The following is a 72089-nucleotide window of genomic DNA, read 5'->3' as shown; positions in this document are numbered from 1 at the left end:
TACAGCTTAGCTTCTATATGGAAATTTTGGAAACCTTTTAATTATTTACGAAAAAGCAAAATCAGTCTGCCTTCAGTGCTGCTCACCTAGAAAAAGAAGTATGAAATGTTGTATTAAATATTTTTACCTCTTTGTTTTTCCCATTAGTGAATAATATACAATTGTACTGTACAGTATGCTTAGTTTTGATTGATCAGGTTCTCTCAGAGATTATTAAAGCTTTAAGGTGTATATTAATGCTTGTTCTAATACGTTTGCAATTCTGCAGTAACAACTTGCAATAAGAATAAGAATAATGATTGTTATGTTGACATTTTCTGTCTGAAGATGTTTATTAAGCATTCCAGGAGTCTTTAATATCAGCACTTTGTAAAAGTTGAGGTAAAACTGAGGTAAAATTGAGGTTTTCTGACATGGGAAAGTCTTCAGTATGGAGGGCTTTGTTGATTTTGTGACTTTAAAAGTAAGACCAGAACGAGAGACTGGTGAAGGAATGACTTGAAAGCATATTATAATCCAAAAAAGATTTATTAAAGGAATCAATGTACGATCAATCGTTTGGTCATTAATTATTTTCTTAGAAATACATACCTAGCAAACAACACCCACTTACTGCAATCTCATATGTTATTTGCTGATCAAATTGATGACTTTTCTATAAAATCTTCACAGGCCATTTGTAATCACTGCAATCGTCTGCAAAGGGCCATATACAGTAATTGATTTTTAAAATCTGTTTATGACAAGCCCATCAACCAGAACATTAATCTTTCGAAATATGCAGGAAGGTGTCTAATACAGAAAGATCATCAACGTGATAGCATTTCATCCTGCAGCACACTGATGATAAAACTGCCTTAAAAACAGTGGTATGTCCTGAACTTTTCCATGAGCCACCCATTACAGAGATAATGTCTATACTACATAATACTTCTTATTCATTCTTAGAGGCTTTGGAACATAGAAAACATCAGTGTGGATTTCTACTGACATTCAGTATAATACTGGAGCAGCTGGTACATATCTTTGGGGAGCATTTTGGTCCAAAGCAGGTGTGATGTTAGATGCCACACATCATGAACATTTGTCTTGCCTTCTTCAACCCTTTTAAAAATGACATACTGTCCTTCAAACATATGAAACTCATCTCATATCACTAACTATGAATTTTGGAATTTGAACTTTATTTTCTGAATAAATAAAGTTTATTGTAATTCCTAATGTATGTTACAACCGTGTCAGTGTTAAGACTGACAGATCTGTGAATAATCACAAAAATATATCTAATCCTTTCTGTGTAGTTTACCAGGCATTCACACCTCAGAATAATATATCCCAAGAAATTCCCAGGGAAATAATCTTTCATTCCTTGTTTTTAGGGTCGTTCCCTTAAATCTTTTGGAACATTAATATGCATCTTTTACCTAGAAAGGTACACTGTATTGTACCAGAAAAGCTTTTCATCTAAAAGGTGGTTTAATTTGTTTTAAAGATATATTCTCTCCATGGTTCTTGGTTACAAATACACATTAAAGGTGCAAAGGACAACGGTATCTCACCAGCAACAATGAATGGTACAGTAAGTATCTTTTTTTCTGAGAGTGTACAGGTGAAGTTCTGAACATAAAATTGATCTTTAAAATTCTATTTGTTTCTAGTCCCAAGTATTCCATTTAGCTTCTACAAAATTCTGTAAAATCTGATGATTGATAAAAGATGTATCTGTCTTTCATATCTGAGAAATGTCACTGAGGAACAAAATTAGATGCGGATGTCATCTGATGTACTAATTCTATTTACTTCAACTTTAATTAGACTTTACTTAAATTATCAATAGCATCAGGAAATCAGGAAAAAAGGGAAACATATGGACATGTAAAAGGAGATGTAGACTGGCTATTCCAGTGAAATCTAAAACTTATAATCTCACTCTGAGTGATTCATCTGACTAACAAATGATAGACTGATTTTTATAGTCTAATGCACAGAAGTGTTTTATAAAATCCTGAAACATACCTGAGGGCAGCTGATGCTAGAGATTATTCCGCAGAACGCCCACTTTCCCCATTCACAAAGCTGCTGTTATCCAGAGGAAAGCTCGGTTCATCGACTAATAAGAATTGTGTCACATGTTTCTAATGTGTCCTGGAAATCCCCTTAAGAAAAGCCCATGTTCCGGATGCTACTGAGGATGTTTATCGCTTCATCAGCTCTGAGTGTGTGCCGAGCAGGTGGGCTCAGTGTGTGTATGTGTGTGTGTGTGTGTGTGTGTGCGCGCGCGCGTGTGTGTGTGTGCGTGCGTGTGTGTGAGTGTGTGTGCGTTTGTGTGTGAGTGTGTGTGTGTGTGCGTGTGTGCGCGCGTGTGTGCGTGCGTGTTCAGCATCTGCGTTTTCAGCATCTCAGTCTGATCTCGACATCCACATGGAAAGCGACAATCATTCATACCATATTTCTGTGGAAAGTATTGTGCAGTACGCAGTGTATGTTTTACTGATTCGGTATAAAGTGAAAAGAAATAGATGTAGACACAGGCTGCATGTTGTGTCACAATTATACAGTAGCGTGAACACGGCCAAACCCACGGCCATAAGGCAGAACTATGCGGATAGATAGATAGATAGATAGATAGATAGATAGATAGATGGATGGATGGATGGATGGATGGATGGATGGATGGATAGATGGATGGATGGATGGATGGATGGATGGATAGATAGATAGATAGATAGATAGATAGATAGATAGATAGATAGATAGATAGATAGACCTTTATTGTCAATGCATAGTACAGGTACAGAGCAAGAAAATGTGTTTTGGCATCTACCAGAAGTGCAAAGAGTAGCAACTGTGCAATAAATATGTTGTTAGATTTAATGGTAAATTATATATTATACAAAGGAATCTCCCAGTTTCACTCATATGTACTGTATAGATGCCATAAATACTGCATGCATGTGTCCTGCACTGTGGACTGAGACAATAGATGTCGAAAAAAAATAAGGATAAAGATTAAAAAAACAACAAAACTATATAAGCACTGTATGTGAATTACTGTACCTGTGTGTGAAGCACAGTTGTGAAGATATTCAGTTTTTTCTTTAAACATGAACTTATTATTGTATAATTGACATTTTTGACACAAGCATAAATAGTGAAGGTAGTGAGTGCATGGCCATGTGCACTGTGTCTGGTACTTAACTAAACTCTGAGTCTCAAATTGCATAGAGATGAAACATTCTAGACTGTTTTTGAGTTAGTCTTCTGGGTTTTCAAATCAAATCAAATCAAATTTTATTTGTCACATGCACATACACCCTGTTCCAAATTATTATGCAAATGATATTTTTCTCATTTACATAAATAATTGATGTAAATAACAGTCAGCATTATTCTCATGTTATCAACAATTAAGAGTACAATTCAAATTTTACTGAACAAACCTCCTAATGATAACAGTATTTTTTTAAACATAAAAAAACTTACAATGCACTGTTCCAAATTATTACACACAGTAAGTTTCAAAACACTTTATAGGTTGTAAAGAACTGAAAATTGTCATTTGTTGTGTTTTCAGCATATTTACTGAAATTTTACTCAAATTTCAATCAAACTTATAACAACATTTTAACATGTCACATTACATTTTAACATACTGTAGGACCACTTATTTGATAGCAGTTTCACAAGTCTTGCATCCATTGAACTTGTGAGTTTTTGGACAGTTTCTGCTTGAATTTGTTTGCAAGATGTCAGAATAGCCTCCCAGAGCTGCTGTTTGGATGTAAACTGCCTCCCACTCTCATAGATCTTTTGCTTGAGGATGCTCCAAAGGTTCTCAGTAGGATTGAGGTCAGGGCAGAATGGAGGCCACACCATGACTTTCTCTCCTTTTATCCCCATAGCAGCCATTGATGCAGAGGTATTCTTTGCAGCATGAGATGGTGCATTGTCAGGCATGAAGAGGATTTTATTACGGAAAGCATAATTCTTCCTTCTGTACCAGGGAAGAAAGTGGTCAGTCAGACACTCCACATACTTTGCAGAGGTAAGAGATAAGAGTCCAGAGTTAAAGTGTCATAGTGCAAAAAAAGTGTGCAGAAAAACAGTGAGGATGGAGGGAGAGGTCCAGAGCTCTGAATGGCCTGCGGGAAGAAGCTTCTCCTCATTCTCTCTGTGCTTGCTTTCAAGGAGCGAAAGCATTTCCCTGAATGCAACAAAGAAAAGAGTCCACTGTTGGGATGGCTGAGATCCTTAACAGTCTTCCGGGCCTTCTTCACCAGAGTGTTGATGTTACAGGGCTAAGACAGGTCCTGTGTGATGTGAACATCTACGTACCGGAAACTGTCCACTCTCTCCACTGGGGTCCAGTTGATGTTCAGTGGTTGGTATGACCGCTCCCTCTTTGTGCTGAAGTCCCCTATCAACTCCTTGGTCTTGCTGACGTTCAGGAGAAGATTGTTCTCCTGGCACCATCTCTCCAGGTTTTTAGTCTCCTGTAGGTAGGCCGTCTTGTTGTTGCTGGAGATCAGGCCGCACCACAACAGTTGGAAGTGGCCACACAGTCATATGTGTACAGTGAGTACAGCAGGGGGCTCCGAACACAACCCTGGGTAGCTCCAGTGCTGAGGGTGAGGGTGGATGAGGTGTGTTTGCCCACCCATACGGCTTGTGGTCGGTCTGTCAGGAAGTTGGAGATCTATTGACACAGCGGCAGGACCTCCAACTTAGAGGTGAGTGTGGAGGGAATTATGGTGTTGAATGCTGAACTGTAGTCCACAAACAGCATTTTTGCATAAAAAATGAAAAATTTTCTGCATTAGAAAATTATTTTGAGCATACAGTAAGGCATTCTGCACACCAGTGTACTGTAATCTGGTGAATAATTTGACACTGCAAGTCTGAGTGAGTGAGTCTTGTAAATGTGCATCAGTAAGGTGTGTTCTGTGTTTGTTCTTGATAAAGTTCATTTTAGAAAAGGCTTATTCACAGAGATAGGTTGAACCAAAAAGGCATGCAAATTTCATAGCTGCTGTGCATACACCACTGTACTTTTCTGTGTCCACAATGCACCAAAAGTTTGATGCAGACTGATGGGCTTTGAGGTGGAGGTCATTTTGCAACGTTAGGATTTCTATCTCTACCTGTCCAGCATCCAATTTGAACAGAGCACTTGGTTGCTCAGCAGTGCATGTCATGTTCACTTGCATGAAAGGATTTGTAACGGCTTTTTCTGTCCTTAATGCGCCGCCGGGTGGGTAGTTAGCATTGAAACTTTCGTGACGCAGACTGAAGTGTCTCGCCACATTGTGCCGCTTTGCCGTCGCAACAGTCGTCCCGCAAATGAGAGACACACACTTTTCTTTGACTGACGTAAAAAGAACTCTTCCTCCCAAACACTGTGAAAATGGTATGTTTTCTGTCGCTTTTCTGCCATTTTTGGGGGGTAAATCACAACTAACTCCTCATCATTGCTGCACCACTTCTTTGTGTCAGGAGTGACGTGCGTGCAATATTGACATTTGACTTCAGAAAAGGCCAGAGTTCGTTATATACATAAAACATTTTTGTTTTAATTTTTTTTAATTAAATAAAATGAAATTAAATATCGTCATTTTAAAATCTACGTTAATGCAAGCGTTTTTTATTCAAAAACTACAGCAAGAAAATTTTTTTATTCGGAGCTATATTTTGACCAGTGCTATTTTAGAACGTGCCTCGCGGGCGCCTTAAGTGCTCCTTGCGGGCGACCAGGTGTCTGCGGGCACCGCGTTGGTGACCCCTGCATATATGCAACAGTCACATTAGCAACATGAGAGGAAAAGGACAGTTGATTGTCCATGGTTACCCCAAGGTCGCAAGCTGTGGCTGAAGGGGAGTGCAGATCGTTATGCAGGGATATTGCAAGATCCTGACCTGGGGATGAATCACATGGGATGATCAGCAGTTCAGTTTTGCTAGGATTGATCTCAGCTCCGATCAGAAGCTGTGGTATCTGAGGTTGGGAAAGAGAAGATAAGTTGTGTATCTAAAAGAGTGAGTATACAGGGAGAAAAGATGAGGACCACGTACTGAGCCCTGTGGGAAACCAGTGGAGAGTCTGCGTGGAGCTGTCACCCCCCTCCATGTTACCTGATATGAGCATCCTTCCAGGTAGGAAGCAAACTATTCCCAAGCTGATCTGCAAATCCCAAGACTCCTGAGGGTGGACAAGAGTCTTGTGGTTGATAGAATCAAACGCTGCTTATAGGTCAAGGAGTATAAGGATGGATGACAGGCTGATCTAGCAACATTCAATGGAATGAGCTGCTTTAAAGCCAGACTGGTTGGGGTCTTGGAGGTTGTTCTGTGAGAGATAGACAGACAGTTGATTATAGACAATGCGTTCAAGAATTTTTGAAAGAAACGAGAGAAGTGATACCGGTCTGTAGTTATTGATGTCTGATGGATCCAGAACAGGTTTCTTTAAAATGGGAATAACCCTTGCTCTCTTGAAAGTAGTTGGTACCTAGTTATATTATTAGTTAGTAGTTATATTATTAGTAGTTATATTATTCTTTATAATAACCGTTTGTTCTATGTTTATGTTCTGTAAAGCTGCTTTGAGACAATGTCAATTGTAAAAAGCGCTATAGAAATAAATTTGAATTGAATTGAATTGAATACGTGAGAATATGTGAATGTTAAATTTGGCAGTGTTTACAAACTGAAAAGCTATGTAAGGACATAGCTGCTAAGGTGTTTTTGATACACATAGTCTTGAATTGGAGATTAATTTATTTATGTCTTTCTTTTCATTTTCTGCAAAAAACACCATAATTATTTTGAGTCTATTTTGTAACTTAAAAATGCCCATTTTAAGAAACCTCATTATATCATATAAGTGGGTGACGATTTAAAACTATGTACAGATAGTATCTTAGGCTCAGAAGTGAACCAAGAACCCTAAAGAATTTTGCGTTCAACGTAGGTCATTTGCTTGGTTGAAGTCTTTTTAAATGTTTATAGCATAGTTTAATACCAGTGTTGTAATGTAACGGAGTACAAATACTTTGTTACTGTACATAAGTAGAAATTTCACGTATCTGTACTTTACTTCGCTATTTAAATTTATGTCAACTTTCACTTTTACTCCGTTACATTTACTAGATAAAATGTATACTTTTACTCCGTTATATTTCCACTAAGCATCTTCGTTACTCGTTACTACAAATGAAATCAGAAGAAATGTGTGCGACTGCAATAAGGGAGGTTTGGCGAATCACTGCTCCTAGACTGCATTACGCTCCGCACGCTCTACGGAGAAGCACAGGCACGCGCAGCGTGCACGCGCAGTCAGAGCTGGAGGCTTTTATCTATAACGTTAATCGGCGGAAAGCCGCAAAGACAGCAACCAAAAGCAGTGAAATTTCACTATTCTTATTACCAGAGTTAAAATTTACCAGAGAAAATTTTGGTGTCCACTTTTGCCATTTAATAATACCATAACTTTTGGCTTACTAAGTAGTCATTCATTCATTCATCTTCTACCGCTTATCCGAACTACCTCGGGTCACGGGGAGCCTGTGCTTATCTCAGGCGTCATCGGGCATCAAGGCAGGATACACCCTGGACGGAGTGCCAACCCATCACAGGGCACACACACACACACACACACACACACACACACACACTCTCATTCACTCTCGCACTCACACACTACAGACAATTTTCCAGAGATGCCAATCAACCTACCATGCATGTCTTTGGACCGGGGGAGGAAACCGGAGTACCCGGAGGAAACCCCCGAGGCACGGGGAGAACATGCAAACTCCACACACACAAGGTGGAGGCGGGAATCGAACCCCCAACCCTGGAGGTGTGAGGCGAACATGCTAACCACTAAGCCACCGTGCCCCCCACTATGTAGTCATATAATATATAATATAAAACTCTTCTTGTTTTAAATTCTCACTGAGGGCTAAAACCCCTAAAGATGAAATCCTAGAACCGCCCCTGCTCTTATGCCTACAGAAAATCACTGAAATTTTACTTTTTACTTTTACTTCAAATACTTAAGTACATTAAATATCAGAAAATGACTTTTGATACTTAAGTACAGTAAATATCAGATACATTAAGACTTTTTCTTGAGTAATATTCTAAAAGGTAACTTTCACTTCTACCAAAGTCTTTTTCTAGTACGATACTTGTACTTTTACTCAAGTATTGCTTTCTAGTACTTTATACAACACTGTTTAATACACCTTAAGGAATCTGAGGCAGCAGTGGGTACAGGAGCACCGACACAGGACACCCTTCAGTGTCAACAGCATAAATCTCTGGTGTAGTGCTGCCCTCTGCTGGTCATATCTGGGTAAAGCGTTTTAGTGAAAGGAAAGGTTTGGGATATCTTAACAACAGAAATTGTTTTCCTTTTATTCTAATAAATGCAAACGTATTTCTTACGGTGACAGAAAATATCACACCTAGTATTTACAGTAATGATAAATAAAACTGAGTCTTAGGTAAAAACACATCATCACAACATCCCCAGTGTCCAGGGGTTAAACTGTGGGGAGCTCAAATTGTGTTAAATAGGGAATACTGAATATTTAAAAGTTTATTTAGGTCAGTTAAGCCACTAGGGTAAATTAATAGATATACCGAGAACTTGCTTTAATCACAATTTCCAATGTGAATATTATTTTCACATTAATATGGATATCTCTCTCACTCTCTTTCTACCGCTTATCCGAACTACCTCGGGTCACGGGGAGCCTGTGCCCATCTCAGGCGTCATTGGGCATCAAGGCAAGATACACCCTGGACGGAGTGCCAACCCATCGCAGGGCACACACACATTCTCATTCACACACTACGGACAATTTTCCAGAGATGCCAATCAACCTACCATGCATGTCTTTGGATCGGGGGAGGAACATGCAAACTCCACACACACAAGGCGGAGGCGGGAATCGAACCCCCAACCCTGGAGGTGTGAGGCGAACGTGCGAACCACTAAGCCACCGTGCCCCCCAATATGGATATCAGTTATCTTAATAAAATAAAATAAAAAATCAGTTTAATGAAGTAAAATAACAAAACATACATTCTACAATGAATTCTTATGTTTAGTCTGCCAAAAAACTTTTCTAATAAATAAAATAAAATAAAATAAAATAAAATAAAATAAAATAGAATAAATTAAAATAAAATAAAATAATGTTTCATCGTTTTGGTAAGACCAGGACTTTTTGCTCTGCAATTTTGTTGTTTTTGACCATTATAATAAACCATGCATCTTTAAGTACTTTCAGCTCCAAAACAGTTGTTTACAGAAAGAGTAAAACGCGCTATATCGATGGCAGCCAGCAGAGGGCATCAGAGGCGCACAGTCAGCGCGGTCATGCAGGAGAACTCAGCTGACTGAAAGCTCCAGGCTCATTAACCTGGACTGCCTGCACCTGCCAGGTACAGTAGGATACTTTAGGACATCTTTTGACAAAGCACGTTTGTACAGGGGTGACATGTCAAGGTAAAAGGTAAAAAAAAAAAAAAAAAGAAAGAAAACGAGAAATAAGAATGAAATAGAATTAGAAATTATTTTATTTGTCTTGGTTTGGTTAAAAACATACTTTCTTTGAGAATGCTATCATGGTGTCTCCTTTGTTTGGAATTTCCAGCCTTTTTTCTGAACTTGTGTCCTTCCTGTAGCTAAACCTTCTAACCACGTGTCTAACGATTAGGACTGAGTCCTGTTCTGAGTCCTGCTTGGGGCTGTCTTTTGACTTATAAACCCTGTTTTCTCCTTTATTTATAAGCAAACACTTTTCATTCTGTCGAGGTGTTCACACTGAATCATCCTGTAACAGTGTGCCATACCTATAACATGGTTAATAAGTGTGTATAATATATAGTCTCTAAGCCTACTGTGTGCTAAAACAGAATAGATTACTATTTCTTAGTAGTTCTTTTTCTACTCTTATGCTTTATATAATCTCAATAAAAGTTCGTTTGAAAGCTTTAAATGTTACAGATGATGCCATAAATGAGACTGTCACTGAAAATAACCGAAAGGAAAATAAAATAAAGGGAAATCCTTCATCATTCTTCAGTTCTATAAGAGAGCTATTTGTACAAAGAGGATCAAGTCATTGTGGTAGAAGAGTAAGATTTATTTTTGATCTCTTGTTGAAACGAACTTTAACCAAAACCACACTGCACTATCAGTTTCAGAATTACTGAGCTTACTCATCACAGGGTTTAGGTATGTTGTGGAAGTGGGTTTACACTTGTGGAAAACACCTTACATGTCTCTTTGGGACACACAACTTGAATTTCAGTCTTGATGAGCATTATCCATCCATCATCCATGTTCTGTAGAGTTTATCATACACAGGATCACGTGGAACATGAAGTCTATCCCAGGGGGCTCGGGGCACAAGGACACCCTGGATGGGGTGCCAATACTATTATTATTATATTTTTACTCAGCATATTTGGTACAATTGTACGCTGATACTCATATAAATGTCTTTATATGATGTAGTGTATTATTATTTATGATATTTATTTAAAGCTGCTCCTCCATAAGGCTTTTATACATGCTTTGTTCTTGTTAATACTGTTTTGCCAGAAACGACATCCTTACTTATAAACTATAATTCAAAAGTGCAAAGTTATGAATGAACACAAAATCTTTTTACAGTGTAGCTACAAACCCACAAAACAAAAGTATGAGTGCCGTAATGCCGTGCGGGGGAAAAAAAAAGTCATGATGATTTCATTAAAAACATCTCAGTGCAGCAAGAAAAAGATCACAGAGAGAAAACAGACACTTTCCCACAAACACACTCTAAAATCACTGTAAAGCCAGAACTGTAGATATTATTGTATCAGCAAAGGGGGACATAATCTTGAATAATATGTCCAAAAAAAGGACATATGATGGTAATGGTCAGGTGTCCACGAACATTTGGTAAAATAATATATGCTGTGACCTTTTCACCACAGAGAAGATATACAGGAAACATCCCAGCTAGTTTAACCAGAGAACTGTGTGGGCTGACATTAGATACAATATTTGTCTGAGTGTTCATTATTGTTAATAAATGTTTTCTTACATTGTGCATGTGTGATAAAGATGTTCTATAGTATTCTTAAATACACTAGAGTGACATTCACAGATTTATCACATTTCATTTTGAATTTCCAAATTATTTTAGCATCCTTGACATTAATGAAACAAATAACCCAACAAATAATGCATTTCTGAAATGAGCAAGTCTGAGGTGACTCAGGTGACTGTGGTGAGGAAAAACTCCCTTGAATGGTAAAGGAAGAAACCTTGAGAGGAACCAGACTCAAAGGGGAACCTCATCCTCATGTGGGTGACACTGTAGGGTGTGATTATAAATATAGTCTGATAAAAGTTGTATTGATGCAAAAGACCACATGGAGTTGACATCTCCTCTTTAGTATCGCAGAAGTCTAACTGGAGCTGGTAGCAGAAGCCTACTGTATCTCACTGTGTTGTCAAGACAGACTACAAAACATTTTATTGACATGTTTGTGGAATTTGGGACACATGTTTTCATTCATTTATATGATTACTTTCATTCAGAATTATATGATCAAAACATCAATAAAAGCATCAATAACTCAAATTTCAGTAGTTTTTATCTTATCCAGATCAAAATATTCTATAATACAACGGACAAAGCAAAATATGTCACAAAAAGTCACATTTTTAGAATACATAACATGTTTTCAGTATTAGGAGAAAAGTAATATTTTGCAACAATTTATTTCTTGCAGTAGCAGCATAACATAAGCCTATAAAATAATAGCAAGTCAACTCAAGAAGCTTTTGTTGTCATTTACACCATATATAGCTGTTGCAGTACACAGTGAAATGAGACGTTTCTCCAGGATCATGGTGCTATATAAAACAAAGACAGAGCTATAAGGACTTAGTAAGTTAGTCCTAGATACATAAAGTGCATCTGTGCAACCTGGTGTGAACAGTGCAGGACAAGACAGTGCAGGACAAAAGACAAGAAGACAGTATACATCAGTCTACCATATCAGTCTAACTTATCCCCCATGCTTCTTAAGGTGCTTCATAAAAACACCATCTAATAGATATAAAATCCCACAATACAGCACAGTTGTGTGATATTTCACACATCCAGTCAGGCATCATATAAATCCTTTATTTCTCTCTCTCCATTTACTGTAGTTAAGTCTGGATGTGGTAGCCGGACCACCACGACCAACTCAGGTTGTGAGTTTGAATTAGCCACTGCCACTGCTGGGCCCCTGAACAAGGCCCTTAACCCTCAACTGCTCAGTTGTATAAAAAATGATATAAATTGTAAGTCACTCTGGATAAAGGCTTCTGCTAAATGCTGTAAATGTAAAGTCTGTCCTATTTAATCTGAACCATCCTTCCCCATACCACTAAACCAATTTCCGCTTATTTTGTTACAACGGTGCATCTAATGTATACATGCAGCATAAACGTGTAATAAATAAGTTCTACAATATACAAAACATGTCATTTTTCCTATCACAAGGATTTCAAAAGTTTATTTTCCTGCCTAATAACTGAAAGTCAAAACTTTCGTTATCGAGCCCCTGGAAATGTAAATGGCTGTAAGAAAGAATCATACGACTTTTTATATGAAGTGACATCATAATACTGAAACTGACCACGCCCCTTATTCTTTACCACGCCCCTTATATCTAACCCCTTATATGATGTAATATCTCCCAAGTCGTGTTGTCTCTTTCAGGCTCCTCCATTGGAGGGTCTCAGTTACAAAACTTCTGACTTTTATTTCTCACACAAGGTCAATCCTGTTCAAACTTAACTGTCCCAGTTTACCTAATGTCCCAGTGAACCGGAAACGCAGGAGCCAGACTGAAATGTTTGCGCAGTAAGCAAATTAATCCAAATCTTTTGTGCGAGATGCTGCGCTGCTCCACGCTGCCTCTAGAGGACGCAGTGCACTGTTCACAAAACCTAATAAAGGGTTCAAATAAGCAATCTTTATTATCCATAGAAATGGAATCTATAAATAATAATAATAATAATAATAATAATAATAATAATAATAATAATAATTATTATTATTATTATTATTATTATTATTATTATACTAATGATTATTATTATTATTATTATTATTATTATTATTATTATTATTATTATTATTATTATTATTATAAAATGCCCAGAATTGATTTCTTGAAGATCTTTATTATCCATCGAAATGGAATCTATAAATTAGTATTATTAAAATTATTATTTTTTAAATTATTATTATTATTATTATTGTTGTTGTTGTTGTTGTTGTTGTTATTAATAACAACAACAACAATAATAATAATAAAATGCCCAGATTAAGATAATTGAATATGTAATCAGAAATTATTAAAACAAATCATTAAAAAAATATTTTGAAGTTAATACGCTGTATTAAATCTGTGTATATATGACTATAATGAAGGACAATTAAACCGATTTTAAGCCGAATTAAATACCTTAATTTAACCGCTTAGCTAATAAACATATTAAAGTATTAGGTCAATAAGAGACAATAATAAGCGGAAAAATGTGACCTGGCTTTGGTCATTCTTAATCAATGCTATAATCTGTAATTAGTCAGATTAATTAATCACGAACCTCATTAGTTAACGAACCTCGTCGCTAATTATGTGCGTCTTAATTAAATAAGGTGACAATAATAATAATAATAATAATAATAATAATAATAATAAATAATAATAAATAATAATAATAATGATTATTATTATATTTAGAATAATTCTAACAATAATAACAACAATAATAATAATTATAATAATAATAATAACAGTAATAATCATAATAATAATAATAATAATACTAATAATGTGTTAGACATTACAGCAGGATTTCTGAGACCTTTTACACACTTATATTTCGGAGCTTTTGCAAAGTTCACGTTCATATAACGGTCCAGTGATTATTAGACACGTGTAAAAGCGTGTTTATTGCGTGTGATCGTGTTAAAAGGTTGAGTTTAAGTGCATATTAGTGCGATGCGGCCTGCTGGAATGAGCAGGGAGTTAATATGGCTGTCCACAGTTCATGTGCCAGTGTAGTAGTAATCTCGCCCTGCGCCGCTGACACGACGCGCATAACAAACCCGTGGAGCTGCTTGTCTCCTCCCCTCCAGACACAGACAACAACATTCACGATAATAGGGGCGCGTCTCCGACACTGCCGCCGACCAATAAGCCGCGTGTCTGGGCAGAGAGCGAGCGGCCGAGCGCACGCCGAGGCCCAATCAGCGCTTTTGTGTTCACTGCCGGCGCCGGGGACTGCACGGGAAAGAGGTGCCGCAGCGCTTCAGGATCGGAGAGCGAGCCCGGAGCCAGAGCAACCTGAGGCGGTGAAGGCGAGTCAGGTGAGTCCGAGGCTCCAGTCGCGGCCTAACCAGATTTTTGAATATGCAGCGGCGGGTTTATATATGAACTAAAACGAAATATATCTCTTCCAATAGACCAACGATAAACTGTTAAATCCCTACTGAATGTTCCAGCATTCAGACAATAGCACGGCTGGTTTTAAACAGTTTAAAGTGGCTTCGTTAATAACTGTTTATAACGCCGTGACACGGTCTCAGCGGCTCCCGTTAGGAAGCGGATAGAAAACCGAAACGTACGATAAGATCCACGGACACAATTGTGACACAATGCAACATTTTGTGCGTCTGAAAAGCCGTTTCATTGTTTCATCTCGAGTCTCTGGGGGTTCAGGCAGAGCGTCCTGGCTTTAAGAGACAGAAAAGCTGGAGTTGATCAGTGCAATAAAAGCCCTCAGTGCGCTGTAATTCATCCGCGATTGGGTTTAGACAGTTTGTTCAGTCCGAGCTACAGTCGTGCTGCTCAAAGAGCTGGACATTCGGCTGAAGTGTGGCGAGGGCACACGGAAGCGTACGGTGAGAGCTGGTGTGTGTATGATTAGGAGGAAGAAGAGGAGGAGGAGGAGGGAGCAGATCCGAAAATGCATCAGCCATTTACGTAAGTGAGGACGCTTTCACTCTCTCTCTCTCTCTCTCTCTCTCTCTCTCTGTGCGTGTCTCTCTGTCTCTCTCTGTCTGTGCGTGTCTCTCTCGCTCGCTCTGTGTGTGTCTCACTCTGTCTGTGCGTGTCTCTCTCTCTCTCGCTCTGTCTCTCTCTCTCTCTCTCTCTCTCTCTCTCTCTCTCTCTCTGTGTGTCTCTCTCTCTCTCTCTCTCTCTCTCTCTCTCTCTCTCTGTGTGTGTCTCTCTCTCTCTCTCTCTCTCTCTCTCTCTCTCTCTCTCTCTCTCTGTGTCTCTCTCTCTCTCTCTCTCTCTCTCTCTCTCTCTCTCTCTCTCTCTCAACTTGCTCCATATGCACGCAAATGGCTGCCCACAGCACTTTGACAGGCGTGAAACAGTCTTTAAAATGAATCCACGTATTGATCAGCACCAAAACAGACGCACTGACAAACATGTAGAGATGAAACTCAATAATAACATCTTGTCCTTTTTCGTGTTGTTTCCCTTCCTGTCCTTACAAAAGTCAGTCTTTTATTCTAGTCTTTATTCTCTCTACAGTTTGTCTCTGACTTTTCAGAGATGATTTGATTTGCTGAACTTGCAAAAAAAAATTTTTTTACAGCATTCAGCAAAATGATTTTAGCTTTTCCTCTAACATGAATATATACAGAAAGAGTTTCAGAATCTATTCTGTTTGTTCATTAAGGTTAACTTGGGTTGTCTGCACAAATATAGAAAACTACTGATTTCTGGTTTCAGAACATGCTGAATGGCTTTTCGTTTGTAAGCACGTCCTTGTGTTACATTGTTTTCCAGGAATATTTTTAGATGTGTACTCATGCTCCTGACATTTAAAATAGCACTGAATGACTGCTTTTGTCATAAACATTTGTAACATGACAACAACAATGCTGGATCTTTTGCCCGTGAAAGACCTCGCTTTCTCAATTTTTAATGGCCGATACCTCAAAACCAGTCCGATTCTGAGATCTTCTAACTTCCCTCAGTCTTCTCTTGCCAAGTCATGTGAAACATCAGACCACAGGCATGCTTGAAAATAAACTATACCACTGGATCAAATCAGAAACCGTCAAATCTGATTCGATCCAATGCCAGTCCCACATTTCTGTATCTGCATCAGATCGGTATAGCCTTCCAACTTTTGTCAAGAAAGTTGTCAATTGTTCCACAATTTCCTGTATAGTAGTTTGTGTAGATCAGGGTTTTTTTCTGTCTTCTTTCATAAACAAAATCCTACCCCTTAGCAGCCCTGGTGCTTGTGAGTCATCTGATTTTTTTTTTCCCCATATCTGCTAAGTTGAGTGGGTTGTCCATCTCACCACCCCATCATCTGCAACTCAAATACATGCTTATCCTATCGTGTCCAAAACAGCCACAGCAAACGGGAGCCGATTGCTGTTTTCTTGCTCTGCTCATTTTAATAGCAACCACTGCTCACTGTGAGGGCACCCCACTAGTATTACATCCTCACGAGGAGTCCAAACAATGTTCTTATTGACTGTTGTGCTTAAGGACGTTTAGCTTGGACCGTTTTCTTCTCATTTCTCTCCAGATGCGAGATCGAAAAGCAGAGCTGTATTTGTTTCTATTCTGTCTACTTTTTTAAGCTATTCATCACTTCAGTCAACGCACCCCAGCTTGTGGTCACAGCCTGTGAAAGGATTTCATGCAGTGTGCTCTCTTTAATTTCCACGGTGCATGGTTACTGTATCTCGAGCGACTGCCTGCTGTAGCTAAACCCACGAGATCTGCGTTACGTGTCGCCAGGTGATTAGATGGAATGCACCGTGCTGAGGTACGACTCTGTGGGCTGCCTAATTTTTATCAACATAAATTTCACGACTGATGCATCCCACTGTAAAAGTGATCTTTCTACCAGATGTCGTGGTGGTGCAGTTCCGTTCAGCACTTTCTAACAATATTACACCTCTCATGTCTGATGTGACGGCATCAGTATCATATCAGAATCAGATGAGATCTAACGCCTGTTATTTGTTTTCTAAATAAGCCATTATTTGTCAAGTTCTTGCGTCCACGTAATTCTGCTCCCTGCTGATGTAACACACCAGAAATAGCCTGCATTTTGAACTGCTCTGGAGACTTGGCTTCCAATCCCAGACACTTGTCCTGGCTAAATCGTCAGAAAAGGCAGTGTTTAGAGTTAGCCGTGTCCCCTTGGCAAAGATCGCTAGTAGACGCAACAATGTGACTTGGACCATAAATCTACATCGGTAGATTTATAACTGTGACAAATGACCAACTGCACAAAAAAGTTTTGAAAGCAAACCAAGTTATTGAATGGAAAGAACATGACTTGTTTTTTCATATTTTAATAACAAATAATTTTTTAAAGCTATTTTATTTTAATAATTTATTTTAAGGTTTCATTCATTTGTATATTATTTTTGTGCTCAAACTAAAAATCCACCTTGGAAGACTTTCATATCTCTATTATTAACATATGCACTTCAGTGGTGTCCAAGATTAGTTGTATGATAAATGTTTTTTATTGATATTTAAACCATGTTGGATTATTTTTATGGGTTACATTATCAGTAGTGGCGATTGAAAGACAACCTGCTATCTAACTACCTGTACCTCACTCCTCACATCTCTCTCTATCCTTAAGAAAGCTCAGTCCTTTTAGTGTCCGGCTCTCTCACCTCATCTACTATACGCTTAAACAAAATGTTCCTACGTGTCAACATTCCTGTTAATATTGCTGCTAACAGCATCATGCTTGTCATCTCGTAGATCTCGAACTAGCCGAGCCGAGACTCTGCTGCAGCTCGGCACAATCGTCAATCGGCTGCATTGCATTCTGGATCCACCGGATTTCTCATTAATGCGACTTTCAACGGTGCAGAAAAATGTTGAGACAAGAAAAGAAGCCCTTGCTGTTTTGTTTTGTGGCGCTAACAGCGAAACCTGTGCATTATTGCATTGTTTGAGATTGTTGAAGTGTTTTCTCATATCAAACACAGTTGTAAACGCATTAGCAACGTCCTGTTGATGACAGCACAGCAATCAGCTACTCACTTAAGAGATACAGCCACACGCTCACTCATCACGTCACACATACTGCAGTGTATTAAACATGTTTAAGCAGATTCAGGCTAGTGTTTATTCTTCAAGTTTGACTTTAGAGCTAGAAAACATTATGGATGAACTGTCTGCTTTGATTCGTAGGCACTTTGATGAGCTTCTGTTCTCCGTCCTTCAGAGGAGGCCTGTAGGTTTTGGTATCGGAGTAACGAACACGTCCCAGTGAATCTAGAAGAAAAGGAGAAAATTCGTTTCTGCTCTTTTCACGCTGCATACAAAAGGGCATGCTTATGTTTAATAGATCTTGTTGCTCGTCCAAGAACTTTATAGTTGGTTTGTTCATAGATGTACTGCATTATTCATTAGCTTTCAGGGTTTTAACTTGGAGTTAATACATTTACTTTATCCTTTTGTGCTGAAACTTTTCCCCCTTAAAGACTTGCATAGCTGTATATAAGTCAAGTCTGAACATAAGAGATGAAAAAATACGTATAACACATATTCAGGGCGCTTAGATGACTGAGTGCAGAAGTTTGTATACCCTTAGGACAGACTGAAGAAGGCAAACAAATGTATGTGAACCAATCAGAAGAAGCCCGTTGACACTCATAGCACTTTATCACAAAGAACAAAAATAGCTAGATTATTAGTTACAGTATTAAATAAAAATTAAAATATCAGTTCAAATGTTTGGCTCTAGCACCTTTTACCTCAGTGACCATCTCGCTGCACGTTTTCATTCGCACTTCTGTCCTCCGTATTTCAACAACTTATTCCTAAAGCAGTCGGACGCAGTCCACACACAGTCCAAGCTGTTTTGTGATCCGAGCGTTCATAATCATTTAATTGAACGTAAATTGTTTATTAGCATCGAGTACTGAACATTATTAGCTCGCAATTAACGCAAATTGGATAAAGTTTCTATTCCCTGCAAACCCTGAAACGAAAGTCTTTTTAGCTTTGTCGACGGCTGCAAGTGCTTCTAATTGATGCTAATGAACTCTTGTGAAGTCTAGCGATAAACAAGGATTTCGTTTTCCATAACAGACTAAAACTAAAGTCTGCCGTGCAATCTCTTCCTGCTGTTTTGATTTGCCACCTCGCAGCAGGTCGAATGCAGCAGAAATCTATAGTATCTGTTTCACAGTGATGGAGATTAAGGTTGTCGCATAGATTGTGAGGACATTTTGCTCACATACACACTTATTTACACCCTGCCCCCATTTGCAAAAGCATCACAGTCTGATGCTGTAGGCTCTGTAATCTCACCCAAATATACACATTTGTGTGTTTACAGCAAATCCAGCAGTGTCCAATTACCATTTCTTTAGAAGTCTCTCTTCTTGCAGCTCAGGAGCGGCAAAAACCACACACAGCGTCTTTGATGGATATGAAACCTGCTTCTGTGTGATGATGAAGCAGCATCATAAAGCGTCTCGGCTCCATGTTGGATATTCTAATGTATTCAAGATTTTATTAGTCACGTACACGCTTATATACAGTACACAACTCGCGGTAAAATGAACCTCGACCTGCTCCTCCTTAGACTGTGTATATAAATAAACTAAATTTAAAAAGCTAAATTGTGCCCAAAAATAAAAAGAATAATATTTAAAAATAAAGAATGCAGTGATGTACAATAGAGAACAAAAAGTGATGTACCAAATGTACAGGATGTGTGTTTCATGCAGTAACAGTAAAACTGCAGAAGGTCAGTGGAGTGACTGAATTTTTATAGAGACTTTAATAGTTTGTATTGAGTTTGGTCTGGAATCGGAGCAGTTTGTGCCTGCAGATTATTTGTTTTAGTTTCAAGGCTGTAATTGTGCTTTCTTGGCTTTATGATAACGCAGAATACGAGCGATCGATGCACTTGACCAGGTTGTTTTGGTGTATTGTGGTGTTGTCCCCTTCTTGTGAATGAATGAAGCGGCTGGTAAACCAGGCCTCGTGTGAGCGTACTGAAACCCTACACAGAAACAGTCAAGCAAGATGAATGGCTCACTGTGAAGGTTCATTAGAAGGCCTTTCTGACATACAAAGTTACAGGAAGCATGCCTCGAACCATGACAGAAGAAGACCTCGTATACACTATAGTAGAACTGAAGATGTCTACAATAGTGACCCACAGGAAGTAGGGTAAAAGTTTTACAGCCTCATAGTGTGGCATGAAGGTTTGTTGTTAGGTTTCAGCATTGAAGATTGAAACACAGCATAAGCTGGTGGTACACTTTACATGACAAAAAAGGAAAACTTGATCCTTGAAGTCATTTCTACGATACACTCAGCACGTTATATAGAACACCTGCTCACCTGCTTATTCATAGTCACCTACTTAGCCAACGGTGTCCAAGTCCAACAGGTACAGATCAAGAGCTTTAGTCAAGGTACCGTCAAATAAACTGCACTTTACCCAGCACACACCAAGCCTGGTTACCTCACCTGTGCACACTGTAGCCTCAGCTTCTTGTTCTTGGTCTTCGAGAGCGGCCGTGTGGAGAGACTGACCTGAGAACCTCAGGACTGTTTTGCTGAAGATTGCTACAACCCAGCCACTGGAAACTCAGTATTTAATTTCACGTAGTTAAAATTAATTACGTTTATAAGAGTTAGAAGAATGTGGAGAATTGGATTTGTTTCGAACTTTAAACAGCAGTGAATGAGGCTTAAAATGTGACACACTTTTGTTTTGTTTCCCTCCGAACGTGTTCATACTGCTTCTTCAAAAACCACGAGCTTACATTAAATCTTGTATCAGTTAATCTCATATACGGTCTATTAAGCAAACGTGCAGCCAGGTGACCTGGAAATCAGGCGGCGAGTCTGTGCAGTGATGCAGGCCAACATGTGATATTTAGAGCCATCACAGGCAGCGAGCCGGGCACAGACGGGTCTCAGAGCAAAACAGTGCTTAGGTGTTGTTTGGAAGCCCACATACACTGCATCATCTCGTCTCAAAGCTGCCTCATGTCTTTTGTGGTTTTTTTTTTTTTTTTTTTTTTTTTTTTAAAAATATCTCTCAGCAGTCAGCTTATTTACTGTAATGCTGTGTTCACACACACAGCAACAAAATGACTGGAGATCATCCATTTTGAATGAGAACTAATGATTTCTAGCAACACGAGCGACAGTGAGCGTTTGTGACTGGATGCGGCCGTGTCCACTGCCCATTATGCAAATATGGAGCGACTTGAACGCACGAGTGCCAATAGGATCGAAGACACACTGCTTGTCCTTCATCTCGAGCGAAACGACGCGTATGCACACTGCTGATTTTTATACACAAACGCCAAATCTCACTCCAGAATGTTTCGTTTTGGAGACAAGAAAACAGATTTGTTGTCAAGTAGGCTGCTAGGAGCACCAGCCACTGATAAACATTATATTATGGCAACCAGTATTAGGAAAACCTACTGGTGACTTCATGGTACAGCGACTGGAGACAGATGATTCTCAGAGCGCTAACGTCCGTTTTGTTTTCAGGTGGAAAAAACGAGGTTTGTGCTTTAATTGTTTCTGTTTATATTTAATACGAACTGTAATGTGGATGTCTCACTTTAGGGTTTCTTCCTTAACATGCAGAAAGACACGGCTTCTCATCTTTGACCCCACGCACACATACACACACATCATATCATAATATGGTCATTCACCAGGGCAGCAGTGTTTATACTTTCCAAGTATCTTTCTACTTCTTTACGCTTGACTGTTACAGAAAATGTACATCACCTGGTTCTTGTTCCTCTAGTCTCATGACCCATATACTATTCCTGCGTGTGTCATCAGTCCACAGCTGCTTGGTCTATAAGCATGAAGCAACTTTCTCAGCTTTGATAGTGAGATCGCTGTGCTTCGGTCTGTGCTCAGCTTTTCAAGAGACTCGAAATGATCGTCATAAAGCTCCACTGCTGACTATTTAAAAGTTCTTGCTCTTCTGGTACCTCTCTTTTGTGATCTGGGGCTCATTATGTAGGTTACACCATAATATTAATTTTCATAACGCGACCCCTTTGGACTAATCACACGACTACTTCATCAACTCTTCCCGTCTTGCCTGCGTTTTACAGCAGTTCTGGGACATGTCATTACTTTGCCCTGTTACCCGTAGAGACTTCTCCAACTTGGCACCTTCTCATCACCTCAGGCATCTTTCCCTACACAAATCTGTCATCTCTAAGGCTCATTGACCTTTTCCATAAACTGTATTCCTGTTCTGAAGACGTCTGTCGTGCCAGTCTGACTGTCATACTACCAAAATTGATGTTTTAGATGAAATGTTTCAGATCCCAACTGAGCCGTATTTCATGCTGATATACAGCGCTTTATTCCTGGTTAGTCATCACGTATGAGCAGATGGTTACTTTTTCCAAAAATACAGATAAAAGATTTCTGTCCATCCCATTAGTGTAATTATTATTAATTTTATAACCTGATCAAATTCCCTACTGCTTCTTATTCTTTATCTATTCGACTCGCTCCCTCTGGACTTTCCCCTAAACCCCAATTTCTCAATGCAGGGGATGTGATGGCACTGAACTCTTTGGATTTGTATTTCATTACTGTTGGAAACACGCTACATGTTTGTAACTTAATCACACACACAACCTTCTAAAGAAGAACACAGTGACCAATAATAAAACAAACGGCTATCTGTCTATTTTTGTCCTAGCAGTGCTGTAAAATGCCATGCTGGTTTCATTTTTGCAACAGATTTCTTCCCTTTCTGTTTCTGCCATTTCTTGTATGTACAAAATGTGTGAAGAATCTTTAACACGTTATGTATGATGTTTTAAATGATTGATTACTACCATGATCATGGAATAGCAGGATAATTTTTTGGACTAGGTTATGCTAGCGTGAAATGTTCCGAGCGTGTTCATGGCTTCTTTATTGTCCCACAGCTGTACAGACTAATCCCACCACTCGATCCTTTTATTTGAACGCTCGTATGGATGATCTATTTTTAAGCTTTCTGGAAGGTGTAACTCAACCAAACTCTGCATATCCTCCCATGCAGTCCAGCTCTTTATTCCCTGCTTTCTGTTGGAGTGTGGATATTTTCCAGCAAACATGTAAAACCTTGTTCAGAAAGGTTTCTTACCAGATTTCTGCTCACCTTTTTAAAACACTGGCTCTTTTAAGTGTGTGTGTGTGTGTGTGTGGTTTCAGACTGTCTGCACTCATTCTGTGTTTTTGATTAATAGGATGCACATTCACATTAGACTGCTTGTGTGTCATTTCGTATGCTTAATTGCATTTGCTGGTTCTTTCTCGATTTCTTTGTTTCCTTCAGCGTTGTCTCCTTCCCTCTTACCCACATCAGCCCCATTTTAAAATCTCTCTGCTACCTCACTCTCTCCAGATGGCTCAAGTTCCAGCATTTTTTTTTTTTTTCTCTCCCCCTTTTTTTTTTTGTTTAAACAACGTATGCCCCACCCTGTGGTCTGAAGTTCCGCAATGAGCCTTCTTGTCAAGGTGCCAGGTTTTAGATTCAGCGCCTCGTAAGAAGTACATTTTCCTCTTACTGCCCTGGAAGCACAGGAGCTTCATGTCCCTCCCCTTACTCTCATGCCCAATTCTTTCTCTCCCTCCTTGTGTGTCTCTCTCTCTCTCTCTCTCTCCCTCTCTCTCTCCTTCTCTGTCTTCGTCTGATGTCTTGACCACTAACGGCTACATATTAAGAGATAATTCCATACCCCGAGGTTACAAACCGGCTTAGACCGGCTCTCTCGCATTCTGACTCCATTGGGTACCCTGCGTTTAAAAAAAACATATTGTGACTCACCGCCTTTTTTTTTTTTTTTTTCTTTTTAAAAGGAGCAGCAGTCTAATTCTCAACTGCACAACAAGGTACAAAGCCAGACACATCATCGATGCAGTAATTTGCAAGCATGTACATCTCAGACACATTCTGCTTTATTACTTGGCATCAGTTATTAAATCTGCTCGATCGGCATTTACGTTTTGTGATACAGTTACAATAACAGCTCTAATCTTTTGTAGAGCAAAATTCCACACTCTACTCGCATCCATAATTTTCTCCACATATGTTTGCTTTAGCATTTTTGTGGTTTTGTTATGAGCATGAGTGCATTTTTTTTATTTTTTTTTCTGTAATCCAGGGACTGAAGCTTGACTGTGCTGAGTCCCATCTAGACTCTTTAGCACGAGGATTCTCATATTTCAGATCCCAAGTCTTTAAATCGTCCTGTCTTTTAAAATCTTACACCTTCAAGTGTTGTTTTGACATAGAAGCAGGGTTAGAGTTATGAAATCCAGCATTTGGATGTTTACCCAAAGGCATTTATCATACGTTCACTCTGTACCTTCAGTGACTTCTTGTTCCTGTTTGGATTTGTCTTGAGTCTTTTCATCCATTCACATTGTAGCTGGAGCAGACGGTCCAGTTGGCAGCGAAAATGAGAAACAGCAGAGTCGGGTACGCGAGTCGGACAGAACAGCGGTGTCCTCTCTGTGTCCTTTTGGCACCGGACATGCACCCTGAAGAACCCCAGCAACACCGTGTCACACTGATCCCACATAAACGGAAACGAATTTGAATATTAGGTTATGCAAGACTGCTGAGTGTGTAGTGAGATGAGCAGGATGTGCAGGACATGGTTCGCATCTTTGTGTACCTGCTGTCCATGTGTCTAGAAGGGCTTTCCTGTTTGGTCTGGTCAGACCATGCAGCAGGGTATTTGGGGGGGGGGGGTTGGCTGTGCTAGGGGGGTTGTGTCTCTCTAAAGCATTCCCTTACAGAAACTCACTTGTGCCTTTCTCTCTCTGTCTGTTTTTACTCTCTCATTCTCGTGTTTCTTTGTCTTGAACTTGAACACCCCCACACAGCCTTCCTCCCCTTTTGGCCCGTCTCCTCCACCCTTCTCCAAAACATCCACTCCCTCCCTCGGGCGACAGCAGAAGAAGAATTGATTAGTGGCATAGCGTAAAAATAGAAGGGCCTGTTGTCATGGCAACGGACACAATGAGCTGTTGTCTTGTTTAATGAAGATCAGGGTCTTAAGTGTTATGGCTGAACGAGCGTGTGCAGGAGACTCGCGTCTAGGTGAATCGTACGTGCATGCGGCGAGGCACATTCGCTCGTTTAGACAGCAGGGATTGTACCGGTTCTCCGTTTCCTTGCCTTTTACATACATGCACACAGATGTGTGGATGTGTAGGGGTTGGGACAGTGTAGATATAGCGACATCGTAGCGGACGTTTGCAGTCGTAAAGCATGTTATTGAAGGTAAACCTGCGTTTTGTTACTCCCGTCATAAAAATCGGAAGATGCCCAATTACAACTCTGTTGCTCAGGGTGCGCCGTCTTCCTAATTGGCCTCATTAGTGTCAGAAAACTGGCCTGGTGAAAATTTCGGTTCCATTTCCTGCTGCCTCTCCCCTGGAGCGCTAAACGGACAGTTACAGGAGAATAACGCGTGGGCTGGTCAGGTCCGTGGTTCAATTAGAGAAGAAACCAATGAGTTTTGTTTCGATTCTCAGCAGCATTAAATGATCAGCATTGTCAAAGCATGTCATTCTCAGCGTCCACTGTGTTCCTCCTCACCAGTTCTTAGTGCAGTAGCTCGATTCAGGTATCTGTAAAGAAAGAAAGAATGCCGTCTGCTCATCTGCTATAGATAACTGCACTTTTAATGGGTAATTGTTCACCGATGGTGCTTCTAGTTTGCAGGCAGGACAGTCAGCAGCTGTTCTGAGAGATGATACAGTGTGCTGTTTTTTTCTCAATTCTAATAAGCACATGGTTTTCTTTTTTCTCCCTGCTTCAACGTTCCAGTGCGCTTGTGAATGCTGGTAATCCCTTTTTTATCAGATTTGCCGACTGATTATGGCGCTTTTATGTTCCTGTGAAGAATGGGGCTGAGCTGTTCTCACCCTCGCACTCTTCGCTTTGCTTATTTTTAGCATTCCATTGAGGTGCAGCGAGTTGTTAATAGAGCACAAGTCCCATTCACCAGGTTTTTATACGCAATACGCTACACTCGCAGGTTTCAGGACGATATTAAAATGCAAGTCTTTCCCAGATTCCTTAGCATTTCTTTTTGAAAAACTTCCTCACTAAATCACTTCATCTGATCGGTATCATGTAGAAGTTACATACACTTCAGTCTTACTGTTTTCACAGATTACTGTCCCCCTGCAGCAGAGTGTTAGACAGGCCAATCGTCAGGTCTGAGAGCAGAGGTGCTCGTCACCTACTGGCCCTCTCCTCTCCTCTGGAGCTGGGAATGTAGCAATGGCTGCCTCATGATCTCGTAAGTGCATTGCTGATGTCGTATTTCTGCGTTTGCACCCCCTCAGGGAGGTCACACTTGCGCTGGAGTGCTGCCGTCTGTGAAAGTGAGCTCACGGAGGTGAGTACAGCACAAGGGGGCTCACTGCCTTGCTGTCATTTTAACATCTGAATCATACAAAGGCAGGAGAGGATCTGGGCTGTGGAAACCGGAAACGGCTGTGTTCAGAATTCTGGAGAAAAAAAAAATCCTTTTTCTCCCACACATTTTCTCCCTAATTTGGTTTTGCACCCATGAGACAGCTCTCCTGTATTATATGACAAGTACAAACTGGGCAGGATGAAGGCTAGCGTGTGCTTCACCTGAGACGCATGAAGACAAAATCATCTGCATCTTACCATCTGCTGCTTATGCTGCATCACATGGCAGTGTAACTCGCTCAGTGAATACCCTCTTATCCTCTTACACATGCCCCAGCTCCCAGATGTCCACGATTGGTCAGTGTCGATGTGATTGACAGGAGAGTGAGTACGCCTTCTCTCTCACACAGAGAGCACGGTGACGTTTGTTCGTTCCCGCTTCCAGCCGCAGACAACGTCTGCAGCAACATTTCAGATCCTCAATTCAGGGCGACGGTGCGAACTTTTGTACCAAAAAATCTCACATTAACAGTCTCGCTGTAACAGAAGTGAAAGGTGGTTGTGTACGTTTCTCGATTACGGACATGTTGTTAGTAGTCTGTTCATTCAGATGGGAAAAAAAAACCTCAGACCTCAGCATATAACTGCAGTTTATTAGTGTAGTAATGTTGGTGTTTATTGATTAGGGTGCTGTTGCTACATGTTTGGGGGAAAAAGTATCTCAAAAAGCCTCTCATCGCATGCCAACATTTCCTGTTAGCCTGTTTATGCCTGGGCAGTGAGGTCAGAAATTCCAGCCTGATCTGTAATTTTTGTATTTATTTATTTATAGTCAGTGTATTTATTTATTTATAGTCAGTGTTATCATGATGCAAAATTGTTATAGTTTTAGACACGACACAGTTTGTTTTTTTGGGGGGGTTTTTTGTGTGTGTGTGTGTGTGTGTGTGTGTGTTTTCTAGGTTTTCTCTTTTGTTTTTTCTCAAAAATTGACACTTTACGTGTAAGACCCGTTCTGATCAGCTTCTGATCAGCTTCTGACCCGTACATTGTTACCACTATGACTAAATCTAACTAACTTCCCTAAATCTACACGTCCCTGAGAGATATTCCACAAAGCGGTCCTGGAAAATCGTGCTCAGATTAGCCTGATCGACAATCCAGGTGTGGCACGTTCCTTTGACTTCAGACAAAGCTGAAGTAATCAAGACTTTCAGTCGATTGCAGGAGTAACAGAATGTCAATTAGACCATTTAAAAAAAGAAAGTAAATAGTCAACAGACAACATTAGAAGACTTCAGCCTGCTCTAATGTAACGAGTGGACGATGACGAGATAGGAGATAAGATTAATTAGATGGCATCAGTTATTCTTTTGAAATGATGAAGACAAGCTCATAAAACATGTTATTTAATAACACGTCTCTTAACCTACTTGTATACGTTTATGCATACGTTTTTAAAAAAAAAAAAAAACATTTTTAGCAGCATTTAATAATCCTGTCTCCTAGGAATAAATAAGTGGGAATAAGTGGAAAGGTCCAAGCCAAGCTTCAAGGAGGATTTCCTCATTTCTCATTAAACATTCCCATACAGATGCACCTCAGTCCTGCAGACTGTTAATGCCATGCAGATCTTTTGGGACGTTTTGTTTTTCACTAAAGTTTTCCAGTACTTCCAGTATGTTGAGTGATCATGAAGCCCCTCAGGAAGTGCTAGAGGATCTCTTCTACAACCCGAATAATCGTGTAGATCTGTGAAACTCTGCATAACAGGCAAAGAGTTTTTTTCCCCTTTGTCTTAACTGCTGCGATTTTCATTAGTCTGCTTATATTTTAGAGTAAATATGCGAGAAGCCTTCCACGCTTTGCTCAGCACGCTTGGCTGATTTTGCACCAGTGTTACATCTTACACCTTTAAACCATCCAGCACTGCTCCCATATAAAGACCGTAGATTTGTAATCGCATCTCATTTTCAGAAAGAGCAAGTTAGTTGTGGGAAAGTTCACCCTTGAAACCCGAAATTAAACTTTTTGAATTTTGAAAGGTTACATGAGGTGATTTTGTTCATCTTTCATTTCTTTAGTCTGCTATAGATCAGAAAAGTGTGTGTGTGTGTGCGTGTTAAAGATTAACTTGGTATGGTTTTTACACACTGCAGAATCAAGAAATCCTAAGCACCCTTTATGAAGCTCCTCCATCTTCATGAGTTATAAAATCGCAGAGTTTATACACTGTCTTTAACTGATTGTTGTGATTAAATCCACATCTCAGTTTGTGCAGGTTAACATCTATTTCTGTTCCCCTTACCTTTATTCCTCCACAAGTTTTTCCTGAGCAGCCGTTTACAGACCGGTCGCGTGTTTTTATGAGGTAGACTCTTTAAAAAGAGACTGTTCTCATCTGCTCTAATTTCTGAACTCTCCTACCTAGCATCCACATGCTCAGGAGTGTGTAGCAGTGTAACGCTATAACAGAAAGGCCAGCTGTCATCTTTCTTTCCCAGCGTTGCTAGCGCTTACCCTGCGTGACCCTGTACCAATCCTACTCTTAGCAGCTTCAAACTGGGTTACTGCGCCAAAGGCTTCTGTTCGCAATAAATCACGCTCCTTACATTTAAGGTCAGGGAGAGTATCGTGCGACTGCGCCGAATCACGGGGATCCGAGAGCTTTGAGCTACACGTTTTGTTGCATATTGGTGAACATCACTGAACTTGTTAGCTCGCTCACTCACTTTATTCTAAGTACACACCTCGGTAATGATGCAGAAGCCATTTTGAGATCCGCGAAGCTCGCATCAGATGGAGCAAATGGGGATGGTTTAATCTAGCCAACTGAGCGGGTGGCTGATCAGACGGACTGGATCAGCGCGGGCACGTTTGGGATACAGGCCAACACGGCTGGGGCGACAACCCCTGCACACTCATGATAAGCTCTGTGCCCTGGGACAAATTGCAGAGAACAGTTTGAAAATTAAGAAGATGCTCTGGCGCTCTCGCGTAAAGGAATCAAGAATTTTTTTTTTTGTTTTGTTTTGAATAATGCCATGCTCAAGACTGCACATGCTCCTGCTGCCCTGTGTGAGCGATGTGATGCCATTAGCACACGGGTTTTGTGAGGTGGGGTGGGGAGTTGCATCAGCCAAATGAATTGTCATGATGCAGATCATGCGTGAAATGAGCTGTGGATTCCACCATGCGCTCACAAATGGCCTTATTATTATTACACCCCATCGGCTGGCTTTTGGCCTGCTTTTACCAACCTCTCCAAATCTGTTATGTCTTAGTGTCAGACTGGGTGCCTTCACTCTGTGTGTGTGTGTGTGTGTGTGTGTGTGTGTCTGTATGTGTGTGTGTGTGTGTGTGTGTGTGTGTGTGCGCCTGTGTCTGTATGTGTGTGTGTGTGTGTGTGTCTGTATCTGTGTGTGTGTGTGTGTGTGAAGGATCCAGGTTTACTTTGCTCTTCAGGGTGTGATGGCGTTTGGAGAGAGGGCAGAGGGAGGAGGACATCTTTGTTCACGCAGCGATCTGATCGACAAGCAGCCGTGGCGTGTGCATAAAGAAAGCGCAATACTGGAGGGGGGATGGGCAGACAGGGGAATTAAGGTTTGGCATTATGACAGGGTAGTATGTCAGGAGAGCGCACTGCACTGCACTGCTTTCTTTTCCATCTCTTTTCTTTTTTCCCCCCCTTATCCACACTCCAGTTTATTACACGGTTTCCTCACTCCCCACACAGGCAGACTTTTTTTTTTAATCTCACTACATCATAAACGCACAGACTACGAAAAAAAGTCCGCAGTCGACTCTGCACTACCTTTAAGGCGCCCCCAGAAAGCAAGCGTGTGTGTTTATTTTTACAACACAGCGAGGGAAGAAATAAGGGGGGGAAAGGAACACTTTTTTTTTTTTTTTTTTTTTTTCTTTTCTTTTTTGTAAGGAACAGGGAGGAGGGGTGCAGAATGACTGAGGGGCCACTTTTGGCTTTGTGGCTTGTGGCACAGCTGAAGCAGTGTGGTAAGGGTGGGGGGGGGGCTTAAGGGTACAAAAGACAGTCTTTTATTGGCACGGTCTACGAAACTCGGCATCATCCTTACTAAACATCAACCGTTTAACTGCTTTAGTATCAATAGCGGGGTAACTTGTGTCCCAAAGGGCAGAAATGTAGGCGCCTGCTTGGTATCAGCACTGAAATACCGACCGCACTATTACTACTACTACTTTTTTTTCCTCTCTGTTCCTCTCCCCTCAGTGTCTGAGTGGTTAGACGATCCTCTCTGTAGTCGAACTGATAACTTCAGTCTCTTTTCTTCTGTAATCAGGACTGTATCTCAACTCCTCAGTCTCCGTCTTTCCTGCTCAGTTTCTCCCTCCATCTCTTTCTTTTCATCCTCCCTAGCTGCTGTTGCGTTTGTTGGCCAAGGGCCCGACGCTGCGAGTGTGTGCTGGATTGCGCGTGTGCAGGATTCTGGGGAGGGGGGTTAGTGGAGGGGTGCAGGGAGATGCACAGGAGGAGAAAGGGAGGAGAAAGAAAAAAAAAGAGTCTGGTTTTTGTAGCAGCTGACTGAACTGAAACAGTCATTATATTATGTAAAGGAGGGGGTCGGGTGCGCGAAGGGTTTTCATGCTGACGTGCAGCACAACGTCTTTTTCATTGGCTGGATGCTGCCATTGTTGGTTTGGTTGCATGTGTATTCTCACACACTCACTTACTGACACACACACACACACACATACACACATACACGAAGTGGGTGGTATTGAGTGATGGCATGGCATTACATATCCAAGCTATTTTTTTTTTCACCTCTCTCAACTATTAAGTCAGTATTTGTAGAACGCAGAATAATATTTTGATAAACGCAGGAGAGTGTCGCTTTGTGTCTAACAGTTTTTCTCAAGAGTTCTTGGATAGCGATCACGGTTCCCTTTCTGCGTGTGTGTTAATGAACCTAATGTAGATCTTGCAGATACTCAACTGCAGCAGCGTGACAGCCAAGAGACTAGGCACGATCAGAGCGCAGATATGCAGGGCTGTGAGTGATAAAACGATAGAACGAGCAATAATGAGATAATCGAGCTATGATTAAGTGATCAAGGGGCCAATTACAGCTGTGTTTAATTTATAATTGGGGATGGCTGTACAATGTGGCATTTTAAGACCAGCGAGACGTGGCTCCCCGGAGCTTAATTGCTTTCAGGGTGTAGTATGGCAGCGAGGGGTTCTTATTAACACGGCAGCTGATTGGCTCGCAGCAGTACAGGCATTTAGGGGCTTTGTGACGTCGCGTTCGAGCGAGCGCTGTGATTGGTTTGAGTCCCACACGATCCACTTGCACGACGTTCAGCTTTCGTGACAGGGTGTGTAAAAGTTTGGAATGTTTCTGTCTATGTGCTTTGTGGCACATGGATGGTATTTTTTTGGAAAGGTCTCGCAGATCGAACGGACGTGCCGTGTGCACTCCACCCACTTGCTTTGTTAATACAAGGTCGAGCCGGCAGCCCAGGTCTATAATATACTCCTTCATTAGTCATGTCTTACAGGGGGAAGGAAGAATACAGCTCATGCACTTTTTAGAGCTGGTACTAATATTAGCTACCCTGGAATGCCCCCCTCCCACGGCCAGCCCTCAAAAAAGCGTTTTGGTTTGTGCGTGATTACTGCTCTCCCCTGAGGTCTTGCAGTAGGGTTGGTGCAGTGCACCCATTGCAGCCTCACATGCACAATCATTTGTAATAGATTAGATAGAGTCTCTCTCTCTCTCTCTCTCTCTCTCTCTCGCTCACTCGCTTCCTGTGTTGTGAATTTAACGTAACGATTGCATCAAGGAGCATCGCTTTAGTCTGACGTGCAATAGAGTGATAAGAATCACATCACATGGCCATAGCTTTGCAACTCTTGCATTATAAACTCACTGTCTTGCGAATCAGATTCCCTGACCAGCTCTGAACACCGTACTGTGTGATAACAAGCGTTCAAGGTACAACGTTTCGTGGGATGAGGAGTCCAGATGGACTGAGTTGCAACATTTTAAGGGAGTAACAGCCAGATCCCAAAAGCATGAAAATCACTCAGGAAGGAATTTGATGAGATAAGATCTGAACAGGTAGAGAGGAATAGACCAGCCCTTTATTTAAACAAATTTTAAACACTGTTACTATTGAGGAACTTTATGATCATCCACCATGAAATCACTCAATCAGATCTTAGTTTCTTTAGTATTGCTTCCACCTGGGATGGTGAGTACATATCAGATTCACTGAAGATATCTGATTGAATCTTAAAGACACTGCTGGACATTTTAAGATGCATACAGTATATATTGTTTGTGCTTTGGAAAGCAAAAATCTGGCTGCACAGCACCTTTTTCTGGCCATGTATCTTCTACATGAGGGATGAGTGAAGCCTGAGTTACTAAATTTAGTCCTTTTTTTTCCACCATGAGGATGTTAGTCAGTTTGCAGGATCCTGGGCACAGATGGAAGCTTATGGTACTTTTTTCCCTCTACCTTTTTTCCCTTCCTTTTTTTTTTTTTTTTTTTTTTTTTTACCCTTGTGCATTTGTGTACAGTGTGTTTAGATTTTAATTCGTATTATATTATTCACTATGGTTATAATGCAAAGATGATCAAATTAGTGCTGTGTGTGCACGTGCGTGTGTGTGAGAGAGAATGTCTATACCACCAGTTCTGATGTTAATGGCCCACCTTATACTAGCTGCTAGGACCAGAATACAAATGCATCAGACAGATAAAGAGGTTCCACCACCAACAATAGCCTGCTTATAGTCTCCACTGTTCAACATTCCCTCTGTGTGTGTGTGCGTGTGTGTGCGTGTGCGTGTGTGTGCGCGCACGTGTGTGCGTGCGCGCGCGTGTGTGTGTGCGCGCGTGTGTGTGTGCGCGCGTGTGTATGCGCGCGTGCGTGTGTGTGTGCGTGCATATGTGTGTGTGTGTGTGTATGTATATATATATAATTAGTGTATAGTGTATACCGTATAGTGTGTGTGTGTGTATGAGAGAAAAAGGAAAGGGTAGAGGTTCTGTCTACCCCTTGGTTACGTTGTGCTTGCCCATGCGTGTCTAACTCTCTGAGACAAGCATACACACACATGATCATTTAGATCGCTTGTACGTGACACACGGCCAAACCTGAACAGACTCCTGTGTGTATACACAGATTCACACACACACTTGATTATTTATGATCTCCTTTTCATGTGCTTCACAGGAACACACACACACACGAACACACATACGCAGTGTCTCAATTAGGTCCAGGCCTGTGAGCATGTCCTCCCCTGTGGATGGTGTGTTGTAGCTTTGTCCACTTTTAGGCTAATGACTGTCTGATAGAATGGAGCAGTGGAGACCAGTGCAGTTTCATCCTGCTCCTGTTTTCCATTTCATGACTGCGGATTCTTGATTAGCCTTACTGAGGATTTCACACAAGTGATGGTTGCGAGCGTTCGTCCTGTTTGTGCTACTACATTCACCGAAAGGAACTACTGACCGAGCGAAGGACTGAAAAGAACAAAAGAAAATAAAAATGATCCTGCATTCAGCAACCTGCCTCTATTCCTATATAACACCGGAGACTAGAAGGTTAAAGTCTGAGCTTTAACTGTGTCAGCAAAAATACTCCATTTGGTCTGTTTGCTGTTTGTTTTGGGCTGATTTCACAGTGCTCATAATCTAATAAACCAAAAAGGAAATACATTGACATGTAGGAGGAGACGGGAGCAAAAAATAAATAAATAAACTTAAATGCAGGGGCACGGTGGCTTAGTTCACCTCACACCTCCAGGGTTGGGGGTTCGATTCCCGCCGCTGCCTTGTGTGTGTGGAGTTTGCATGTTCTCCCCGTGCCTCGGGGGTTTCCTCCGGGTACTCCGGTTTCCTCCCCCGGTCCAAAGACATGCATGGTAGGTTGATTGGCATCTCTGGAAAATTGTCCGTAGTGTGTGATTGCGTGAGTGAATGAGAGTGTGTGTGCCCTGCGATGGGTTGGCACTCCGTCCAGGGTGTATCCTGCCTTGATGCCTGATGACGCCTGAGATAGGCACAGGCTCCCCGTGACCCGAGGTAGTTCGGATAAGCGGTAGAAGATGAATGAATGAATGAATTTAAACTCTCTCATTCTTTGTTCAGTAATGCAGCAATGGAAAAAGGTAAACAAATCATCCCCAGCCAAGAATGAAATACAGACACGGCCCACATTAAAATAAAGAAACAAACAAATAAATAAATAAATTCATAGATAGATATAAAATGTCATGTCCGGTTTTTTTTTTTTGGCTTTTTTTTGTCTTTCATTTTTTTATTAGGATTCTTTGGCCTATTTTATGTGTTGGTATGAATGTTGATTAAATTCTTGAGTTGATTTATAATTTATTTAATGCATTTACTAGTTACTTTATCATTTATAAACACATTTCTGTAACACACTGTTGTAGCTCGGCTTTTCTGCGTTTTGTGTCATTGTTTTATCAGCACATCTGTACTGCAGAAAACAAGTTCTTTTGCAAAAACAACTATTTTCTGTGAAAATGGGGTTTGATAAATGCACCTTAATTGTAATTAAGTGGCACGTTTTGAGGGAGACGACACATGCAGCCTTGACTCACTCACCGCGTTCATGTTTCATGTCATGCGTTTAGTCATTAATAACTGGGAATTTAATATTCAGTGCATAATGTTAAACATTTATTTATGAAAATTTGTTCCTTCTCGTTAGAAGGCATGTGGGTCATTTTAAACTTCCCTCACAGCTTTTCTGTTATTTTTCTTCAGTAGATTCTCCGTGCGTCAGGTGCATGATGCATTTATGCTGCTTGGTCACAGTGAATAATCCAAGTGTGAATAATCTTCAATTGAATTATATTAAGAAAAGTATCAAGGTTTGATTTTGATAGTTGTTTTTTTTTGGTTGTTTTTTGAGTAGCTCTAAAAATAGGAAATAACTTGTTTGTTTGTTTTCTGTAGGATTCATGATTGTTCTTTTCCCAGTCCAGTTTGCACCACACAGGTCACTTTAGCAGCTTGTATTAAAAAAAAAAAAATAAAAAATACGCTGCTCACAACCCAAAATACACAGCGTATTCAATCCACTTCCTGCAGCCGGGTCAGTTCAGGGTCAGTATTGCATTCTCAGGACAATCGAATCACGCAAGAGTTGTATTGGAAGGCAACCTTCAATCAGAGCATCTTGAAGATGTTGCTTTGGTTCTGGACAATTTTTAAATTCAGGATGGTTCTGTTTGACCGGTGCACTTCACTCGCTCTGCTCTTATTGCTTTTGCTTCCTAATCAGAGAAATGGTGTATATACTATTATGTATATGTAAGGGAATCTAAATAAATTCCCCTGTAGATTTTGTACTTTAGAGTAGAAATAAAAAAAAGCTTAGTACCACTTATTCATTTTGGACCTTGGCGATATTCGGTTTTCACTAATAGTTTCCTCTATTCCTCTGCTTCTGTTACCTGTTGATGCAAACAGGGTTGTATCTGATGTTTGTGTGTGATCCAGGTACTATCAGTGAAAAGCACACGATCATTATGTAAAATATTTAGAATATATTTTGATTTATTCCAGAATTTGACTGGATCGGCCCTGATACTGATACTCAGTATTGATTAGTGCATTGTAGCAGTAATGCTTAAACGGTGAGAACTATTCTAGTGCTTGTCAGTTGTATTAGCACGTTTCAGCCCCCAGAAGAGGCTTCTTTGCATTTTCAAACAAAGTTGTCACTCTCTTAAAATTTTCAGTCTTCATACAAAAGCCTTGGGCGTTCATTCATCAGCACAGGGTTCGTTCACCAGAGAACAGAGACTTATGTAATTAGATTCCTCAGATAAGAGTTAAATTCTCAATCACAGTAATTAGAAGCCAGGAATATGATTCCATGCTGGGAGATTGAAGGTCACCCTTTTTATCCAAGTGCACTGCATGAGCTGGGAGCAGAAGGGAGCTGTTGGGGAAAGACCGGTGGTTTCTCCCGCTATGCTGCCGGGCTGGGGGACACTCACACAGTGAGCTGAGCGAGAGAGAGAGAGAGAGAGAGAGAGAGAGGAGCTTTCATTCACTCAGCCCACTCTTGTCGGACCATGAAAACTACAGTGATTTGATTGTAATTAATTAATTAAGTCTGGTTCTTGCACGCTACAGCCTCCTGGACCAATGAGTGGCAGGCTGTGTGTGGGTGTGTGAGAAGGAGTCATGACAACATGCTCACTCTCACTTTGTCTCCCTCTTGCAGCTCTCCGTTATAGCACTTGGTCAGGAAAAGCCTTAAGACAATTGACTGATTTTGCATTGAGCTCAAGCAGGGTTTGTAAAATCTGAATCGATCACAGGTTGAATGAAGCCACTCGAACGCGGCACGGTTTTCAGAGTAACATCGTACGAGACTGTTGTGTGTGTCATCCTCTGAATCTCTCCCTCTGTGCACACAGGATGGAGCGGATGTCTGAGGAGGCGTTGAGGTTGAACTTGCTGAAGCGCGGCCTGGAAACAGCTGATGAGAGGGAAGAAGCGCTGGCCAAGCGACTGAAAATGGAGGGTCACGAGGCCATGGAGCGGCTGAAGATGCTGGCATTCCTCAAGCGCAAGGACCTCGCCGCTCTGGAAGGAGCCACTGTGGTGGAGGGGAAAGGACCCGGGGCCAGCCAGCTGATGGTAGCCTCAGCAGTGTATGAGGAGAAGCTGAACGGGAGCTTGAGGAGCACAGGTCACGGAGGACCCAGTAAGAATGGCAAAGAGAACATGATGGACGAACCTGTGGACATGAGTGCCAAGAGGAGGTGAGAAAACGTGCAGGACGGGGTTCAGGTCAGGGCAATTAACCACCTTATTGTGTGCTTGATGTAGGGTAATTAAACCTTTCTCCAAACTGGTTATCATATGATGTGAAATATTTGTCTTATTGTTATTCGTTTTGATTTGATAGCTAGGAATTAAAGTCTAAATAATATTTAATTAATAATAAGTAACTCCCATATTGAGGGAAATTCCCAGTGGATCCTTCCAATGATGACATGATGTGGAGTAAAAGTAAGGGAATTGCTCATTATTGTTCATTAGAGGTTCATTTAGATGTTTTTTTGTATTGAGAAAAATGTAAATAATAATAGTACAGTTCGGCTATTAAGATATTCAGTCTAGTCTTAGCTTTTAATGCACTTTTCTGGCCCTGAGCTTACGAAGCTTGAAAGCTGCAAACAGGAAACAAACCAGATCATTTGATTTATAAAGGAAAAATCTAACAATCTAATGTAATCCAAGAAAAAATTAAAAATTCTCATTTAACCTTGTCATGAATAGAGTTTTGTCTGAAGCAATTAGTTGAAAGTCAATGAGATAAACTTGCATATTTGCTGATGGGTTGCTGGAAAAGGTCTGCGATTGGTTATCTGCCAACAATGTCATTTAAATTACCCTTTTCTATACAAAGCAGGTTGTTCTTGGCCATGCTTATTTACAAAATGTCCCAGAATCCTTAGCAAAACAATGAAGTCTTGTGAGATTGCAAGAAGATCTACAGAAAGACAGTTTGAAATTCTGCCAGATCAGATATCAGCAGGAAAGGTTTCATTTATTTATTTAATTTTTCTGAGGCCTTTTATTTAATGTCACTTTATTTTCTTAAATGCAGGACATCTATTTATTGCTACAAGTGCTACATGCTTTTCAGTTGAGCTAGTTGAGTTGGATTTCCTGTATTTTCATCATTCAGTGTGTGTGTGACACTTCTTGTCCTTAGAGAATAAAAAGCAGCTGGAATTCAGGACAGGAAGACCTCACCTCACCTTTTTAGTTTAGGTCCCTGTTGTCTATAGTGAATATTTTTAGTCCTGGACAATAACCCTCATGTAAAATTTGATCCAGAGCAGAATCTCCCTGTTTGTTTGTCACCTGTCCTGCTTTATATCCTGTGCACATGCACACACATACACCAGTTCAACCAACAGACTGACACTTACAGTGAAGACAACAGAAAGCAGTATTTAAGAAATAAATCAAATTCCCTGCAATATGACCATACAAGATTTTACTAAACATGTTCACATCACAAAACGTCCCCCAATCATTCCCCCCCCTCCCCGTCTGCTCTTTCTCCTTCAGCGGTGTGGAGCGAGAGAGGTGTACTCCATCTCCAGATGTGATTATCTTGTCAGATAATGAAGCGTCAAGCCCGAGGAGCACTCCACACCCAGAGGAGCGCCGCCATCACCCCAACCTAGACATGTTCAAGGTACTGTGTCTGTCAAACAAATGATCTCACACTGTTGTTTCTACTCACTGACTGTAACGCACTCAGCTCTCTGTGCTGCATGCACTGCTCCAGCATCTCGCTTACTGACTGTAACACACTCAGCTCTCTGTTCTGCATGCACTGCTCCAGCATCTCCCTTACTGACTGTAAAACACTCAGCTCTCTGTGCTGCATGCACTGCTCCAGCATCTCACTCACTGTAACATACTCAGCTCTCTGTGCTGCATGCACTGCTCCAGCATCTCACTCACTGTAACATACTCAGCTCTCTGTGCTGCATGCACTGCTCCAGCATCTCGCTTACTGACTGTAACGCACTCAGCTCTCTGTGCTGCATGCACTGCTCCAGCATCTCACTCACTGTAACACACTCAGCTCTCTGTGCTGCATGCACTGCTCCAGCATCTCCCTTACTGACTAACACACTCAGCTCTCTGTGCTGCATGCACTGCTCCAGCATCTCCTTTACTGACTGTAACGCACTCAGCTCTCTGTGCTGCATGCACTGCTCCAGCATCTCCTTTACTGACTGTAACACACTCAGCTCTCTGTGCTGCATGCACTGCTCCAGCATCTCGCTTACTGACTGTAACGCACTCAGCTCTCTGTTCTGCATGTACTGCTCCAGCATCTCCCTTACTGACTGTAAAACACTCAGCTCTCTGTGCTGCATGCACTGCTCCAGCATCTCACTCACTGTAAAACACTCAGCTCTCTGTGCTGCATGCACTGTAGTCTCCTGTGTTAGGGTTAGGACCATATGAGTGACTCTGTAGATCAGAGTCAAATCATCTCTTGCTCATGCCACTGACTGAACTCTGTTTCCTGTTACTCATCATCATTGCATTATACTTTGAAATATTGATATTGCACCAGGCAAAAACATTTGTGTTCCATTTTGTGAGCATGATAAACAGTGAGCTTTCAGCTTTTCTTGTCCTCTCTGGGTCTGGTATGCTATGGTGTGATCCAGAACTGGTTAACTGTGTTCTGTTACGAAGTTTCCGAGTTTGCTTTAATGTATCACAAGCCATCCTGCCATTTTAGTAGTCAGCAGTTTAAAGTGATGCGATTTTTGTCCATATTGTGCAGCCGTATTTCTTATACCATACTTCTGGGTTAATAGCGAGTGCTTGTTATGGAGTGGGATCTTTTTCAACACCTAAATGAGGTACCTTTTTACTGTCAGTTCGGTGCTGCTGCTGCCTCAAAGTTTTTAAAGCTCTCTCAAAGATGAGCTGCTTGGTTAGCTTTAGGAGCGAGTGAGCAAGTGAGTGTGTGTATGAGTTAGGGAGCGAGTGGTGCCCTACAATTGACTGGCATCTCATCTGGCCACAATCCTCACCACCACGACCCTCTCGAGAATAACCTGTTTCCTTAGCAGATGTTGAGTTTTTTGTTTATTTTGAGTAATTAGCTTTAATAAGTGTGTGCTTCATTCACTTTATGGCTACATTTAAATATTCAGAGCTGCATAGTACTGCACTTAAATAGTAAATCAAAATGCTATGTCATCTGTGCTCCCTGACTTGTTTTATTAGCCACAGCAAGACTCCTTATCACGGTCTCCAACCAAACCTCCCTTCTAACTATTATGTCAAATACTACACCATCTGTGCTCACATTTGGTTGGAAATATACCTAATCAGTGTGGATTGGCTACAGGCCTCTCTGTTCTTGTCTCCAGTGGGCAATTTGCTTAGTGCTCTTGGCCAGCAGCTGCTATAAATCGGCAATATTTGGACGTGGCCTTAGAGCTGCTGCAGAGAGGATTGTTGGCTATATTTGTACATATAGAACTATGTCTTGTGACAGGCCCGGTGTGCAGATGCATCCCATTCATCCCTGTAAGGATCACTGTCTGCATATCTCTGACTGTTTTGTTGCATGTGTGTGTATGCGTGTGATGCTCTACAGGGGAAGACGGGTGAGGAGAGGCAGCAGATGATCAAAGCTCTGCGTGAGGAGCTGAGGCTGGAGGAGGCCAGGCTCGTGCTGCTGAAGAAGCTGAGACAGAGCCAGATGCAGAAAGAGAACGTCGTACAGAAGGTCAGCACTCCCACTCCCTCCCATTAGCTCCACTTAGCAGCACCGCTAACACCAGCTGGACACCTGGCTCACACAGACTAGATTTTCACAGTAAAATGCCAAGACGCACATATGACCTGAACCTTTCTGCATGTGATCGGTCTTACCTGAGTTTACACTAAGCGCCTCATACAGCCACCAGTGTTACTAGGAAAAGCTGCTTAACCTTTCCATTGCAGGAGCACTGTGATTAGCTCATTCTTGTTGGCTTGAGTATAGAACCGCTTGTGTATGTGTCATTGTATCTTTCCAAAGGGGTGAAAAGATCATGATTAGTTAATGCAGTGCTTGCTGAACATTTTACTTTAAAATTATCTACACCCTTCATAAAGTAGTAGTATTTTTTACTGGCTTATTATGTCCTAAAGCATAGTTGGATATTGACCTGAAAGGTGTATGTGCCCTCTGTTTTCTATCAGGTCATGTGACCACCTGATCACGATGCTTTCCTATAATAAAACAGCTTTTTTTAATTTTTCTTTTTTTATAATTGTGTTCAGATAGAAAAACAGCCCTGGACCTTCCAATAATGTCTAATAAGGTTAAAAAAACACTTAAAAAGGGATCGTGTCTTGATGGAGAACATCTTAAACTGTGCTGTATTCTAAGCTTTGTGCATTTTACATTTACATTCATGGCATTTGTCAGATTTTTGTGCATGTGTACTGGTCTTTTCAGTTCAGGCTTCAGGTGTTCAGTAGATTTCAAATTCAGAGAACTCCTGAGTTTTCTATATTTATGCCTGCAGATTTCCTCTTGTTTCCCCAGTCGCTCTAGAAGGATTGGCTTTGTATAAGTTGCCATGAGTTGTGAATACGTGTGTGTTCATGGAACTGTGAGAACTTGGATCAAATCAAGAATGTATTCCCATTTGACATCCAGTGTTTCCTGGGATTGTCTTCGGATCCATTGCAGCATGAACTGGCTCAAGAAGATAAATGAATATTTATACCCAAAGCATACAGGAGATCTTTGACACACAATGTTGCGTTGAGGAAACTGTTCATATCGAGAAGTTCTCTTAAAAACCAAAGACATTCAACTGTAATCGTTAGATTTATTTTAAATCTAGATGCTTTGTTATAAAGCCTGTTATAAAGCCGCGTCGCAGCACTGTGATATGTTTGCTTCAGGGCCACAGCAGTCACGTGTTTCAGCTTTTAATTCTCTACATGGCTCTGTGATGCTTATAAGACAAAAGACATGCTTAATTACACTGAAGATCGAAGTTCACGTGTTTGTGAACATGTAAACCTGGTTGTGCTGTTAAAGTGTGTGTTTGTACATCACTCTCCAGGTTCCAGTCGTTCAGAATCCCCCCTCCTCGGTTCAGCCCTCCACCATTCACAGTTCACAGGGGATGACCAAACTGCCTGTGCGGCCTGGCATGCATACGTCTGAGCCCCAGAACCTCCGCACAGCACAGGTGTGTCTGTGTGTGTGTTTTTCTATATGTGTGCCTCTGGTGTGCCTCTGGTGTGTCTATGTGTCCCTGGTGTGTCTCTGGTGTGTCTTTACATGTCCCTCTATGTGCATGTGTCTGTGTGTCTATATGTATGTCTGTGTGTCTATATGTGTGTCTTTTGTTTCTATATGTGTATGTCTCTGTCTGTCTACATGTCTTTCTACGTGGCCCATGTGCGTGTGTCTGAGTGTCTGTGTGTGTCTGCATATGTGTGCATCATGTCAATATTGCCATTTCATCTTGTACTATGCTGTAATTGTCTCTCCTTGCATTTGCCATTTTATTTCTGCTGGAAATGTTCTTTGCCAACTGATCTTTCCGAATAGCCAGATTTTTATCATTAAGAGAGACACAGCCTGATTTTTTTCTGTTGTGTGTAGTGGTAGTATATCTTACCAGATATTGCACAGCTGGTTAATGTCCCTTTATTAAAAGTGACACAGCATTAAGGGGATATCAGGCAACTGCTGATCTCTAGTGGCCATCTGTTGTACTGCACTGCCTTTATTTATTTGTATGTTTGTTCCAGGGCCACACGGTGATCAGGTCTGCAGCCAGTGCCTCTCTGCCCCCCATGATGATGTCTCAGCGGGTGATCGCTCCTAACCCAGCTCAGCTGCAGGGACAGAGACTGCCCTCTAAGCCGGGCATGGGCCGACCCTCCGCAGGGAGCTTGAGCAATGCAATCAACTACCAGCAGGTACGAGCAGCCTTCAACAAGGACGCCAGCTTTCGATCACAGGCAATTCCACTCTATATGCTGAACAAGAAACAGCACCACAACTGTTTATATACAGTCTGAAGAACTACAGTGATCTGTATTAACTGGTTACTGCACTGCAGAGGTTGTGAGCATTATGTAAAAGTGACAGATTTGCCAAATATCTGAGACATCAGCATGTAGAAAAGCACAGCATCACTTGGAACAAGAAGAAGATTAATACTTCAAGTTGTATTGTTTTTTTTTTTTTTTTGTGTTGTTGAACAAATGAGACTTTAACATTTCCTCTTTCAATTCAGCTGCACACACTAAAGAGGTCTTTGCCTGTCTCTGCAGGCGGTGTGTCAGTGTTAGCATATACACTCTCAAGCATGTCTAAATCCTTGCACTTTTTCCTGTTGTGCCACACTGCATATATAAAGCCAGCTGTAGTAATCACATCTTAACTAGGTGCAGCTTTTTAAAATGCTGAGCAAGAAGTTTGATCATGATTTGTTTGACAGATCAGTAGAGCAAGCTCCATCCACTAGTTGTGTGTCCAGAGAAAAGTGCCTGATTTAGAGCAGATGCTAAAATGTTTGCTGGCATTCAGTTCAAAAAGTAACAACAAAAAAGTGTCTTTCTTTGTCACTGCGTTGGCTCCACATATTTGCTCTTTAAAGCTAATTTTTAGGTGAAGAACCAGACGTTAAACACCATAAACGTCTCACAACAAAATATGCTTTATACAACTTTGTGTTCAAAATTTACTAGCAATTTATTCCTTTTTCTTTTTTTTTTTTTGAGAGTAAAGAGCACAGTAATTATAATTGACTCCAGTTCCTTTAGTGAAAGTGCATCTTATCCTGCATACACACTATCAAGTGATGTCTCACTGGTGTTTTTTTGTTAAACTGCACATGGGAAGTAATTGTAGGTGAGCAGGGAACTGAATAAATGGCAGAGCTAAGACACCATAGGATTGGTCCAAGAGATCGTTCTAGGAATGAATAATGGAATTTACATTTTACATTCTTGCTCTGTCTCTTTAGGATTAGGAGAAAGTGCTGTCCAAGTTTGTGTCTGTATTTAATCCATCACATGTCACATGACTGTACTGTACTTCAGCATGACCCAGCGTTGATTCTCTCTGATTTACTGAACTCTCACACAGAGCCATCATTGTTTTACCGAGCTCATGAATAATGCTTTCTCTGTGCACTGCAGGCTACTAGCCAACAGGTGGCGGCCTCACAGCGCTCCGGCTCCTCGGCAGCCCTCTATATGAACCTGGCCCACATGCAGGCGGCCGGGGCAGCAGGAGTGCCAGGTGTGCCAGGTGTTGGGGTGGGTGTGAGCGGTGTGAGTGCAGTTAGCCCCTCTGCGCTTCCCGGCAGCTCTAGTGTGGGCTCGATGAGCGATCAGGCCAGCAGCCAGGCAGCTGCCAAGCTGGCCTTACGCAAGCAGCTGGAGAAAACGCTGCTGGAGATCCCTCCACCCAAACCCCCTGCACCCCTGCTCCACTTCCTGCCTTCTGCCGCCAACAGCGAGTTCATCTACATGGTGGGACTGGAGGAGGTGGTTCAGAGTGTCCTCGACAGCCAGGGTGAGCCTCATAACCACACAATATATAGAGAATCTGTGTGACTGGGAATTCTGGGCTAGGGTCTTAATTCTGAATTGAAAATGATTTATACCAGTGTTTTGGCATATAGGTGGATTTTACATTTTTTTAAGTATGTACAAATATGAAGATAAATGGATAAAAAAAGTTTTCATATTTGGATTTAGTAAATATGCCCGAATTCAAGACATACACCAGTGTTTTCAGTTATATCTCTATTCAATGCATGTGTCTGATTTGGCTGACAAGAAATTGTACACAAAAAAACTGTTTACTCTTTTATTAAGGTGGTCTAAGGGCAATTTAAGTTAATATATGGTGCTATTTTTGTGCTATCCTGGAAAACACTTCACATGGTCAAATTTAGATAATTTCTCCTAGATGTAGATGTTAAAATTACAGACTTTACTGAACTGAGTTTCTCTTTTGCATGTGTCCCAAAGTGTCCACAGCAGTGTAAAGGGACAAACATTGCATGCGTTTATTCCAGTTGAGTTTGTATGAAAAGTTTTACTCAGCCCCTACGTCTGTGTATATATAACTTGATCTGAAAAACATCTGGAAAACCATAACTGACAAATTTACAGAATTCACTTTATCAGCATCATCCACATCTGTCTGAGGTAAAAGTCACTCAAATCAACTGGGAAATAATCACAGAGTAATTCCTTTAATTCTGCCGACTGAATGTCTTGTTTAAAGCCTCGGCTGCATCGTCTGTACACCATGTATACCTGTATACTGTGTTGATTATGCATCATGGACATTTATACAGCCGGTATTCAATCACAAACTTAGACTTGTGTCCATTGCATGTTGACACACAGCTGTTCAGCAACTTTGACATGGTGAGGAATCACACTGACCTCCGAATCAGACTCTTTCCTCAACATGATCTTTGTTGGAGGACGAAAACATGAGAACATTTTATGTCGTTTTGTTCAAAAATATATTTGCTTTCTGCAAAGTGAGAGAAATGTCAGAGAGAATTAGGTTTAAAATATGAGGTGGTCAGAACAGAGTGAGAAATGATGTCATGTGAATTGGAACTGTGTTTATTCCATATTTAAAAAGCAGAACTATGTTGTGAAAGTGAAGGATTCTTGAATGGATTAGTTGGCTGTTTTTTATACTGCCTTTAATACCTCTTTTATAAATGTGTTTGGGCTGCTAGGGTCATTCAGTCCTTCCAAGATAACTCGCTGAGATTCTGAGGAGATTACCACAGGTTTGGTTCATCACAACAGACATTAAGCCAAAGCCTCTTCAGTTCACGGTTGTCAAAAATGAGTACAGCTCTCATGGAAAGTTATTTATATACGTGTCTTTACTGGTAGTTTAAAAGACTCGTCTGCCTGCAATTTTGTTAATTCAAGTAGTTTTCTGGGGAGAAAAAAGTACAAACTGCAAAGTGAATTAAAATCTTTGGAGAAAAAAAAAATACAGCTACATCAAGATTTTTGGCCATAACAATGCTACTGATCTTTTATCAATAGAGGGAAATATGTCTACAGTGAGTGATGCTCATAGCTTAGACATGAGTAGTAAAATACACCGTAATTGGCCATTAGTAAAGTGGTGTGAAATGAAACAGGAGTGTCCATGTTGCTGTTGCAGGTAAAATAAGGGGTTCTCTATCGCGCACGGATCCGTTCTTCTGCGCCCAGTGCAGGACCGACTTCACCCCCCACTGGAAGCAGGAGAAAAGCGGGCGCATTCTGTGTGAGCAGTGCATGACCTCCAACCAGAAGAAGGCTCTAAAGGCTGAACACACCAACCGTCTGAAAAACGCCTTTGTCAAGGCCCTGCAACAGGAGCAGGTTCGCTTCCAGACCAAATCCATAATAACACACACTATGCACAGCACTAGCTAAATTTCCAAATTCTCTTGTGGTGTTGTGTGTGCTAGGAAATCGAGCAGAGGCTTCAGCAGCAGGCGGCTCTCTCCCCGAGCGCGGCTCAGACTGTCCCCAGCGTCAGCAAGGCCGAGAGCATGATCCGGCACCATGCGCTTCGACAGGTAAACCCGGAAAACCATAGCATGTGTGTTACTGCAAAAATGGTTAGTTAGATAAGTTTCCTAATGACACGTAAACAGAGCTCAAACTCAGACACATTTCTGGAGTTGTTAAACACTTCATTGATGAAAAAATATCCATTTAACAATGTAGTCTTTATAAATTCACACTGATGAGCTAGACAATCGCAGTCACAGTTAAAGCTGTGTAGCTTTCAGACACAGGGAAAGACTTCAGCATGTTCAAACCTCAAAAGACATATACATGTTTTTATTTCTGTTAACTTTAGGAAAGAGGCTGGTGAGAGAAAGACTGATTAGAGCTGTTATACACAGACATTCCACAACATTAAACATACATAATATATATATATAAATTCAAACTGTTAAAAAATAGGACATGTACTTTTAATAAATGAACAAATTGTAGTTGTTGCCACAGTATAACAGGAGAAGCACCTGGATGTGCTGTTATTGGAAAAAGAAGCAACTTTTGGGCGGTTTTCTGCATGACAAAACCCTGTTATTTATTGATTTGTATATCCGCTCACCTCATCATGTCTGCTTCCTTCCTTATTGTCTGTTTCTATCAGCTACAGTTATGTGTATATTTTTAAATAGAAAGGATAAAGATGGTGGGCTTAAAGGGCTTTCATGGTATCTTTATTTTTCAGGCTGTTCAATCACTCTTCATTGCTTTTTCTCATTTTTCTTAATTTCACCAAGCAAAATAAAATTCTAAATTCAGCCATTTCATTCTTGTGTGCAAAACCAATGTTCACACAAAAACTGGCTATTCAGCAGCATAAACTGCTTAAGCAACTAATAGTCGAGTCTGTTTTGTGTGTGTTAGGCTCCTCAGCCACAGGCAGCTCTGCAGCGGGGTTTATCCAGCTCGGCACGTGGCGTGCTATCTAACTTTGCCCAGGCTTCACAGCTCTCAGTGGCCAGTGGACTGTTGGGTATGACCAGCAAGCGCTGTGGAGGAGGCAGTGCCAGCAGCAGTCAGTCACACGAGAGCCGCAGACAGATTTACAACATCCCCGGTGAGGACATGGAACACACACACACACGCACACACACACACAGAATCTAACCCTGGTTTGGTCCTTTGTCAACCTGATTAGGTCTGTTCTCATTTTTTGTTTATTACCTCTTCATTTTGTGTCCTCTGTCCCACTCAGGCTTGAATATTGCCTATTTGAACCCAGGAGGTCACAAGGCGTCCAGTCTGGCGGACCGGCAGAGGGAGTATCTGCTGGACATGATCCCCCCACGCTCCATATCCCAATCGATCACTGGCCAGAAATGAGCTCACACATACATACCCACACTGCAACCATCACCCCTGTCGCATGCAGTGCCTGTCCGTGTGCCTACCCAATTAACCCATGAGAATAACTCAGCCAGACGAACACCAGACTGTCTCAACTTCCATTTCCTATTATAACAAAGCTCTTTATTTCTTGCTATTGCTCTGTCAGTTATCACCTCTATTATTAATATTATTATTAATATCATTATTGCTTGTGTTACAGGTATTCTTATGTTTATTAATAGTTTTAGTGACTTGTGGATTTTTTTTTTTCTGTTTGACATTTTTAATTTATTTTCTTTCTTAAGGAAGGGGCTAGATTTCAGGGTTACTTGAAAACGTGTTGCTCTTATTTTCCTTCTTAGCTTCCTCCCTTTTGCACCCTATAAAATGATGAGAGTTGGCTCTCACATTACAAAAGCCCTTATTTTTTTTTTATTATGTAGCCGTTTATTGAAGCTTACGTCTATAGTTAAGCTTTTTGGAACGAGAACAGTTCATCTATGCCATTTGTTAAAAAAAATAATAATAATAATCTTTGTAGCAAACACATTTTAAAGAGAAAGAGCCCTGGTGGAGACTGTCTGATAGAATGACGGACTTTTCTAGTAAGCTAACCTTAATGCACTGAGACGCTATCGGTTGTTCTGCCTTGAGAAGGCAACATGATACGAGAACACTTGGTGCTGTGTGCAGAATCTTTGAAGGATGTTTCGGTCACATACGACATATCAGAAGGATGGCTGAAAACGAGCAGCGACGGAAACATTGTGATGATCGAGCTAAAATCACGCAGTGGGTTTGTGATAAAGGCTGCCATTGAATACACAGGATTTGCAGCAAATTTGGAGACCTGGGTTAGCGCATCTTCCACATCCCCTCAATGCCTTTATATTCACCACATGGATGCTGTGAGAATGTCTCTTGCAGTGCTGTGTGATTAGCTGCATATGGAGGAAGTGAGCATCCAAATGAACCTACTTTTCTTTGTCAGTCTTAATTCTCCTTCAGCGTCCTTAATTTTTCATTTCCCTCTTTGACGGCGTCTCCTGCTGAAACGGTTGCGTATCTGAGAGGTACTTACCACAGGAGACGATAATCATCAATACAGTAAACGGACAGAAACTATTCAAATATCTATATGACGTGTGTATAGATTCTTAGCATGAGATAAGGTTGAAAATATGGAGGTCGTATATCTATAATAGCATAGGCAAGGGTCAATCACCGTGATGGGGACAACTCATGTGAGATGCCTTTTTCTCCAGGAGCACTTTTTTAAAATTTTTTAAAAGTCGAGAACTGAAAAACTAAAATGGTTAGGAAAGAGGACAAGAATGTTTCAGCTCCCAGGCTCTTGCGGTATGGATGTCACCAGACCGTCTCAGAGAGAGTTAGGAGAGAGATCGTGTTGTGAATGTCAGATCATCGGTTCATTTCTGCTGTCATTTTGTAACTGTCTACACTTTTCTACATTTCAGGCCAGAATACAAACAGGGCAGTAATGCAGATGTTGCACAAGGTGGCAGCATTTGCAGTGTTTGGTCAGTATGCAGTATTAGTTTCTCCTGTAAGTTTCAGACTGAGATCAAAACTCTTTGTTTTTCGGTGCTAGACAGCATTAACTGCATGTCCTTTTCTCACTCTGCTAGTGAATTAGCACTTACTTGACTCCTGTCAATTGCTTTATTGAAGCAATATGTGTCAATTACACAAAATACAAATGGGTGACCGAGGAAAAAAAACTGGTGGTTCTGTTAAATATACGTTGGCTTTCACTGTTGTAGTTTGGCATGGAAGAGTCTATAAAAATCAATACAAAGCCCTTCTGATTGATCAGCTTTATCCTGTAACGAACCATTTCTACTCCCAGAGCCAACACAGGCTTTCTGAATGGGTAAATGAGTGTAAAATTATGGCATGTTTTAATATTATGGCTTCCACATCTGGACCTAAATCAACTCCTCTGGTAGAATTTAGAGTATAGTGTACACTGTCTCTTCAACACCATCATCAGACTACCAGTTGAAGGAATGTTTAACGTTCATCCTTACAATTCAGTTCCCCAGAGAAATGTCCATGCCTGCGTTAAACTTTCTGCTTGTTCTGGTGGCTCACGGTGGTCCAGCAGCTTAAAGACCCTTCAGGATTTTTTTCAGGGCGCCAGTGGATTTGGATAGAAAACCAGTTTTTTTTTTCTCTTAAATTGTCACCCATTTGTAGGTTCATTTGATAGCTTCAAATGTTCTAGTAATCATTGGCACACTGTAAGAACATGGGTAGTTCAGTTACCACAGACTACAACAAGCACTGAAATCATCTGTTACTTATGAGCACTTTCTCTTCAAGTGCTACTTTGTTTTGTTTTGATTTTGAAAGAAAAGTGACAAAATCAAGTTGTTATGTGAAGCCATTGTTGTAAAGGTTTTGTGTATTGTTCTTGCTTGGGACAGAAAAGATGCAACTTTTAAACAGTCATTAGCTGTGTTTCAGATTGTATACGATATTCACTGAACAAATTAAGTGTTGACACTTTTTTATTTTATTTTTTCCTTTTTTTTATTTTTTTTTTTATTTTATTTTTTTTTTTTGCACTAACCTGTCCCATCATGCACCACAGAACAAAGGGAAGAGGTTTAGTCTTGCAGCAGTTAACGACCATATCTGCGTCTGCGGTGCTGTTTTAAACATTCCCGATCTTTACATTTAAAATGAAAAATGAACGTAGCACAGAAAATGTTAGTTAAGTGAGCTAGCTAACATCAGGTAGCACTGAACCCAATCTGGCACTATTGTTTATCTCTTCTTATTAATGTCATTTCCCTCAAGTCCAAAAACGGTTTGTATTTGAAATGAACAACTCTTTCATGGACCTACGGTCATCGATTTTGACTTGAGACACAGCTATAAAAACTACCTTGGCTTTGATTCACAGGTGCAATATTAAATGATAGAAAGTTTATGCTTTAGAGATTTCTTAGTTTCCAGTTTTACTGACTATAATCAGTCCCCGTTTACGACATCCAATGTTTTGCTTCTCTGATTTTGAGTGTCTTGTAGGCTGTGTATAGTCAGTCTCCCTTCTCTCTGCTAATCTCTCTGCCAGACTGTAACGGATGCATCCATACACATTTATCGAGATCTACCGGTCAGATTTCTGATTTATTTTATTTTTTTCCGAAAAAGTTTTCTAGGGTTTTAAAACGAATTTTCCTTTGATTAATAGTTTTACTTTCATTCGATTTTGGTTTATTTAATTTGTGAACTTTCATACAAAAAAAAAACCTACATGTAATCAAACAAAAAAAAAAAAATACAGAACTATGAGATGGCAACACAATATTTACTAGGTCATAAGTAATAATGACTTATTGTACATATGCTTTTTTTCTCCTTTGAATTAAAAAATGAAATTAAAATGGTTGTATATTGTGTAGAAACGCAAGCAAAAAGCCATGAATATTGTGAAGCTTGTCATTTCGTTTAGTGATCACTGTGTATTATTGTGTAACAAATGTGCAAAATGTATGGGATTATACTTCTCTTGTTTTTGAGCTCTTTTTGATGCATTTTTCTCCCAGGCTATATGTTTTTGTAGTATGTAGTATTTGCAAAAGGAAAAAAAAATGTCCTGGTGGAGCATTTGATCCGTTCTCCAGTCTCTGGACGAGGACACAATGGGATAATCTTGTATATGTTACTTTTTAGTGTGTGTTGCTTTTTTGTCAATAACATTTGAAGTTAAACCAATGTTTGGTAAATGCGTTGATTTCTCTCGCTATCCCATGCAAAGTGTCGGCCTCACACGTACGCAGTGGATCAGACATTTGACGACAGTATTAACCCAAACCAGACCAAACCCAAAGCTCTCAGCTGTAGATATGACATGACACAGTTACCTTGAGTTCAACTACAGGGTGTCCTTTACACTTTACACTTTTGGGAGACGATGTATATCTTCATTTTCTACTTCTCACGCTGTACCATCTTATTTCCTTATGCCTTTTATTCATGTCTTGCCCCAACTGGGGGGGGGATTTCGAATTGCTCTTAAGTTTCCATGGAAGAAATGTATACATTGTATACGTCCACAGGTTAAAGAAAATGTTTGCCTTTGACTGTTCTATTGCTTATTGCTTTGAGTGTAGTACGTTTCTAAGACAAAAAGAGACAATTTTGCACACTTTTAAGTATTGATTATAAGAGTGTGACCTTTCAATTGTCCTCATCGTACACTAACTGTCCGTAATTCCTTGATTGGACAATCAGCATTTTCTGGAGACAAGCATTTTAGTTTTATGTCTTTCCACTATGTAATGTCTCTCAATTACTCAGATCATTGTTTCACTTCTTTTTATTTTTAAATTTTTCTTTCTTTTTATTTCTTTATTTGGTATTTGTTCCAAAATACAAGTCACTTTTGATGAAGTTTGGGAGAAAATCAGCTTTTTATTATTACTATTTTAATTTTGTGTTGTTTTTTTTTTGTTTGTTTGTTTGTTTTTGTTTTGTTTGTTTTTGTTTTTAACAGACTCAGCTGCAGTTCCACCAGTTTGAATACTTAGAACACTTGGCAATATGTAAATCTGTTTTGTTTAAAAAAAAAAAAAAGAAAGAAAGAAAAGAAAGTAAGGAAGAAACCTTGAGAGTAAGATAGTAAGTAAAAACTATAGTTTGGACTGGGGATTTAAAAGAAATTAATTTGAATCAAGGCTGAAAATGTGCTTTTTGTCAACTTTTTATTTTTATTTGGAACATTTAATCCAGACCTTTTGCACATCCTTGATATTTAACTGTCTAAAAATGAAGCTGAAAAACAAAACGCTGTTTGATTACTGCCGATTGATTAACAATTATGCGTTGACCTGAAAAAAAAAAAAAAAAAGCTAATTTTGGAGGAAAATAACTTTGTAATATTTATCTCTTGCAAGCTATGTTTAATAAAGGATGGAACAGTTTACCTCTGTGAATGAGTCGCTTCTTTGTGTCGTGGTATTCTTTATTTTCTTTTGAAAAAATCCTTTTGACCGTCTGTATATAACAAAAATGAGCTTTTTTGGTTTTTCTTATTTGACAACAAGCTCCAATGTGTTTTTAATGTTCCTATTTTGTGACTTTTTGTGTGTATAGAAAGCTCTAGATTACGCACGTGTCATCAGGACACAATCAGTGGAAAGTAGAAAGACTCCCAAGCTGAGAAGTATGCAGAGGCTGAGGGGGATTAAACCAACCCATTCACTTGGGGGTAATTTCCCATTGTTTACGTGTCTGTTGGAGGTGTGTGGGAGCGCTCTGTATGTTCTTTTTGGCATGTATCTCTGGAAAAGCGTGACTGCTTGTTATCCTAAGTGATTTCACAGGAGAGCGAGTGAAAAACTTTGCCAGTACTGTTTGTTCTTGGTCTACACAATGTCCTACACACACCTTTTTAAAGGCTCTCCTGGGGTTTTGTCCCATTGGTGAGTGTTTGTGTGTGTGACGGGTTCTGTTATTACTGCACGTAGTACATTCATCAATACACCCTCTCACTGTCATAGTAACAGCTGTACAATTACTCATTCATGCAATTATCCAATCAGAATCATGTCAGAGCATCACAGATACAGGTCAAGTGTCTTTTACTTGCCATCATCATATGCTAACTGTCCATAATTCCTTAATTGGGCGATTAGCATTTTCTGTCTTTTCACCATGTAATCAGTACTCAGGTCAGTGAATCTCTCTCTCTCTCTCTCTCTCTCTCTCTCTCTCTCTCTCTCTCTCCTTTCCTTATTTGGTATTTGTTGCAAAATCCAAGTATTTAGAGAAAATTGCCTTTTTTTTATTATTACTGTTTTTATTTTTAACTCTTTTTTTTTTTTTTTTTTTTTTTTATTTATTTTTTTTTTTGTCCACCAGTTTGAAATAAAGCAATGGATTGCCACATCGGCACAGATACAGGTCAAAAGCATCAGTTAATGTTCACGTCAAATTCAGTGATTTGCTGCTTGTTCCCTGTTTCCTGTTAGTTTGAATGGTTTAGAAATAATGATCTGCTTAGGAGCACAGATCAGGTCCCAATCCTTTCAGCCAAGAATAGGATCCTGAAGCTATAATGATCACATGCATGCTAAAGGGTAGCAGTTAAAAATGAGAAAAACAGCTGATCTTTTTCCAAACTTCACCTGTCCAGCTGGATAATATATATTATAAAGTTCATTGTAGTAATAGTAGGTAATAGGGGTGTCATGTAACATTTAGGTCTTTTAATACTCCAAAGATCTGTATCTGTGTTCAGAAGTGGGTGATTTGTTTTATTATTATTTTTAATATTATTTTATAAATATAAAAATAATTATTTTAATATATTATTTTATGATATTATAAATATATATAAGTAAATATGAATATTACAATTATGGTCTTGGAAACAGAATAAGACACAACAAAGTCAAATAAAATTCATCCACTGAACCTGCCATGTTTGAGCCCAGCTTGTTTTTTGTTTTTATAGCATTGCTGCAATGTTCCTTTTTCCAGGAATCTCTTTCACAGTTAAACCTCTGTGGAATGATGAGTTGTAAAGTAAAGTATCATTCAATATTTACATCCACCCACCTGTTCCATATTGTGTAACTGACTAAATTCCTGAGCAGTGCGGTGGCATTTATGTCTCAGTGAGGAGAGTGTAGTTTGTTGTTCTCCGACCTCCAGGGCAAGTGTGTGCATTCACCCCATCCTCAGTCCTCTGGGTATGTGGATGATATTAGGAATCGGAAGCATTATGTAATCAGATATTATGCAAGGCAAAATGGTGACTGAATAGAACAACTTCATTCTGATTGTGCTGTGTTTTTTGTATCAACTTTGTCAAGAATCAATGTTGTGCATGAAATAATTATTGTTTTAGGAATAAATACAGTTGCGGTCTTGTAGACACCAACATGTTTGTGTTTCCAGACTGGAGCAGAGAAAAATATTAAGAAAAGCACAAATGATATTCTGGGTGAAGTAAGATAACCTTTTGTAGCAAACCAAAGTGTACTTAAGACACAGTAAGTGAATGTGCTGATGTTTTTAAACAATAGAAATCACAATCATTTTAATCAGCTGAGTGGGAACGGTTTTGTTTACTTTTTTTATCTTTATACAATGTCACAATTTCAATATGAATTTATTGCCAGCAGAAATACTATTAAAAATAGTGAGGACTGAATTGTTAACATTTGATGATTGCTTTGCATGTCACATCACACACTGACACACAGTATATGTGAACAGGAGCCATTTCAACAGCAAAATTCACATTGTTCAAGTTTTAACGTTATTATTACTACAGTAAAAGTGATGTGTTATAGTTGTGATTAATCTAAAAACGTTATACTGAATGAATGATAGAGTAAAATGGTTTCTATCTATAGTGTCTTGCTCTAATTCCACCTCACTGACTTCGTGAAAAAACTGCCAAAGCCCCAGCAGGCTCTAATACAGAAACTGGTTAATGAGTAACATTTATGTCGTGAGGCAATTTAAGTCTATTAGTCAGTTATTGAACTTCAGATATGCTGGACTGTAATTTTCATGTCATTCATGTCTGCACAGTCATTTTTTTCTGACTGGCAGAAATTAGTCATCAAGAACGTCACCGTTTGAGAATGCAGCCTCAACTTGTACAGATATGAGGCCAGCTGCTACAGTCCAGACCTTCAACAATTCAACACTTGTTGCTGTTTGCCTGTCTGATTCCTCCTCTTTCTGTTCAGTATCCCGATTCGTTAAGTTCATACTGAATCACCTGTTGAACTTCTCTGCTCAGGCACTGTTAAGTTTGTCCAATGTTCATGGATATTTAGTTTGAAAATGTAGTCATACATTTCCTGTTCACTATTCACTAAAGCTTTCATGTCTTATTGCTGTTGAAGAACCTTCAACACAACTTTCACAGTTGTGAAGTCTTGGGTATTTTTCCACAGTACAGCAGACCGGTACATGTTTATTTCTTAAGGTACAAACAATGTAAATGTAACCTTAAATATCTACCAGTGGATTTAACGTAGCAGTTAAAGGAGCTATTGGGAACAGTGGGTCAATAGCACAGATTTAATTTTACTACAAATTTAACTTTTGAGTTTAAACTTTTCCAAGTCCATAGATAAGAACTTACAACGTAATACATTTGGGTCTTTAGTCTTCTATACACATTAGTCAGGATGATACCATGACCAGTCTGCCATAAACTCAAGTCGAGTCAAGCTTTTATTGTCATTTACACCATATACTGTATAGCTGTTGCAGTACACAGTGAAATGAGACAATGTTTCTCAAGGATCATGGTGCTATATTAAACAAAGACAGAGCTAAGGAGTTAGTAAGTAAGTCTTAGCCACATAAAGTGCAATTGTGCAACCTGGTGTAAACAGTGCAGGACAAGACAAACAAGACAAAAAGACAAAGGACAGTGCAGATAAAAAAATTACAAAACTATACAAAAAAGACAAACGACAATAAACAGAAACAGCCCCTACCAGTGTAAATACTCTATGTTCAACATTATTGCATGCAGTAATACTAGAATGAACACAGTGTCATTGCAGCAGGTCCCTGAGATAATGTAAAGAATTGTGCAAAACAGCAAATTACTGAAATGTGAGACAGTATGTGCAAAGAGCAAAAAAGTGTGCAAAAACAGCATGTAAACAGGTTGATGGATGTATATTGGAAGTGTGTGTATTTGGTGTAGGTCTATGAAGTCCATACAGTTGATGTGTGTGTGTGTGTGTATGTTGTGCTCAGTACAGTTCAGTTTTAGTTATTAAAAAGTCTGATGGATTGTGGGAAGAAACTGTTACACAGTCTGGTCATGAGGGCCCGAATGCTTCGGTACCTTTTTCCAGACGGCAGGAGGGTGAAGAGTGTGTGTGAGGGGGTATGGGGTGCTGTGCAGATGCAGCGTGTCCTCCTGTTAACTCCTGTAAAGTCATGTCAGTTTAGCAGCTAACATTATAGGATATGGATGTAATATTATACCTTAATAATTTCAAGAGGTGAAAGTCAAAAACAAGGCATGTGCTTTATGTTTTTACTAACTTTGACATTTCAACTCTGTAATTTGAATGAAGAACAGCACTGGTGATAAAAGATCACTGTCTGTTTTTCATGCTGGTTTAAAGCTATACTTTAAAAATCTAAGCAACATTTCTGGATATATTATTAAAAACACTCATTGCAATCACTTAACTACTTTAAAAGAGACAATTTTATGAGCAAAAAAAATTAGAATTACGCCTCACCTCTGACTAGACTTGTTTAAAAAGCGCTGACGTTGAAAGTAAAATGTTTAAAGACATTTTTACAGAGGAGTAAGTGTTTAATCCCCCACCTTCAAAACAGATTTCTGTTCAGAGTCCACAGTGATAATTACAAGTATGTTGTTGTTGTTTTTTTTGACATTTACAGCATCTTTATCCAGAGCAGCTTACATTTATACAAGTGAGCAGTTGAGGACCTGGACCTTGCTCAAGGGCCCTAGCAGTGACAGCTTAGTGGTTCTGGGATTTGAACTCAACGTTCTGATCAACAGTCTAACGCTTTAACCACATTGGTACTACACAGTAACACTAACAATTGTACTACAAATGCCACTATGTAATTTGACCACTTTGAATTGTCTATAACCATAAACTAATCATTTATGGTTAGCTTTTGTCATAGTCACGTTAGCTCTTTACCTTTATCGTTGTCGCCCTCCTCCCAACCCCCCAGTTTAGCACCTTGTGTGCTATTCCTCAAAAATCCGTGTTGCTTCCTGACAAATCAGAGGTAATTATATGATGTTGGTTATAACGTGGGGGGAAAATGCAAAAGTGGGCATGCTGCTTTTAATGTGTGTGTTACATTGCAGCATTGATTAAATTATTAAACTAAACCTTTAGTTCACCTAACCTAAAGACTGGCCACGTCTGACTTTAAAGTTAAATTATATAAATGGGATGCTTACTCATCTGCCTGCTTATGTTTTGATTTTGATCATTTTATTGTCACGCATTTCTAGTCACTGATTTTGAAGCATTTCACAATCCAAGCATTCACCCAAAATATCCATATGCTCATTCCACATTCAGGTTTCATTAAAAGCCTCTAAAACATGTCTTATTGTAACCCATAAACACCTTTACTGCCTGACAGGAACACAGCAGAGCATTAGATATAGTTAGGGACAGACACACAGATATCCACACATGGATCTATAATTGTAAGTCTATGGAGCAGTTTGGAGTCTTCTGTCTCTCTGTCCATCTATCTCTATAGTAGAAGCCTATCTAACCACACGGGTTCCAGAGCCCACAAAGCTTATACACATTTCACATGCTTAAGGCTGTCTCACTCCCTGGTGTGAACAAATTGTTCCTAGTTTAAGTATCCAGTCATAAATCTTTTCATTTTTCCCCAAAACATCATTTTTAAAATTCCTTACTGAGAATCTGTTGAGAGAAGAGATGTTTTATTTACCAATACTGCTGTTTTGTGCTCAGTAGCCTAAAGGTAAATTTACACTAGCATAGAAGAATTTACTATGATGGAGCACCACATAGGCACTGCAAGATTTTGAGTAAGAGAGTTTGAAAAGTCAGAAAAGTAGGAGGAAATTTATATTTGTGGAGAAAAATTCCAAATGGATTCTAGTGGACGCTGAAATGGTGGACCCTCAGTTACATTTCTTAATGGGCAATGTTTTGTCATCACTCTAGAAATTTAGCAGATTATTTATTGTTTCTAATATTTACAAAGCCTTTATTTTCTTATATTTAATAAAATTGAACGAGACTTCTGCAAAGACCAATAGTGCATAGCAGTCTTGGGGTCTGGATGACATCAGACCTGTGGGGAATTTTGGGAACTCCACTTTGTCATTGGCCCAGGAGGCATCTAAGAGGCTTTTATTGATTTCCTTTCAGTTCAAATATCAAAATGCTTTTTATTGTGAAAAAGAACAGGTACTTAGTGTTCAGTGCCATCCTTCAGCTCTGTGACATGTCCATTAGACTGCTCTTCTGCCAGCATGACAAGATTAGGATGTACGTTCATCAAAGCATTTAAACATTATGATTTTATTGAGTTTCCATTCAATGTAATGACTGAGTTGTTAAAAGCTTTTCTCTAACAGTTTTTTGTTTCAGTTTCTTGAGACTCATTTTGGTGGGGTTTATAATGATCGCTGAAACTTTATGCTATTATATAGTCAACATCCTGTGTATAGGGAACAAAGGAAACATAAACATCTTGTTTATCACATAAGTGCTATTAAAAAAAGAAATACTCAAATATACCAAGTTACTCTGCATTATCTTCTGTTCAGTATCGTATGTACTGCAGGATATATGGACCTACCGTATAATTATTCCCAACACATTGCCCTGGATCAGGGTAAAGTTTGGTTTATTTTTTATACCATGCTGTCTCAAGCCCAGTAATGTCAGCATGGCTCATACTGAGGTCCTCTAACCCAGATACCTTTTACCTTGGTTTCCCAGGCAACCTTATCTTATAAATCTGCCAAGAACCTTTCAGTAAAAACCAATGTCAAACCCTTCATTTGTGAGCAGGTTAGAATGAGCTATACTTTCCCAGAGTTGGCAAATGTTTCTTGTTTTATGTTTACTTTGTTCAGTAAAGGAATATCAAGGCCCTCTCATGTCACCATCAGACATGGGAACACTGGAACTTTCTTTCTCATTGGCTCTCTCCTCTCCATTGTTTTCTTTGGTTCTTTTATGTTTCCATTCCTCTGACAGATATGCAGGAACATTCTGGAGTTAAATATGACCCGGGCATGGGAAAGCTGATCAATTGTTATTGACCAAAAGCTAAGAGTGAGTAGGGGATTAACTGTGGTGCTGGTTCACTTTGTGGTGTCATTTAGTGGTATCTAAAATGCTTTTTCTCTTACTATGCTTTCAGTCCTTCGCTCATCTTCAGTAACTATCAGGGTCACTGTGGATCCAGAGCTTATCCCAGGGACACTGAGCACAGGGCAAGTGAATTTACCCCTAAAGGGGCTCCAGTTCATCACAGGGTCACTATGCTTGTGTTTAACCGTTATCATGTTGTATATAGTTCTTCCATTTTGCAGTAACTCCAGTTGCTAGACATCATTTTTTGGAGACTAAAGCATTTAGAACACACAATGGATGCATTAATAAAATATTTTGGTTATCACATACTACTAAAACAGTACACCTCCATTTCTGTGGCCTGAGTTAACCCAGTGCAGTAGCTTTTCCATTGGATTATAAACTCCTGCTAAACAGATGGTAAAGAGTCTCTACTTTAAAAACATGGAGGAGGATCTGCATTATAGAATCCTTTCTAGCTGGGGTTGAGTATCAAAATTTAGAGAAAGGAGATCATTGAACATGTTAAATATGGGATGCTTTATATTTAAAACATATATAAAAATAAAATAAAAATAAAAATATAAAATATTGTTGTTTGAAGGGTTGCTGAGCAACGTTTCAGCATCAGTCCTGTTGGGTGTAAATAGCAACCACTTCCACAATGAACTCGGGTGACAATTATCTCATACTCTCAAAATTACAGTTCTGATCCAATGGGAACTTTCTGAAACGGATTTTCTGTGTCCATCACTATGGTAACAGTGTACAATTTGAGACGGAACAGAGTTCTGAGCAGTTTTTTCCTACAAGTTTTCTACAAGTTTTTCCTAAGTCCCAGGCTGACCCAACCCTAATGATCTGCAGCCTGATCACTAAACAATGGCTTCCACACATACGAGTCGGCGCATCACTTCCTGTCTTGAAAATATCAGATCAATTGGATTGTCAGTAAAGGCACAGTTACAGTAAACAATAGCATGCACACAGATGACTGAAATAGCGTAGTGCAAACATTTTGCCCCGTTTATGTCTCAAATGTGCTTTTTGATCAGAACTGAGCAGTTTAACAGCATCATATCAGAGAGGAAAGAATCTAATTCCATCCAACTAAGCTAAGAATCTGCTGAGTAATAAGAAAATCTTAGAAAAGCCTCAGAAAAACAGCTAAACACCACCAATTGTCTCACAGGTGAAATGTAAACACAAATCAGCCAGAACAACAATGTTATCTGAAAAACCTTGCATTCTTCTGCATCTATTTTAAACTCTTTAAAAAAAAAATAAAAAAGAAATAATAATTTAACTGTGTGTGTTCTGAATTTGGTCCTGTTTCCGGTCATATTAAAGGATCTGTGTAGTAGAAGGTGATGAATATTATCTCGGAATAACAACCGTTTCATATCTGAAACTTTATTACAGCTGAGCTCAGTGTGGCTAATTCTAAGACGCAAACAGTCTTTATATCAGCTTTATACTTTTAAGCTACATTTTTATTCCCAATTGGTCGTCTTGAATCTTTATAGTCATCATTATCCCTAATATAAATTGCATAGCCGCACACAGTTATGACTTTCAGTATCTTCACAAAGATGATCTATAGCCATGGTGTTTATTTACTAAATGTTAAACAGGCTGAAGTCTCTGGGGTTTAACTTGAATGAGGAGTTGTTACAGTAAATGAGAGGGGAAAACAGTATCCATGGGTTTGGCCAGTAAAAGACAACATATCGAGCTGAGAATTGAGCACAACTTTGAGAGCATTGAACTGTGAAGTTAGTACTCATGAAAGTGTATGTGTGAGAGAGCATTTTTTATATGATGAGCACAAAATTGAATCCATTAAGACAGTGTTGGGTTGGGGAGACTTGTAGGGTTCCTTTATTGCCCCAGTTCACTACCTGTGCTAGCTGTTCACTACCTGTGCTTGACTATTTGAAGAAAATTCAGTTATGACTGAAATTTCAGTAATGACAGCAGCTGAGTGAAAGGCTTTACAGTTACTATAGAATTAAGGATTGTAGATGAATATAGATGAGTCAATTTGTTTATCAACAATTCACTAATTTTATGAATCGGGTTGGGGGAGGGGGTGTTGATGGCCTCACAGGTATTGAGTGTGTGATGTACTCCCTCCTGGATAGTGTTCACAGTGAGGTGGAGTAAGTATCACCTGAGGCTTGCTCTCTGAAAAACACAAAGCAAGCATGTTTTTTTTTTTTCCTTGAGCCTGAAATGAAAGACATATCTTACTAATTACAGTCTTTTTATCCACCGTGTTTGACGTCCTCTGCAATGAACTCTTGTGCCTGATTTCAGTTCCTTCATTTGTCAGTACAGAGCCAACATTGGGTTTAGTCGCTTGGTTTCCACGGCTACAATATAATATGTAAAACGAGACAAGTGATAAGGTCATAATGCAAGTATTGATGATTATTTTTGGTTATATGCTGAGTAGCGGTGCATAAGTGAGCAAGCCTAAAAGGGATCTTCCTCAAAAAATAAAAAATAAAAAACATAAAACACAGCAACAAGCCCCAGCATGTGTCATTTTCACCACTAAATATGATGCCTTTTTGATATTAGAAGCTTGTAAAGGAAACAAAATCAAGCAGATGGAAAATAACAGAGATCCGTCAGTAAAACAGTATGTAAGGCTTTGTGCAATGCCAGTCACTGTTGGTGAAAATCAGTGACTGTGTGCAGCTGAGAATGTCAGACACACACCTTTACTAAAGACGAGGTACAAGTGGGGGACATGACATGCAGAAACTTGCAGTAAGTGTTAAGAAGAACGATGCAGGAAGTGCATACCACAGACTCAAACCCAGCAGACAGGTGTGTCAACAAAAAAGAGAGATTGAGTGAGTAAACTGGTATGTGATAAGTTCATAGAGATCTATATACATACAGTATGATGTGTGTCATGTGTTCTCCGTCTCAGTTTGCTTGAACAGCACAGAATGTCAGGACAGTTTTTCTATTGTCAGCTCTGACTGTTATATTTCACAAGCATATTTGACAAGCATGACTACTGACATAATATGAAAGCCAAGAAAGAATATTTTAAGAATTTACAGAAGGAAAATCTGCTGATGAAACCCTCCACTTTTCCCCTGTGTCAGCCTGAATCATCATTTCCTTTATCAATCTGTCCACTCTACAATTTCCACCATTGGCATAAAAGTAAGAAAACATGGACATTTAAAATGAATAACATGCATTAAGTAATATATTTCATAGAATGATACTGTAAAGATTTGAAAACAATCTGCTTTATATATTTAAGATATGGTTATGAGTTATTGTATTTTACCCCAAGAGCGCAATAAAAGGGCATCACAGACAAGCTGAGATTTAGTATCTGATGATGAGCAGATTACATTTCCTTTATTTTTTAACACCAATTATTTATTGCATATATATATATATATATATATATTTATTGTTGTTTATGAGAGTTGTTTATGATGAGGCACATCTGCTCTGTGGAATCTATCATTTTTCTGTTATAACAGGAATACTGCACCATGCAGTTGTTATTTCTGACTAATAATGAGGAAATGTTCATGCTACCACTAGCAGATTGACTCCTAAAGAAAAGTGAGTGTTTTTCCGGGCTGATACACTCCATGTGTTGTTCTGGACTGATGAGCTCGGCTGTGTGTCACAGGCTGCTGAGGCCTGATGAGGAGAAAGAAAGAGCTCAATTGTTCAAGAATATGTTGATAATGTCCAGTGCATTACTTCTAATCTGAACTACAGTGGTGTGAGAAAGTGTTGGCCCCCTTCCTGATTTTTTAGTTTTTTGCACGTTTGTCACACTTTAATGTTTCAGATCATCAAACAAATTTAAATATTAGTCAAAGATAACAGAAGTAAACACAACATGCAGTTTTTAAATGAAGGTTTTTATTATTAAGGGAAAACAAAATCCAAACTCACAGGTCCCTGTGTGAAAATGTGTTTGCCCCCTAACCCTAATAACTGGTTGGGCCACCCTTAGCAGCAAGAACTCCAATCAAGTGTTTGTGATAACTTGCAATGAGTCTGTTACAGCGCTGTGGAGGAAATTTGGTCCACTCATCTATGCAGAATTGTTGTAATTCAGCCACATTGGAGGGTTTGAGCATAAACCGCCTTTTTAAGATCATGCCACGGCATCTCAATAGGATTCAGGTCAGGACTGACTCGGCCACTCCAAAGTCTTTATTTTGTTTATCTTCAGCCATTCAGATGTGGACTTGCTGCTGTGTTTTTGATCATTGTCCTGCTGCAGAACTCAAGTTCGCTTCAGCTTGAGGTCACGAACAGGTGGCCGCACATTGTCCCTCAGGATTTTTAGGTAGACAGCAGAATTCATGGTTCCATTTATCACAGCAAGTCTTTCAGGTACTGAAGCAGCAAAACAGTCCCAGACCCTCACACTTCCACCACCATATTTTACTGTTGGTAAGATGTTCTTTTTCTGAAATGCAGTGTTACTTTTACGCCAGATGTAATAAGACGCACACCTTCCAAAAAATTTAACTTTTCTCTTGTCAGTCCACAGAGTATTTTCCCAAAAGTCTTGAGGATCATTAAGAGGATAATCTAAGACAAGCCTTTTTTTTGCACAGCAGCGGTTTTCCTTTTGGAACTCTGCCATGCAGGCCATTTTTGCCCAGTCTCTTTCTTATGGTGGAGTCATGAACACTGACCTTAGCTGAGGCAAGTGAGGCCTGCAGTTCTTTGGATGTTGTTGTGGGGTCTTTTGTGACATCTTGGATGAGTCATCGCTGCGCTCTTGGGGTAAATTTGTTCGGCCGGCCACTCCTGGGAAGGTTCACCACTGTTCCATGTTTTGGCCATTTGTGGATAATGGCTCTCACTGTGGTTCGCTGGAGTCTCAAAGCTTAAGAAATAGCTTTATAACCTTTTCCAGAACGATAGATCTCAATTACTTTCTCATTTGTTTTTGAATTTCTTTGGATCTCGGCATGATGTGTAGCTTTTGAGATCTTTTGGTCTACTTCACTTTGTCAGTCAGGTCTTATTTAAGTGATTTCTTGATTGCGGACAGGTGTGGAAGTAATCAGGCCTGGGTGTGGCGAGAGAAATTGGGCTCAGGTGTGATAAACCACAGTTATGTTTTAATAGGGGGGCAAACACTTTTTCACACTGGGTCATGTAGGTTTGGATCTTGTTTTCCCTTAATAATAAAAACCTTCATTTTAAAACTGCATGTTGTGTTTACTTCTGTTATCTTTGACTAATATTTACATTTGTTTGATGATCTGAAACATTAAAGTGTGACAAACGTGCAAAAAACTAAAAAATCAGGAAAGGGACCAACACTTTTTCACACCACTGTATCTCAGCCTGGCTTCAAACTATTTACCTCTTCGTCCCTCTCCCTCACTCTCGCCTTTTTTTTTTTTTTTTTTACGTCACTATGCTTCATCCTTCTTCTTTCTTTCTAGAGCTGGAAGGTCAGCCTCCTGATTCATTCCTGGTCCTCAATGCACACTTGTGAATTCTATATAATGGGATCATATTTTTTTCTTTCCCTGACTCATTCATGAGACATACATTATGAAGTTGCCAGGTCACTGAATCATATCTTTGTGACTGCGGGATTGGGATAAAGAGGAGGGAGTGGCGAGTGCTTGAAGATTAACCTCAGCCTACACATTATAATAACTCTTTCTCATGGCTTTACAGAAACACAGTTGAGACACAGTTACCATAAATGTGTCAGTGTAGGTGTTAGGACAAAGCTGCAGTGTGGGCTCTTGTGCTTCTCGGAGGATTTGCAATGTCACAACACTGACATGTGATGTGTAGTTTTGATAAATTGTTGAATTACATTTACACAACACAACACTGCCAGTACTCATTTTCTGAAGGTAAATTAAAACGTTATATAATTAGTACAAGCCAGACTACTGTCATGGTTAAAAGTAACTGATACCTAGTCAGCATTTCCATTAGCTACGTTCAACTAGACAAACTTTAAAGTCATTCAAGGTTTTGAGCTCCAAATTGAGCAGTTTAATTCTGAGCTTGGGTTAATGTCCTGTAATGTGTCTATGGGGCATCTTCAGCATCAGTAGGCAGATTGACATGTACATGTTTCTTCTTCACAGTGTTCCCAGGGTTCACACTTCCATCTACAGGTTTGACATTGTGTATTCTGAGATGCTTTTCTGCTCACCACATTTGTACAGACTGTTTACTTGAGTTACAGTAGCCGTTCTGTCAGCCGGTCTGGCCATTCTCCTGTGACCTCTCATCAACAAGTCATGTCCGTATGCAGAACTCCTGCTCACCATTCTAGAGACTTTTGTGTGTGAAAATCTCAGGAGATCAGTTTAAATACTCAAAACCAGCACATCTCTCATTAGTAATCATTCCACGGACAAAATAACCAATCTCACCTTTTTCCCCTATTCTGATGGTTGGATGTGGACATTACCTGAAGCCGCTGATGCGTATCTGCATGATTGTATGCCTTGCACTGCTGCCTCATGATTGGCTGATTAGATTAGTGCATGAATGTTGAGGTGTACAGGTATTTCTATTTAAGTGAGTGTATATCAGTCGTATTTAGTTAGTAGTTGAGTGAATAACAACCTATATTGAAGCAGATGACACAAAGTGATACAGTCAGTGTGTAAATCGACGCAGTCAGGAAGACACTTTGTGTACGGTCAGTTTACTGACATCTAACCACAAAAATAGGAACTGATTGTGAACTGAAAAATAATTTGCCAAATAATTTATTGTCCTTGTTCCTGCATAAACCCTAGAGAGAGCTGTCTTGTAAATGAACTAAAGATAACATCATACATGATGACACTTTCCATCTGATGTCCAGAGCTAATGTGTATCAAAGCCTAATGAAATTAAAAAGCAGGATTGTTCTATAATAAGTTATAAAATAATATATAAAATATCTCAAATAAAAATGTACTCGGTTAAGAACGTAACCTCGGTTCCCTGAGATACGGAACGAGTACTGCGTATGGGAAAAGCTCCTTTTTTCCTCAATACTGAAGCCTTTTTCAATAACGCAGTGCAACTGCACTGCCATTGGTTTAATCTGTAAACTTTTTAAACCAATGACGGCGCTGCGTAGCTGCGCGAGCCTGTGGCGATGCAGCGCACCAAAGCCCGCTAAAAAGGGGCGGGGCGTATAGCTATATAAGCAGGCAAATCGCCAGAGGAAATCAGGTCATACGACTGAAGCGACGACACTGAAGCCGCAGCCTCGTGGCACGGCATATAACACAGTACTCATTCCGTATCTCAGGGAACCGAGGTTACGTTCGTAACCGAGTACGTTCCCTTTCGATACTCCACTCATACTGCGTATGGGGAACGAATTCAACCGCGCCGTGCCACGGTAGGGAACGATAAGACTTATCTTGAACACCCTGGGGCCCAGAGGATAAGTGAGAGGGCCGGAGCCGTCGAACCCTTGACGCAACACTGCTAAGAGGGAGCAAGCTCCCCGGAAGTGGTATGATGACGGAGTCTGAAGAGGCCATCGTATCAAACCGAAAGAACCCGAGCGTGCAAGGTCGGGATGTCCAGGTTATAGAATCTGACAAAAGTGGACGGCGAGGACCAACTGGCCGCCTCACAGATGTCCTTGATAGAGACACCACCAGACCAGGCCCATGAAGAGGCCATCCCTCTAGTGGAGTGGGCTCTTACTCCTATGGGGCACTCAAGACCCATAGAAGAGTAACATAGAGCAATAGCGTCGACTATCCAACGCAAGAGGCGTTGCTTTGAGACCGAAGACCCCTTGGTGCGGCCACCAAAGCAGACAAAAAGCTGGTCAGATTGCCTGAACGGCTGTGACCGCTCAGTGTATACCCTCAAAGCCCTCACTGGGCAGAGTAAATTCAGCTCTTGCTCACCTGACAACAGAGGCAGAGCTGAGAGAGAAACTACCTGCGCTCTAAATGGCGTTGAGAGCACTTTAGGTACGTAGCCGTGCCTGGGTTTTAAAATGACCTTTGAGTCATTGGGCCCAAACTCAAGGCATGCAGGGCTCACCGAGAGGGCCTGCAAATCGCCAACACACTTGACCGATGCTAGAGCAAGTAGCAGAGCGGTTTTGAGCGTTAGGGGCCGAAGGCCAGCTGACCGCAGCAGTTCAAAGGGAGGTCCTTTGAGTGCTTCAAGGACCGTGTGAAGGTCCCAAGTGGGAGCGGTGAGAGGACGTGGGGGCTTCAACCGCCTAGCACCTCTCAGGAAACGCACAACGAGGCCGTTTCGACCCACTGATTGGCCAGCAATAGGAGCATGAAATGCTGCGATGGCTGCTACGTACACCTTGAGCGTGGAAGGGGTGAGACCCTTGTCCAGACGCTCTTGGAGAAATGACAGTATCGGAGATACGTCACACTCAACAGGGTCTTCGTTCCGTGCGGAGCACCAGTCAACAAAGACTGACCATTTCTGGGCGTAGAGGCGTCTCGTAGACGGGGCCCTCGCCTGAGCAATGGTATGTAGCACGTCCTTGGGGAGGCTCAGAGGCTCCCATCGAGGGACCATACGTGCAGAGCCCAGAGTTCTGGCTGCGGGTGCCAGATTGTCCTGTTCGCCTGAGAGAGGAGGTCCCGCCTCAGGGGGATCGGCCATGGGGCTTTCATGGAAAGCCTGAATAGCTCCGAGGACCAAACTTGGCTCCTCCAGAGTGGGGCCACCAGGAGGACTCTGTGCCTGTCTTCCCTGACTCGTCTGATGACCTGAGGGACCAGAGCGATCGGGGGAAAAGCGTAAAGAAGGAGGCTGGGCCAGTCGTGGGCCATCCCAGATTTTGAGAACCGTCTGGGGATGGAGCATCCACTCGTCCGAGGGGACGTTGCTCCGCGAAAGCATGTCTGCTCCCAGATTCGACTTGCCAGGTATATTGCAACCTGGGTAATGCCCATTCCAAGAGGCGCTTTGCCAGCATGCAGAGGCGGCTGGACGAAAGGCCACCTTGGTGATTTATGTAGGACACCACTGTCATGCTGTCCGACTGGACTAAGACATGGCGCCCTTCCAGGATCGCCTGAAACGATCGAAGGGCTCGTTCTACCGCCAGCATCTCGAGGCAGTTGATATGGAGATGGCTGTCCTCGTGCGACCACGAGCCGAAGGCTGGTCTGCCCTCGCACAGAGCGCCCCAACCCAGGTTGGACGCATCTGTTGAGACCACCGTCCTTCTGGAAACCGCCTGTAGGGGTACTCCACGGCTGAACCAAACAGGGTTCATCCAAGGCTCCAGGGCTGCTAGACAGGCCTGGTTGACTCTGACGCGAAAGCGGCCGTGCCGCCAAGCGTGAGGTGGGACCCGGAGTTTCAGCCAGTATTGCAGGGGCCGCATTCGTAGGAGGCCAAGCTGTAAAACTGGGGAGGCGGAAGCCATCAGCCCTAGCATCCTCTGAAAGAACTTCAGAGGGAAACAGGCCTTGTTCCTGACAGAGGCCGCGAGCTGCTGAAGTACCAGAGCGCGTTCTGGTGATATGACCGCCCTCATGCGGACTGAGTCGAAAACCACTCCCAGGAACATAATACGTTGGCTGGGGAGCAGTGAGCTCTTGGCAAGATTGAGTCCTAGGCACTCTAAGTGGCTCAGGAGCACAGATCTGTGGTGGTCTAGCTCGGTTCGCGACTGGGCTAGAATGAGCCAGTCGTCGAGATAGTTCAGAATGCGGATTCCCATCTGTCTCAGAGGGGAAAGTGCCGCGTTCATGCACTTCGTGAAAGTGCATGGAGCTAGAGACAGCCCAAAGGGAAGGACTGCATATTGGTAAGCCACACCCTCGAACGCGAATCTCAAGGTTTAGCGCGCTTAGTGGGGCGAGCTGGGTGCTGCTCCTTAGGGGGCACCACCTGGGGGGCAGAAGGGACAGGTTTGCTCTGGCGCTGAGTCGGCGCAGTCCTGGGGCGACTCGGGGCGGAGGTGGAGCGCTTGGGCAGGAAGTGCCGCATAGCCTGCGACGACTTCTGTGCTGCGGTGAAGCGCTCCGTAAACCCTTCTACGGCCGGCCCGAAGAGACCGGATGGGGAGACTGGGGCATCTAGAAAGGCCACCTTGTCGCTCTCCTTAATCTCAGTGAGATTAAGCCAGAGGTGGCGCTCCAGCACAACCAGGTTGGCCATGGATCGTCCAATGGCTTGGGCCGTGGTTTTTGTGGCGCGCAGGGCCAGATCTGTGGCGCTGCGGAGGTCGCAAAAAGCAGGTTCACTAGGGCTCGACTCATCCAGGGAACGGAGAAGCTTTGCCTGGAACACCTGTAGAATGGCCATGGTGTGTAGTGCTGAAGCGGCTTGGCCCACAGAAGTGTATGCTCTGCCAGCCATGGCAGATGTCATCCTGCAGGGCTTTGAAGGAAGGGCTCTCTTGCTTTTCCACCCCACAGCCCCGGGGGGGCAGAGATGAGCAGCCACGGCCTCATCCAAGGGCGGCAATTGCTCATAGCCCTTCTCCTGAGAGCCATCTACTGCGCCGAGAGCTGCAGAGGAAGTGCGTAGGCGGGCCGAGTAGGGGGCGCGCCACGACTTTGTGAGCTCATCGTGCACCTCAGGGAAGAACGGGGCAGAACGCTGGCGGGGGGCCTGGCGGCTTCCCGGCAGGAACCACTCGTCCAGCCTGCTGCGCGTCGGCTCCTCAGTGGGGGCCCACTCCAGATGGAGATCTTCGACGGCTCTGGAGAGGATGCGGAGAAGCTCGGCATCCATCCCAGCTTTGGCGTCGATGGGCTCTCGCGACGGCAAGTGGGCGGGGTTAGAATCACCGGCCCAGTCTTCCGTTTCAGAAGCCGCGAGTGACATGGAGTCGTCAAGCGGCTCGTCCTCCAATCCGCCAAATGAGACGAGGTCACTCACTTCAGCTGAGGGACGCTGCTCTGGGCGTGAGAAGAGGACGGGGGACGGCTCTCTCGTTGGGGAGGGTGAGGCACGCGGGCGCCGAGCCGGCGTGAGCTCACCCAAACCTGGGCGCTGAGCCCCTCTTCCCCGCTGTCGCTTCCTGGCCGGCTCGCGGGAGGAAAAGGACGGGGGGGCGTGAGGGGCGGGGTCACTTTCATTAAAGAAAGCGATCCGAGAGCGCAGCGAGGCGAGACTCATATTCGATTTTTGTAAATCATTATTGTTGGTCACATAAATAGGAGAAATTAAAAAAGAGAGCTGGAGGATAGATGAAAAAGATTAATTCCTTAACTATTGTATAGTGTATTGTAATGAAAAGTTTAGATGCCTGTAAGCAAGTAAGAGATCAGAACAAATCACTTTGTGTTAAAATAATCACTGCATCATGGAAAGAGGAGAGTGTTGTAATATTTACTCGCCTGCTTCCAGTGTTATAAAAAAAACTGCTTAACACACCAAACGTTCTGATGAGTCAGTTATTCATCTTAATGCTCAGTAGTTACTATAAAAGTTTCAATAACTACAAATAGGACAAGTAGGAAAGGTGACTTGTAAAATTCTGTACCTGTAAGTCATTTAAGGAGTTCAATTATTTAGGACACATTTAATATTTTGGTTTCTTATTTTTCACTTGATTATCTTTTCCACTTACTAATAAGTACTTGTTAGCTTTTTAGCTTGAAAAGATTTTTTTCTCAGTTGTAGTCTAAAATGTTTCCCCCACTGATTTGTTGACCATGGAACTGCTCTGGGGGAAAAGTCTCTGTCACTGCATGTCCTCTGTGTACCAAACAGTCAGGAGATTTCACTCTATCACTATTCCCAGGTTTCCTTACAAGACCTTTGGGGTTTAAAGCAATATTTCAGGCAGTGACAACAAGACAATTCTCCCACTCGGGTTCCTCTCATGCTCCCTGTTCACCAAATCTCTAATATCTCAACATATTCTGAATATTCACAATATTTTTATGCTTGCTTTTGCTCATACTTCTGTCTACTTTTATCACATTCAGATTACGTTATCATCATGTTACTGTAATGAGCATCAGTTCTCTATCTGGTGTCACTAAAAGTATCTGTCAGGGAAATTTAACAATTCTAACAACAAGGAAATCATATAGCCATCTGTTTAGCATCATGCATGTAATCCTAAACAGACTTACATGTACAAATATGTCGCAGAGCTGAAAAGCTGGAATCATTTCTAAGTTAAAGATGGGGTTGTAATTAAAATATTATTTATATTTTTATAAATCCTATATTTCATTATATTGTACGTGTGTGTATGTGACAATAAAGTTGTCTAA

At 40.8% G+C, this 72089-nt stretch overlaps 2 protein-coding genes across 2 annotated transcripts in view; one reads left to right on the top strand and one right to left on the bottom strand.

Moving 5' to 3' along the window:
- Positions 1 to 2114, bottom strand: part of LOC132864047 (gonadotropin-releasing hormone II receptor) — an 8704-nt gene extending 6590 nt beyond the window's left edge. The window contains exon 1 of the mRNA XM_060897260.1: positions 2017 to 2114. The gene's annotated coding sequence lies outside the window, so the exon portion shown is untranslated. The remainder of the gene's footprint in view (positions 1 to 2016) is intronic.
- A 12086-nt stretch (positions 2115 to 14200) lies between these two features.
- Positions 14201 to 52956, top strand: gatad2b (GATA zinc finger domain containing 2B). The gene is made up of 11 exons (XM_060897027.1): positions 14201 to 14435; positions 36970 to 37317; positions 38639 to 38768; positions 40707 to 40838; positions 42175 to 42303; positions 42872 to 43042; positions 44270 to 44648; positions 46284 to 46486; positions 46576 to 46686; positions 47537 to 47729; positions 47868 to 52956. The coding sequence occupies exons 2-11, from the start codon at positions 36971 to 36973 to the stop codon at positions 47993 to 47995; spliced, it is 1923 nt and encodes a 640-aa protein (XP_060753010.1). The 5' UTR covers positions 14201 to 14435; position 36970; the 3' UTR covers positions 47996 to 52956.
- The last annotated feature ends 19133 nt before the right edge of the window (positions 52957 to 72089 follow it).

The sequence above is a fragment of the Tachysurus vachellii genome, chromosome 21, assembly GCF_030014155.1.
Source record: "Tachysurus vachellii isolate PV-2020 chromosome 21, HZAU_Pvac_v1, whole genome shotgun sequence".
Lineage (NCBI taxonomy): Eukaryota > Metazoa > Chordata > Actinopteri > Siluriformes > Bagridae > Tachysurus > Tachysurus vachellii.
Note: the sequence above shows the minus strand (reverse complement) of the source record. Positions and strands in the feature narration are given on the sequence as shown.

Coding starts and splice junctions, on each gene's coding strand:
- gatad2b (XM_060897027.1), top strand. CDS start 36,971: ATGGAGCGGATGTCTGAGGAGGCGTTGAGGTTGAACTTGCTGAAGCGC. Junction 40,839..42,174: donor AAGAGAACGTCGTACAGAAG/GTCAGCACTCCC, acceptor ATCACTCTCCAG/GTTCCAGTCGTTCAGAATCC. Junction 46,687..47,536: donor GGCACCATGCGCTTCGACAG/GTAAACCCGGAA, acceptor TGTGTGTGTTAG/GCTCCTCAGCCACAGGCAGC.